The following is a 71,367-nucleotide window of genomic DNA, read 5'->3' as shown; positions in this document are numbered from 1 at the left end:
TATCGATGTCAATCGAGCTAATACAAATTTTAAATTTTATACTATTTTAATTTTTAATTTTATATAATTTATTTAAATAAAAATAATATGAATTGTAAAAAATATGAAAGAATGAAAGTAAAATTTGGGACCTAAACCTGGCATTCCACGTGCAAGTCGCACTGCCCCCAAGCTGCCCTGTGCATGACATGATAATAAATGTTGACAGTAAGCAGTAAATTAATAAATGGACCGACATATATGTTAACTTAACCCCTAAGACTTTCATTTCACACTATCAAACCCTAATTGCTGCATTCTCATTTTTTTTCCTAAAATAGGAAGCTCTCATATAACGCGAGTACAATTTGATTTCACTTTTAAAAAATTTAAAAATTTGATCGAATTTATATTTGATTTTTTCGAATTCGAGATGAGTTGAATTTTAAAATTTATTTTGTTTTGAAAAAGTTTTCAAAGATATATGATTTCAAATTTATGTGTTCCAACATGATTTTAATTTGATATGTTTAATTTTTTTAATTTAACTCAAATAATTTCCCTCGATTCGACTTGACTTGAATTTCATTTTACTCGACTCGATTCGAATAAATTTTTAATCGAGTTAAGATTATAAAATAAGGCTCAATTAACTCAAATTTTTTCATTCAATTCAACTCGATTTGATCAAAAACTCACTCTGAGATTTAATAACCTTTTATATAATATATTAAAAATTATAATATGAATTACGATAAATAAAAAAAATGATATAATAAGCTCTAGTGACGGATCTTGGCGGTTTGGTTTTGAGGGGCTAATAACAACTGAATCCGTAAATTTGTTTACCACTTGCAATTCAATTAATACAAAGTTCTATTGGTTTTAGACCGTGAAATATTGTAAATTCAAAGTTGAAAATTAATTATATATATTTAATTAAGGTAATAAATACATCAATCTCCAATCACAATTTCAACAACTAGTGTTAAAAACTTAGTTTTTGAAGGGGTCGGGTTACTCATCTAGGCTCGAAAGTTTGCCTAAAAAGTGAGAGGGTTCGATCAAAAATATAGACTCGAAAAATATGTTTCGACAAAAAATAAGTTTCACTTTTTAAATGGGTCAGGCCTTGGGTAAGAACTTTTTGGCCCGGGTTCGGCCCGACCCAAATTTGGCTAAAACAATTTTCCATGTTGCTTTTGTTGTTGTTTTGTTGTCATTTTGCTATTATATTGCTACTATTTTGTTGTTATTGTTTGGATACGTATAACTCTTATTTTATTGTTAATTTTACTACTATTTTAGAGTCATTTACTTGCTAAGTTGCAATTATCTTAGTGTTGTTTAAGTATAAAAAAAATTTTAATGTATTTTTAATTTGTTGGAAAGTATTTATTTTAATGTTTTTAGTGTAATTGATGTATTATATTTTTTAAATTTGTTTTATATTAAAAAATAGTATAATTTTTTTAATACGAGTAGGCCGGACTCAAGTTTAGCATTTTTTATCTAACCCGAACTTGGACAAAATTTTAAGCCCATTTTTTAGGTTAGGTCTAGGCCTAGAACAAGAACCTAAATTTTGCATCAGCTCAGCGCATGATCGGATCTATTTGTGACTACCTTCACCAATTATGAACTATCAAGTTTTTCGAATAAAAAAAGAACATTATTATAAAAGCAACGAAGGTAAGAAAAAGTTAAAATATGTCATAAGTTTTTATACTCTTCGTAAATTTAGAATTTAATTTTATACTTTTACTTTTATGAATTTAGCTCCTTTCAAATTTCAAAATTCAAGTTCGATTGTTAACAATGTTAAAATTATTTTATTAAATTTAGATTCATTACAACATCATTTTTATTTACATTACTACCAAGTGAGTATTTAATTTGTTTCAAAATGTCACACCAATATATTTAACCAAAAATTAATGGTGTAAACAACTAGACTTGTATTTTGAAATCTAAAAGTAAAAAGACTAAATTTCTAAAAATAAAGTACAAAGACTAAATTCCAAATTTGTGAAAAGCACAAGGACTTATAACATATTTTAACCAAAACATAACATTGATTGTAGTCTTGCAAATAAATATAATAAGGATAAATATCAAAATTATATATGAATTTTATCCAATTTGTAATTTGATATATGAACATTGATTTGGTATAATTATACACGTGAAACTTGACTTGTGGTTCATATATATACATAAAACTTTGATTTTGATTTAATTGTATACATTTAAAAAATGAATACATACATTTACTTTTATATCGGATTAATATAATTGTTTGTGTTTACAATATATCAACATAAAATGGTGCTAATTTGATAATATTGTTAGTGATTTGTGAATATTTTATCTACCACGAATTACATTATTATTTACATCCTTTTACACATGATTTTAGTTTGTTTGATAGTTAAATCAAAGCATCTTAGTATATATTTATGTTTTCATGCTTGAAGTAGTAATTTATGCTTTTCAATCGCTTTTATTATTCTTTAGATACTTAAATAAAGTTACATGATTTTGTAGAAAAATCGGGAGCTAAAGATGCATATTTGGGTCGAAACTGCTGCCTATGTCACGACACCAAACATTGATGTCGTAGCACCGAAGACAGAAGCAAAAACAAGCCTTGGAATAAAATTGTCTGCTGTGTCGTGACACCAACCTATGTTGCAACACGGCTTCTACGCGGTCCAAAAATCCCTACTCGTGATGGCTACATTTTTTAGGGCAATTAAGGGTATTTTTCCTAGTTGAACTCTAAGTGCTTTAAGGATAGTTTAGGCGCATTAATATTTCGAGTTTAGCCTATATAAAGTTCATTGCAATCAGATTAAACACACAAATTTAAGAAGACTAAAATCATTCTTAGATTTTTATTTCGTTTTTTGTTTTTACTTTGCTTACGTTATATTCTTGTAATTGGAAGATCTTATTCCGAAGTGAGACTTTCGCGAGCGGAGATTATTCTGGAACCACGCTTTCATCAATTAATTCATGAGCATCTCTTCCTTTTATTCTATTCTTTAAATAGTAAACCTAAATCTACTCCTAGGTTAATGTATCAATTTCTCCTATTCCTTGTTTCAACCATGCGAGTTCCTTTAGCCTAAATCCAATTGTTTTATTTGATTAATTATTAATGTAGAGTTTTAAATAATTGGCTAATAATTAACCTAAAAGGCCTCTCAGCCTTCTACTAACCTAATAAGTCGAAAAAAATTACTTATCTTTCGTTGCCACAGTTCAGACCGGGTCAGGGTAAGGTTTTCACAGTAGGCAATACTAATTTTGAGTTCATTCCTACCTTCATGACTTCCTAGGGTTGTCAATCCTAAGGTTTAATCTGCTAAGTGATACTCAATACACTATATGGATTTTGGGTTCATATCTACCTAAATGACTTCCTAAGGTCGTCAATCTTAGGGTTTAATTGCACTCAACCAGATCCAACCAATCCAAATTAGACTCCACCTTTCAATCAATTAATTAGGTTAATACAGTTGAAACATGAGAAATATGTATAAAGCATAAATTGATTCTAATATTTGCACAAACATTCAATTAAAAAATTAACACTACTTATTCGTGCATCAAGTAGATTAATAATTATTTCTGGTAATTGGTTCAATATATAACAATTTTCCCCAAACCGCAAATCTGATACGATCCTCGGAGTACTCTTTGTGCTTTGTTGTACAAAAACTATATTACAATTGACTCGTACACTTGCAGACACTACCTTAATTCTTATCTTTAGTTGCAATATTCTCTCACTTATGATGTTAGTACATCGGAAGACGGTCAATATTAGATCAAATTAAAATTTATTTATAATATTACACGTTAAAGTAAACTTCATGCATGATATATCACTTTAAAAAAAAGTTAATTTTGATTTTTTTAAACTTATAATACATAATAAATTTATTTTGAGGGGTGAACTTAATTTTATTTAATATTTAAATATGTATAAAATATATACTAAATACATGGACCAAAGCCCCTTACACGCTTTACCGAGTTACCGTGCATCCGTCCTTGATAAGCATGACATGATATACATCTATTTTTTTAAAAATAATAATATATTAATAATTTTTATTTTTATTTATATTTACTCAATTAATATAAAATTACAAAACAAGAAATATATATACCCGAAATTTAAATGTAAATATTATTTTCAGATTTATTTTGACTTAAATCACATCTTATTTATAGATTAAAATTTCGGTCTATATCAATTACATTAATTAAAACATTGTGTACTGACTGATACATAAATAATATTAAAATATAAATAATTTAACATTTTACCGTTACAGTAATAAATAACAAAAAATTATATTGAAATATGATGTCTTGGTTGGTACATGATTAATATTAAAAATATATAAATTTTAACAGTTTTACCGTTAGTAAAAGCATTTATCAGAACATTATGCGGATGAATATTTTAAAATCTATAATAATTAATTAAAAAGATGAAAGCACACGAATGCGGAGGTGTACACGCTTGCTTACTTTGCCTTTGAGGCAAACTTCAGTCATCAGTCAAACAAATGGCAACCCCAAAAAGGAAGATCTAAAGCAAAATCTAAAGGAAACTCTTAGGATTGTCCTTTAATTATTGGGAAACCCAAATATATATAATTTAATTTATTAGTTTTAACCTCGTTATTCTCTACTTTTTGTATATTTAATATTTCAAACAATTATTACTTATATAATTATTAAATTATCAATTATCATTTTAGAAATACATATTAGTTGCAGATTCAAAATTAAAAAGTAATGTTATTAAAAGTGATAATTTATTATTCCTATTATAGAAGTACATCCATTAACCCCTTTTTTATTACAAATTTATTACTTTTCCTTAATTTAGTATTTATGGTATTTTATTCTAAGTTGGTACCCATATTTTTATCTCATCAAGGGTTTTGATACTTTTTTTCAGTCCGAGTTTTCATACGGAATAAAAATTCGAATATCAACTTAGGATTAAAAACCATAAATACCAACTAAGAGAAAGTCACAAATTCAAGGGCTAAATGAATATTTAATCCTAATAATAATAATAAAACAATCCCTTTGTTTGAGAATGGATGACAGAGCATTTGGTCCATAAAGGAAGTTACCTTTTAATCCCTAAAGTATTGATATAAAACAATAAGATATACTAGGGTGTTATAGTCTTTCTAGATGTCCAATTAATCTATGTCCTTGAACATTATTATAAATTATATAAACCCCCAAAAATGTCCTCCTTCTTCACCATCAACCAAACTATATTACCAAGAAAAAAAAAAACCAATCTCTCTCCCTCTCTCTCTTTTCGTCTAAATTAAATATATATATTCACAGTGAAATGAAGGAGGAGAGTAACACTAACAGAAGCTTCTGCGGACGACACGTGGGGGATCGGTGTAAGGCATTCGGACGGCGGTGCAGCCGGCTGGTGAAGGAGCAAAGAGCAAAGTTCTACATTCTCCGGCGGTGCGTCACCATGCTTGTTTGCTGGCATGAATGTGGTGACACTTGAAGAAAAGAAAAACCGTAGACAGCTAAAATGTAGAAGTTATATTAGTAGAAAATCCATGTTAATATATATTGTGGAAATTAATACATTTAAGGTTTCTTTCTCTTTCTCTTCCTCTTTAGTTCATTTTTGTTATGAATTTAGGGCAAAAACAGAAAACAAAAAACAAAACATAGTGTAGATCATCAACTGTCAGAAAAATAGTTCCATATAATTTCATGGAATTTTTGTCGGTTTCATTTTTCTTATTTTCTCCTATATATATATATAGAGAGAGAGAGAGAGAGAGATCATTGTTTTAATGAGTTTAGGGCAAAGAAACAGTGTAGACTGCATCAAATGTCAGAAAAATAGATCCATATAATTTCATGAAATCTTTTGTTGGGTTCATTATTTACCAGATTTTTGAATGCTTTACTTATTTCATTTTTCTTTTCCAAATACATTAGCCCTAAGAGAAGGAAAATGTAAATCTGGGTTTTGGTTAATTATTTTATTTGTTTTTTAAGGATTTTTTGTTTATTTATTGAATATAATTATCATCTGTTAGTCCATAAGTGAATGCTTATATCTCTACAGATTTAATTTGTTGGGGAAAAACAAAATTATACCTTTTTTTGGGGGGTTGTTGGATAACAATGGCAAGTTGGCAACTATATATGATTTAACATATTATAATTTTTTTCTGAAAAATAAAATAAAATGATTTCTAATTTGGGCTTCAATTGAATTACTAGTTTGAAACTTTGATGTATGAATTATGTTGCAATTATATTGACTCATAATTATAAAGATTATTAGATGTTTACTGCAGTGAAATTCTATGTAATAAATCTATAAAACTAAATGGTAAATTTGAGACTATAAAATCATAATTTTATGAGTTCAAATTCCAGAAATGATAAAAAAACATCATTAAAATAATAAGTTATTTTGTAAAAATAATATTGAGATTTTGATAATTTCATAATTAAACTGAGACTCGAGTGATTGATGACAGTAATTCAATTAAAGTATCAATAATATAATAGATATATGGTGAAAATTAAGTCAAATTGGACAAAACTCATATATAATTTATATAATATGAGAGTACTTAAAAGTTTTAATTGAATTATGAATAATTTCTTTTAAAAATAATAAATATATTTTATGACTTTTAAATTTGTCAAATATGGATTTAAATTAAAATTTCACCATATTATATATTTAAGTTTTGTCAATATTGGATTTGAAGCTATACTTGCAATTTTGTTGAAAAATGGTTTAATTTGATTAGTGCAAGGGCTTGTTTATCAATTATGGATGTATGAACTAATTTGGGCACCTCTTCTTATTACTCAATATGTTCACTTTTCAAAAAATCTTTAAAATTAGGCAGTATTTACAAAGCCGAAGTCTTTGGATTTTGGTAAATTAAGTTGGATTCTCACCTTGCATAAATTATAAATGAGTGGGTGGGTGTTTGGGATGCCAAAAAAAACTTAATTTTTTTCCTGAAAAATTAAATTTGGAGCAGGATAGATAGGGTGAAATTAAAAAAATAGTTGGATCGAAGATGGGTTTGAGATAAATCCGCTAAATTTTAGGATATTTATAAGAATACTCTATAACATATATACATATAGTAATTTTTTTTCTATCAATAAATGAATATATAAATAAAAAGATAAATATACTTTGCTTCTAAATAAAAAAATAAAATAATTAAATTAAATTTGAGTCAGGTCAAATTAGAGTCAAATTTTTTATTAAATTTCGGGTTTAGATTTAGGGACAGATTATTTTTTATTAAGAGTCAAGTTCGAGGCAGATCGATCAAATTTTAAGTCGGGGTTGGAGCGGATAAAAATCTGGCTCATTCTGTCCCGTCTCGTTGCCATCCCTAGTGGATTCATAATAGATGAACGATTTTCATTTTAATTAAGAAGATTTGGATTTTAAGAAAGCAGAGAAGAAAGAAATAGTTTCAAATTTGGACAAGGATGGTTGTTGGTTATTGATTGAGTTGGCGAACTCGGTAAAACTGAGTAGACTCAAATGGGTGGTAATAAGGCCGACAGCAAGAATCGTTCGAAAGAGCGTGACGTTGAGGCTCCGTTAAATCGTTTTCACCCGCACGTGCAACGACTTTTCACGCTCTCTCTCAAGTCCCTTTGTTCAAACATTCAAAAACATATAACTCATACACTAAGTGGACCCCACGTCTTTAAAACTATAAAATTAAACTTATATCCCCTTAATCTTACCTAATAGTACTAGGGTTTTGACATAATATTCAGATCCGAAACAACCTCTGCCAATCAACACCTAATCATGGGTTGAGTTGGGTCTGAATCGATATAAAATTTTAAATTTTGTTTTGATTCGGTCTGAAATCTTGTTTAAATCTGACTCGAATTAAAAATGTTAAACCTGAGCTTGACTCAACTAGAATGTATTAATTTTTTAAATTTATTTTTTTATATAAAAATAATTTTAAAAAGTATAATATATCAAAAACATTAAAAGCATTAAAATAAAATTTTCTCAATAAATTGAAAATATATTTTAAAAAGTCTTTATACTTCAATAACAATAAGATTGTTGCAACTTAGCAAGTAAATACCTCTAAAACAGTAGCAAAATTAGCAATAAAACAAGAGTTATACAATACCCAAACGATCATAACAAAATAGTAGCAGCATAATAGCGAAATGATAGTAAAACAACAGTAAAATGACAACAAAATAGCAATGAAACAGCTGATTCGGGTTGAGTCAGATCCGAGCCAAAAATCTTATTCGAGACTCGCTCCATTTAAAAAACGGGCATTATTTTTATCCAAACCTATTTTTTGGACTCATATTTTTTTTTTCAAATCCTCCTACTTTTTTAGCGAATCTTTAAACATGACCCGTGATTAAATTTATCTACAATCCTACCATGTGCTATTATATTTATATTTATAAAATCTCAAACAAAATCTTCAACCATTCTCATCATCCTTATTTTTAAGAAAAAATTGTTTAAATAATATTTTCTATATTATTAGACTTTATGTTATGAGTTAAATAATACTAATTCAATCATTTAAAATATCAAAAAAATTAAAACCTAATTTAGTGTACAATGTTATTGCAATTTCTATACAAAGTTTAAAAACTATTTATTTTTATTAAACATTTTAATTAAATTAATAAATGAATTACATTATTCGAGGCATACCAAATTTTGAGTTAAACTTAAAACAACCTCTTCAAATGACACTACCTTAGTGGTGTGTTCTTAGAATAGAGTCTCACCATACCTAAATATTGTCTTAAAACTATTAATGCTATTACTTTCTAAAATATAATATTATGCTTTCCATTTGGGATAAAATTTATCTCTATTAATATTAGATTTAATATTTTATTGAATTTGGTGTCATAAGTCAATCGAATAATCGTTTCAATTAAATAATTATGGAAATATCCTCACTTTACAAAGGAAAACATATCATCTTTCATAAAGTCAGTATATCGATATTGATGATTAATTAACCTTTTAATTACGATGAATCACCGAATTAATTGATCGTTAACTAAATTCAAAAAAAAAATTGAACTTATTTAATAATGAAAAAGAATGTTAAATTAATTCATACCTTCTCATGAATAACACGCAAAAATGTAAAATCAAATCATCAAATTACATGTATATTTTTTGGGTGGGATAATATAGTTTAGCTTGCCATAATTGTTCTCAATTTCCATCACAGCTAAAAAGATGGTGCAATGATACAATTCCCACTTTTGTATGCTTTGTCCCTTATTCTAAGTTCTTTATTTGTGGCCCCCAACTTTAGGGATGAAGCAAATGTGATGACAGATGGTCAAATTTTACGAAATTTCCTTTTCTTTTTAGAAACATTCAAAGACGTGATACCTATCAAATTCATTGGTGAAGATAAGGTTACTATTATGGGGGTAGGTTATTTGTTTTGGACGTGTCTCTCGTATCAAGGTAATGGAAATGAGTTTGAGTATAATTTTACTCGGGTTGGAATTGGTATCCAGGTAATTAAAGTCTTTTCAATAATATCGATTTCAATATCCGGATTTGATCCAAATGATTAAGGAAAAAGTTTACTTCCAATTTCAATTCTTCTAATTATTAGTTATTAGTTTCTAAATTTTTGTCATCTAATCACTTTAATTTTGCATAGATTTTGATCATATATGTTCTTTTTTAAACAATACCTAGAATTATCTATAGCTTCTCCCCAACCTATAAATAGAAGGATATTACGTTTTAACGCACTCAAACTCACTTCCTCCTGCATTGACAACAATATCTATACCAATCGAGCTAATATCTAATCTATAAACAAGTAATATATTTAAAAGAAGTTGAATAATCGGAATGTAAAGCAATTAATATTTAGCACGTTGCCATCCCTAGCTTGTGGTACTATTTTTCTACCCAAAGGAGTTTGGTTAAATTGGATTTTGGCAACCTTTAATATTTGTTCAGAAAACACTATTGTTTCAAGGGACATTGTCTTGACTTTTCTAGTATAATAATTTTTTTAATAAATTAGTTGAGCCAACAAGTGTTAATTATTCTTATTTTTTAATTTTTTCATGTTTAATTTATGTTCGTGATTTATTGCTGTTTTTCCAATAATATCGCTTTAAAGTGTGAATTTACATTTTTCATTAAGAATGTAATATGCCTTACTACTATACTCAACCTTTATTGATATAAAACTTATCCGTAAAATTATTAGATTCTAATCTACTAGAAAATTTAGGAAAAGGACATATAATCCTTATTTTAAAAATAAAACTAACAAAATAGATAAAATATGTGAGAATCTCTTAATTCGTTTATGAAAATTAAAGAATTTCACCATTGATGTGAAAAAATAACTCATATTAATGTTTTGTTTTATAAAGTGAAGAAAATTAAAAGAAAAATATATAATTTTGAATTAACATATATATTTCTCTTATTTTCTCACCTCTCATCGTTCTAATTTAGAAGAATTGAGATAAAAAAATTATAATTTCTCTTATTTTCTTTCCTTTCATTTTTCTTTCCTACCAAGTACATCCTAAATTTTATCCAACAATATAATCCATATAGAGAGATATTTTCCTTGTCCATTGAACTTGAGAGAGGAGTGCTCAAGTCTTCAGTTGACATAAATATTGGATTCAATTCTAGGAAAACCCTTACCCCTACCCCTACCCCTACCCCTACCCCTTATAAAAAAAATTGTCTTCCTTCAGTTGTGGGAATGGATTGCTCTTAAATATCTAAAACCAAAAGCCTACAGTCTTCAAATAGAACTATTGAGTCCATGATTTTCTAGGGTTCATTCCAACTACAGTTTGGGGATTGGGTTTTTGATAAGATTTGGGGTATTATAAAAAGAACATGAACAAAACACTAAAGCAATGAGCCTAAATTGCTTAGAATTTAATTATAATATTGTCAAAGAATGGACCCCAATTATCTTAAAACCTCAGGTGCTAATGTCTCCTAGTAGGTTGATTTGTCCATTCAAGAACTCCAAAAATATATCACCCATACATGTCAAATATGTGGCCTTTGTTTCATAGTTTTTTGAGTTGCTATAATTTAGTGGAACTTTAGTCACAGTCTCTTTAGCTACCATACATATTACATAGCACTTCCTTCATGAACTCCTATCTTTTTCTCCTCACAATTTCTAGCTAGGTTCCACTTGTTATAGCAAGTTAGGGCCCAATGTTATTTTCATTAATGAAAGAGTTAAAAAGAAAAAAAGTCCCATGTGTTAGGATAAAATGAAAAAAAGCCAACATCAGGTGTTTGGATAAAAAAGTATTTAGACAGAACTACCCAATGTTCAAAACTATCATTAGTCCTCCATCCATAAATAAGAGGATAATACGCTCCAGTACACTCAAATTCATATCATCTTATATTGACAAACAATATTCATACCAATCGAGCTAATACTCAATCCATAATTATCCAATAGAATCATATTCTATTAGACTAAAAAGTATGCTTGCTAAACAAAGTGTTTGTTTGATAACTCATATCAACCATTTGCTTGATAAAGAAATTTCAACTAGTGTACTATAACTTATCTTTTAATGCAACATATGTTTAGTCAATGTTAAAGATAAATATGAGTATGATTCTTTGAGTTCACATTGGGTTGATTATTTATTTGTGTTAAATTATGAACTACAAATTTGAATATTAAAATATATTTAAATTCTATTTTTAGTTTCAGAAATTTAGACCCTCCACTTTTGAATTTAAAATTTAGGTCCAATTGTTAACACGAGTAAAATTCTTCTATTAAATTCACCAATGTGATATTTTGAAATTAAAAAATCACTTCTTAATCATGTAATAATAAAATAACATTGAAAATGTTTATATGGATTCTTTTCTTAAAACATTTATTAGAACTCGTCAGATAAAATAATTTTTTGTTGGAATATTGTTCTTTAGAAAAATTGAGGTCCTCATTTTGACTGAAATAGTTAATAATATTAAATATTTAGACTAACTAATAACATTATAAAAGTAAAATGATCAAATTATGTAAAAATAAAGTATATAGATTAAATCCCAAGTTTCAAAGATAGTACAAAGTTGAAACTAAAGTTTCATATATATATATAATCATGTAATATTTTAATCTAAAATTAATGATATAAAATACTTGGACTAATTAATAACATTATAAAATACAGGGCCAAATTACTTTGAATTAAAGTGTAATAATTAAATCTAAAATTTAGGCATAATAGAGGACCAAAATTGAAATTTAATTATTTTTCTAAAACTACAAAATAAGAGGTAAGATCAATGCAAAACTAAAAGAAATAGGAAACCATGTGTCACTCTCTAAGACTTTTAGGTATTGAAATTATATATAACCACATATTATTTTAACAGAAAAGTTAACAATATTAACTATTTGGGTTAATTAATAACATTATAAAAATATACGGACTAATTTATATTAAAAATTAAACCATATTGATAAAAAAATAGAGAGCATAATTTGGGATGCCACGTGTAAATAAAGGAAAAGATCTTCCTTTTATATACAATTTTAAATTATTTTATCTAAGAGTCTGTTTGATAAATTGAAAATTAAGTGTTGAAAAATAAGTATTAGAAAGTTAAATGTTGAATTTAAGTTATAAAATATGTTTGGTATATTACGAGTATATTTAAATTGTTTGATAAAAAACAATATAATCTTAATAGAAATAACATAAAAATAATCGAACTTATTCTCTATTAAGTGATAAGTAGGTCCCTATTTACTTATCTTTTTTTTTTACGTTTTTTGTTAAAAAATTTACCCAATAATTTTCATCGTGAATTATCAAACATCTTTAAAAATAAATAAATTACTGAAAATATTGATTTTCAATTAGATTTTTTTTCAACACTATATCAAACACCACTTAAATTTTACTCAAAGCTACCTAAAATTATGAAACATATTATGTTAAATTAATTTTCAAAATACAAAATTTACAATAATCAAATAATATAATTATATTATATAATTAATTTTATAATATATTTAAATAAATTTTATAATATAAATTCAATAACTTATTTTTTATTTTATGGAGTAACATCTTAAACAACTTCTTAAGATATATATATATATATATATATATATATATAACTACAATAAATTCCACTTATATATCTTGATTTGTATAGCGTGGTAATTACAACTTTTGTTAGATATGTATATTGAAAATAGAATATTAATTGGTGTTTTGATTTGGACTATGGGAATTTCATTCATGGGATGATGTTGGATGAAACTTTAATTTATCTTCACCGACTTTTGCTTAAAAAGAATACCAACAATCAAATTCAAGGCAATTATGACGATGAGATCTGCCTCTCTAACTCAACATAATGAAAGGGATGAGAACCATATCTTCATCAACAGCAAACCATCAATGCTACTTCATGCTTCTGTTTTTCCTTTGATTTAACATCCAAAAAAACACACTTGACCAAACTGGTTTTGGCATTTTTTTATTTTCTTTTTAAGACCCCAACATCCTCACATTAATGCTCAATCTTCTTCATATATCTATATATTTTTAATCACAAAAAATAATTATTATAGCTTCTAATCACATCTGATTTTTTTTTTTACATGATATCTAAATTTACCCAAAACCCTCCCCAACCCGTAAATTATGCCGTCGATTCAATTAATTTTTCATAAATAATTAATATTTAAATAGATTGATCAATATAAATTTAATTCACCTAATTGGTCTACTTAATATCGATTGTCAAACTTAGAAATGTTAAGTCAGTTTACTTTCTTTTACTAATGATTTTTCCTAAATATTTTAGGTTGAATTTATCTGTTCGTATTCAAATTAGGTTATATGTTTTAAATAGATTTTCAAAAATAAAAAAAATATTGAAACAGTTAATTTAATAATTAATAATGAACCAGCTTAACTATTTTAATCAAAGTCTAATCTGAATTAGCTAAAACAATCTATTTAATTGAAATCAATAAAACTGAAAAATCCATTCGCCTAATTAAATAGCATGAGGCACGTCCTTTTTGTAGTAAAAGCCTTTGTAGCCTTAGGAATTTGGACCTACCATGTTAATACAACCATTCCTTTCTTATATATATTAAAATAGTCAATGGGTCGAATCGGACCAAGTAAAAGAGTTAGATCTGTTTTAAGACTCAGGTTGACCTAAAAAATAGACTTAAAATTTTGCCCAAACTTGATCTGACCTAACTCACATTAATTTTTTTATATAAAATTAAATTTAAAAAATATAATACATCAAATATACTTAAAAATTAAAAAATGTTTCTCAATAAATGGAAAAAATTTAAAAAAATTATACTTAAATAACTCTAAGAGAAGTGCAACTTAGCAAGCAAATACCTCTAAAATAATAACAAAATTAATAATAAAACAAGAGTTGTACAATATTCAAACAATAACAACAAAATAGTAGAAGTATAATAGCAAAATGATAGCAAAACAATGGCATTAACAATAAAAAAACAACAACAATTTTTTTCAAATTCGGGCCATTTATTTTTAAATCTATATTTCGAACTTATATTTTTGCTCAAACTCTCTTACTTTTCGAGCAAGCCTTCAAGCTGGGCCACAAGTCTAATATATATAAAATAATAAAAATTTAGATTAAAAGTGTTCATAAATCATATTAGATCGGATTAAAGATAAATTTCATAAATATTATAAATTTGAGTCGAAATCCAGCCCAATCTAACCCTCTCAAATAACTCATCTTACTATTAAAAATAATAAAAAGTATTTGTATTTAAATTTAATTATAAAAATGTATTAGATAATTTTTTTTCATATTTTATATTATTTTTAAGCAATAAAATGAGTTTTTGAAGTTAAAAATTTAAACCCAAACAGGCCAGACCTCTCGGCCCATAAATATATGTTCGATTCAAAAGCTGAAAGCATTTTTTTTCTTGATGTGTTGAATCATAATTTTAAGCCTAAACTATATAAATAGTCATTTAATTGTACTCATATTTCTGTTTTAGTTATTTAATTTTAAAATTTTTATTTTAGATACTAACGTTTAAATTTGTTTTGTTTTAATCATCCGTCGTTAAATTGGTAATGAAAAGTATTTTTCTAACTGGTATAATAACACATTCAGTCCTCAATACTTATTTATTTTTATCAATTTTATCATAATTTTAAATCATTCAATAATTTAACCATTCACATTTCTAAATTCTATCAATTTTATCCTCAAACTTCCTAATCAAAGCTTTCTAACTTTTAAAATAGAGGCATTCCACATCTAGTAATTGTTTTATTTATGGTTGAAATTATTCAACTCGATACATAACCCTTTTAGTTTAGATTTTTAAGAAATTGATGTTAAAAATTAACTAAACACCATTGAAAATAATAGAAAATACAAATTTAAAAACTATATAATATATAATAAAAATAGATAAATAATTTAATATTTGTAAAAATAAGTTTTCACTCGACTAGCATAATGTTAGTTTTAATTAATCTAGTAAATGATTTGACACTGGATTGGATTATTAGTGATGTGTATTTTTATTGTAGATTTAAAATTAAAATAAATAGAACACATAATAATCTCTTACAGATTATAAAATTAAAAATTATTATCAATGTAACAAAAGGAAATTCAATTAATTCTTTCACTTTTTTTCTTATGAAAATTAAATGTTCATAATGTTTTTCTTATATAATTGTTGATTGAACAGTTGAATTTTTCAAAGCCATATTTTTAACTCTGGATTTAATTTTCAAATTCAATGAACAACTTCGAGGACTATTTCTATGTACCTTGAAGGAAATATTATACAATTAAAATCGAATAAATTTAAAATGTTTTTTAATGAGTATGTGACTAAATTTCAAATTTTAACACCATCATTTGACCATGGATATTTGAACATCATATTGATTCTAACATTTATCTTTACTAAATTAAAAGGTTTCAGTGAGTTGGTATTACAAGTCAACGGTACAATAACTCAATTGAGAAATGATTAACAAATATTTTTATTCAAAAATAATAAAATTATTATGGTAGTATTTTGAATTTTTATAAAATATATATAAAAAAAATTAAACCCAAAATAAATCTAGGAACTTGAATTTCTAGCTCAGTCTCCTTTTTTTTCATTTCTTTTTCATTTTGCCTTTTTAAAATGCACACTTTGATTGGACTATAGTGTATTAACTAATTTTCTTAAATATAAATGTTTTTTTGAACCTGAAGTGATGGCTTGATGGTTAAGGGTCTTCACTACCCTAAGTATGGCTTGGGTTCAAGTCGCACTAGTCGCGTTTGTTGTTTAGCCTTTACCCTGTTATTGTAATTCACCAAAAAAATTTATAAATGTCTTTTTAAAATACTATAAATTTTATTATATGCGTATCGTTTAGAGCACATATTTAATATATAAACAATGTGGGTGAAATAATGTGTACTAATTTTAAAATGTATATAAACATCAAAACAAAATTATGGCTGAAGTAGTAAAGAGAATATTTTATTAGTTTTATTAGTTCAAATCTCATCTTTTACAATTTTTATTAGTTTTTAATTGTGATTGGTAGCAATTAAATTCTCGATTAGTCTTGCACTATTTTAAAGTTGCAGATTTAGTCCATATTCTTTAATTGGATCATTTTAATTTTATACTTTTCAAATTTTGAAATTTAAATCTTAATGCAAATGATAGCCGTTAAATCCATTAACTAGCTTTTTGTGAGTAGCATGTGTAAATAATAAACCACGTTGCATTACAATTATTGATTGGTTAAGGCTAACAATTTTAAAATTCAAAAATCACAAAGACTAAAATGACCAAGTTAAAATATAAGGACTAAATCTACAGCTTAGACATAGTATAATGACTAATAACATAAATAAAAAGAACTGAAGTTCTAATACACCTATGCAAGAGAAAAGAAAAGGATAAAGAAACATTAGTCCTAAGCTTGACAACTTTTCCCACCTAATTCTTGAATTTTTTCTTGTCCACATTAGCCTTGAACTTGGCAGCTTTCTCAATTTGGTCTCTGAACTTGAATTTCATTAAAATCTAATAATATGGCACTCTAAGATTATGCCTTGTCATCATTTTTTTAAAAATATTTTTTTTTTATTTTTTTGATTTTATATAAAAAATTTAAATATTGAAGTGATAACATGACACAACTTTAGAGTGACAAACATTAACATAATCCAAGTCCATGGACTAAATTAAGGAAAATTACCAAAATTTGGGACTAATATAGAACAAAAATGAAGTTCAAGGACCAAGTTAAAATTACTAAATTCAAAGACCATCCCAAAAGAAAATAACTCAATTTTTGTATTATGTTTTAATGATGGTTTTGTTTTGTGTGGTCTATTATGTTGGTCATGAAATCCATTTTAGTTTTACACTTTTTTTCCCCAAGAAATGATGAAATGATGCGGTAGAAATTAACATTTTCAAATGGGTAAATTATACTACAAGTCATCTAATTATGCTTAAGTTTCTTTTTGGTCATCTAACTATAAAATATTACAATTCCGTCACTTGTTAACTTTGTGACAGAAAAATGATATGATAGTTCTATAGTTGGCATAACAAATTTGATCATTATTTTAAAAATAACCTCCAACATTTACAAATTATCTCAATTTGATCCAAACTTTAAAAATTATAAAAAAATTATAATATAACTTTCATTAATATAAAGGCATAATTGTAAAAAAAATACTCTCAACATTTATGGGTTTTTGTGTTTGAGCTCTTAACCTTATTTTTTTTTTGGGGATTGACACCCTCAACATTATGATTTTTTTCAAAAATCATCCTAATTTTAATGGTAAACGTGAGTTGACCGTCAATTAAACTGTAGGTCAATGTAGTAGCCTATGTGGCGTGCCACATTAGCACGAGGTCAAGGATGACATCATCTATAAAAACAAAATTGTTTAACAAAATTATTTTTTTTTCATTTTCTTTCCATCTTTTTTGTTCTTCTCCTCTTTCTCTCTTCCCCTCTATCTGTTGTTGTCATTGTGTCCAACCATCGATTGATCAAATTTTCACATCAGCCTATTTATTATAGTGTTTGAGAGAGAAAAATCAAAGCCATAGATTTCTAATCCTTTTTTCCTTATCTTTTTTCTGCTAGATCTAGCAATATCTAAGTCGATTTTCTTTTATTTTCATTTTGGGTTCTCTTGAGAAGGCAAAACAGTAGAAATGAGGCTTTGTTGAGTGTTGCTTTCTCTTTGTTGGAGGTTCCAATTACATTTTGGAAGAGCTAAGGGGGCTGATTAGTGGATTTATGTCGACTGAGTTTGACTTGGCATTAGTATTTCCATGGATTGGACCATAGAAGAGCAAGCTATACTCGAAAATGTGTTACAACAATGAGGTCCTCTTTTTACTTTTTCTTTATTTTTTTGGTTGCATAGAATTTTGGGTGTTTGATGAAATTGTCTTTTGTAAATAGACATAATTGTTGAAAATATCAGACATTTACGCCACAATGATTTTCAAGTACGGCGACGAAGAAGATGTAGATGACTCCTTGCTCCCTTCTCTCTTCAAACGTCTTCCTAAAGATTTCGTCGGTGGCCCTACAGACTTTGACAACGATGATGATGCCAGAGATTTTGGGACCGTGATCGTGAAATTTTATTGCGGACATAATGTTCACGATCAATTGTCGTATTTGTTTAAGCCTTTAGCTACAGCTGTGGCGAGCCCAATGAGGGCTAGGAGAGATAGATTGGACGTTGATGATGATGGTGATGAGGAGGATGGAGATGGAGAAGGTTTTGGGACGTTTGTGGTGAGATCGACGGTGAAGAGTGAGAGGGAAGGGAACGATGGTGGGGGTTGAGACGGTGAGGAGTGAGAGGGAAGGTGGCGGTGGTGGGGGTTGAGATGAGTGGAGAGGGCTTTTTGAAGTTGGAGATGGGCAGACTGCGAGAGGAGGGGGAAAGAAATGAGAGAAGGGGTAGGCATCTTTGAAATTGGTCAAGCATCTTTGACACGTCATCTACTTGTGATTGACTGATGGGGTCAACTCATGTTTTCCGTTAAAATTGGGCTAGTTTCCGAAAAAATCGTAACGTTAAGAATGTCAACAAAAAAAAGTTAAGGACTAAAACTCAAAAACCCACAAGCGTTGAGGATATATTTTACAATTCTGCCTAATATAAAGAAGTTTCTCTCTCTTGAGAGTGGATCATTAATTCATCCTGGTTTCTCTCCGTTTCTTTTAATATTATTTTAAGGTTTATTCTTTAATTATAAGGGTTTCTTGGCTTATTTTTCTTAATGCCACTTACTTCTACTTTGCTTGATAATAAAGGTTTACTTCTTGCTGCATATCGTCGATCGCTTCTCTAGTAAGTGTTAAGCTTTAGTTCTCTTGCTTCCGTTTTCCAAGATTTATTCTCTCTGGGTTTGATTTAGTGGACCGTTTGTTGGAAGATTGCTTGAGGTTTGAGTTTATTAGTTTCTTGCGTCCTTTCTCTGGCTTATATCATTTCTTCATTTTTTTGCTTGTGTTTTTAGGGGTTAGGCTTCTGTTTAATCATTCTGCAATGGATTGTTTGGTTTAATCTATGTGCCTTCTCATCTCCTTTTTCACTCTTTGCCTCCTCTTCCCTTTATTTTAGCTTTGGTTAGGTTTAGTTGTATTAGACATATGTTTAGTTTTTTGTAATTTAATTTAAATTTTGGGTTTTATTTATTTATTTTTTTGCATATTGTGGATTTGATGGTTTAGAAAAAAAATCCACGTACCAAAGTTTTATTGTCAACTAAAGGTGTTAATACCAATGTACCATAATAAAAACACATATTGATAGTTTAGATATTATATTATAGGTATCACATTGTACATTTTATGAAAGTACAAGTACCATAATAAACTACATATTAATAGCTTAGGTATCACATTAGCCCTTTTTGAAAGTACAAATACCAAATTTGACATTATATACCTTTTCAATTAAAGAGAAGAAAAGTGGTTAAATTTTACTATTAGTCCATGTACTTTAATTTGATAAATTTTAGTCATTGTACTTTTTCAAATTTTGAAATTTTAGTACTAACCCAAAATAGTATCATTTAAATTCGCTTGATTAAATTCAATTCTTGGTTATGTACTATGCATGCAATTGTAGATTTGATCCATATTCTTCAATTGACTCATTCTAAGTCTCGATACTTTTTGAATTTTGAAATTTCAGTCTTAACACAAATGACAATCGTTAATCCATTAATTGGATTAATGAGTAAAATGCGAAATAACAAGATAACATAGAATTATAGATATGATAAAATGTTTAGTACATCGGATTTTAGAAATAACAAAACTTAACTTAGTTAATAGTGAGGATTAAAATTTTAAACTTTGAAAAGTACAGGAATTAAAAATGACCAATTAAAATATAGGGATTAAATCCACAAATTTTACAAAGTATAGGGACACAAGCAGATTTAACCAATGAAAAAATCCGTAAGTTCTAATTTGCTTTTTCAATTATGTGGACATTGAATTTCGCCACGTGGAAATTATGGGGAAATTAATCATATCTACGTGTATTAGCCAACTGAGATTAAAATAATAGCTAAATGAGAAAATTTTTTATATAAATAATATTTGAAAGATTTACTATTATAAAAATTCGAAATAACGTATACTCACAAATAGAGTTGCCCATGGTTGGTTTGGGTCAGGTTCAGACCGAGTTTGAGTGTGATATTAATATATTTTATATTTATCTAAATCTAGCCCAACTTGAAATAAAGATTTAAAAGTTTGTCCAGACTTACTCATTTTTATAAAAGATTAATCCAAGCCTATTTTAGATCCATGCATATTATATTTTAAATATTTTTTAAAATATTTATATTATATTATTATAATATTAATATTAATATTAATATTAATATTAATATTTTTATTTTTAATTTTTATTTATTGAAAATTTTATATAGTCATCTTAATATTATTTGAATGTTTACATTAGAGTAATATTATATATTTAGTATAGGTTTATTTTTTTAATGTATTATAAATTATATAATATATAAAAATAACATAATATAAAGTATTATAAACTTAAAAACGGGTCGGGTCGGACTTGGGCCTTCAATGTTTAAGCCTGAGTCCAACCCATATTTTAAACAAACCTTTCTTTTTACCTATGCTCATTTTTTGAATCTCATATTTTTGCTCAAACCCTCCCAAATTTCAAGTGGGCCTTCGAGACTGGACGAGTAGCCCATGAACAAGTCTACCCACAAATTAAGATAAAAGACCCATACATCACAATTACGCATGATAAAACACAAATAAAAATATTCAAATACTCAATATCTTTCATAACAACATCTAATAGCTTTCAAAATACAATTCAACAAGTCAAAAGAAAAAAAAAAGAAAAATTACATCTAAACATGATTATAATTTAAAAAGACTCAAATTAAAAAAAATAATCAACTTTTTTTAATTTGAAATCATTCTCATTTAGGAGTACGTCAGTTAGAACATAGTTACGTGTGACTTTTCCTCTTACATAAAAGTAGGCGAATATTGATAGAGTATTAACTAGATTAGCATAGATATTATTGCCAATTCAAGAGAATGTGGGTTCGAGTATGCTGAAATATATTATCCTCTTATTTATGAGTTGAGGAGGTCCTACCCGATATAATCTAAAAATGTGCAATCAATTATCAACAAATGCTGGATGTAATACTAATAAACATTGCACTTTTAAACTTAAAAGAGAATACATATTCAAATTTTAAAGATAATATTATTTTTTAATATTAATCATGAATTCCAAATATAAATAAAAAAATCCGAAAAAATAAAAAAAATGTAATCAATTTACCGATAAAAATGCAAAATGAAACGAAAAAAAAGAAAGTTTCCGAGGAAATGAAAATTGGAGGACGTAATTGATGATTTTAATTTTGTAGGTAATAAATTGACCCAACGTTGTATATTATAAAGCTAAATCAATATTTGACCCCAAAGCTAAAGCCTAAAAGGAGTACGGTGAGTGCAAATCCTACCAGCCTGCCATTAACGCCTTTTAGCAATTAGGAATTGCCCATTGCCCATTGCCCATTGCCCATTGCCCATTTCTGCACTAAAATCAATCAAAAAAAAAAAGAATCAAAATTCAAAACCTTGTTCTTTTATCCACTGCTTTAAAGCTCTAAATCAAATTATTACGTAGGAACTTATAGCAAGTTATCCTTCTTCATGGGTTGCTCTTCTTCTCTCCCAGGTAAAATCCCTACCCAATTACCTTGATTTTCTTTTCGATTCTTTTTTTCTTTTTGGGTTTTTTTTTTTTTTAGTTTTTAGGATTTTTCTTATTCATCTGCAAATAGGATTGGTTGATCTTTGTAGTTAGGTTGATTTCTTTGGTTTTGAGCTGAAAACGTTGTTGAATTTGATTTGGGAATTTTGGGTTTGGTAGTTGGTGATTTAATTGGGTCTTTTGTTGTTTGCTTTGGGTGTTGCTGAATTGCTTGGAATTTGATTACCCTTTTATGAGTAGTTGTTCAAATTTTGGTTCTTTTTGTTTTTGGTCGGTTCTTTTATTGGTTGTAGATCGGAGTTCCGGGCGGTCCACTGGACTTAACAACGCGGACAATCCTGAAGGTCCCGATGCCAAAAATCTACGCGTAAAGGTAAATATTTCTTTTAGGTCCATGCCTGTTGTTGAGTATTCGAACATTGAGCAGTGAAGTGTTTGATATTTTCCAATTTCTTACTATTATAAGTACAATCAATGAAAAATGCGCCTCAGCCGAAAGGGTCCGAGGTATTTTTGCCGCATGGTGCTGAGGTGCAGCACCTTGACGACCCTGGTAATTTGTTTAGCATGTTTGGTGACTTCTATTTAGCCTTTGATCTTGAAAATATTATGTAAAAGATTGACTGTATTACCTAGTTGCAAATGCTGAAAACTAACTTTGATAATTCTGTAATTTTTAACAAAGTATCTCTTTAGTATACTGTGACTACTAATTACTATGACCATGATCTCCTTCAATTACATTCTAATTATGCAACTAACTTTTGATGTCTTTTTGCTGCACACAGCTGGTCTTGTTAGGTGATTCTGGAGTTGGAAAAAGTTGTATTGTTCTTCGCTTTGTTCGTGGCCAGTTTGACCCTACATCTAAGGTAAGGAGTTTTCTCTTAAGCCATCAACTTATAATATTGTCTTCTGGCTTTCTTTTTTAGCTTCATTTTCTCCAACCATATTCTAACGGATTGGTGTTAGCATATTATCTCTGAGGATGAAAAAGTTATATTCTGATGAGATTTCTTTTATTTGTCAATCTTTTAAAATTTCAGGTAACTGTAGGAGCTTCATTCTTGTCACAGACAATAGCTTTGCAAGATTCAACTACTGTTAAGTTTGAAATATGGGACACTGCTGGGCAAGAGAGGTATGATTCTTGAATACCATGTCGATTTTCATGTTCATTCATCAATTTCTTACCAAAAGTACATTATATTATGATCCTCTGACCTCATCTATTTTTCACCATAATTGAGATTATAATTTAGTTTATTTTGTGCATTTTATTTTTCTATAATCACTCCTTTGTCAGGAAAGAGTTAATTATTTACTTTGTTTCTCTCAGGTATGCTGCATTGGCACCTCTATACTACAGAGGAGCTGGAGTTGCAGTTATTGTGTATGATATAACTAGTCCAGAGTCCTTCACCAAAGCACAATATTGGGTTAAGGTAGTTTCTGAGCTTGCAATTGTGATTTTTCTTTTTCTTTTCTGGATTACTATGCTTTCTTCATTTTAGAATGCGAAAATTTTCAAACAACACTTTTCAAAATAACAGTATAGCCTAGTGGTTGCATGTTGCGTCACAATGAGCTTTTACATGGTTTTGGATAGGGGTGAGCATTCGATCGAATCGAATCGAAAATTTTCGAGTTAATCGAGTTTTCGAATATCATTTTATCATCCTAACTTTATTTGAAGTTTTCTCGAATCGAGTCGAGTGAGATGGAATTCGAATCGAATCGAATCGAATATATTTGTTCGAGTTAAATTTTAAAAAATAATTTTGGGTCCTTGTAACCATTGTCACCCATCGTAATAAAATTTGTCCACCTTAATCAAATTTTTATTAACTTTCATCACTTCATAATTTATTTATTAATTTTTATATATTGGTTAGCTTCTTTGCTTGCTTAGTTGTTTCAATTATCTTGATTCTTATCACTATGTATTTTAGAATTAAAATATATTAAATGTAAAATATGATTTTTAATAAAAGTTATTTTAAAAATAAAATGTGAAATTGATACCAATATAAAATTTTAACACGAATATCTTATGGCATAATTAATAATTCAATTTTAATATAAATATTCAATATGACTAAACAATTCAATAATATAAATAGTATAAAATGTGAAATTTAATTTAATAATATAAATAGTAGATATAAATAAAATTATTACTATTTATGTTTAGTGATTTTTTTGGATAATTTTGATTTTTTATTTGAGAGTAAAGGGTGAGAAGTAAAAGTTTTGGAGAAAAATAAAAAGTTTTGGGGAATAAAAGTTTGAGGGAAAGTAAATAGGGGAGTAAAATTTTGGAGGGAAAATATTAAAAAAAAAAATTGGAGGGGGGAGGGTTTGGGATAGATGGGAGGTGGGATGGAAAGGGAATAAAAGTTTTAGGGGAAAAGTGGGAGGAAGTAAAAATTTTGGGAGAAAATAAAAGATTTTGAGGGTTTTTTGGAGTAAAATTTTGAGAAAAAATAAATGGGAGAGTAAAATTTTGGTGGGAAATGGATTTTGGGTAGATTAGGGGGTTGGGAGGGGAGGGGAGTCAAAGTTTTGGGGGGAAAGTGGGAATGAGTAAAAGTTTTGAGGGAAAAGTAAAAAGGTTTGGGAGTTTGGGGTAAAAATGTAAAATATTATAGTTTGATATTCGAATTATTCGAATTATTCGAGTTATTCGAATTCGAAAACTCAACTCGATTCGAACTCGAAATTCGAAAAAAAAATTCGAGTTGATTCGAATAACTCGAATAACTCGATTCGTTTAACTCGAAATTCGAATTTTTTTTCGATTTTTTCGAGTCGAATCGAGTTTTGCTCACCCCTAGTTTTGGAGCAGTATTCTTGGTGTGATAACATATTGCATGGAAGGTCTAAGTTTGAGTTCTGAAGGGCTCTAGAAAAGCATTTGGAGAAACTATCTGAATATTATTATTGTCTCGGTGTGACATTCTTTAATATTTACTTATGTATGTGTGGTATTTAATAGTGCAAACTGCTAAAATTCCAGATTTTTGCTCCTCTTGCCCTCATTTTAAAGTCATTTCTTGTTTTTCGAAATTTTGGTTTTCTTCCTTGTATTTCTTTGCAAAGGCTTAAACTATTAGTCCCAGTAAGATGGTGTTGTAGTTCAGGTTTGATTTTTTTTCCTATCATGTATGCCAAAAGGAACTTAATTCTTTTTTATTATTAAATTTCCTATAGTTTGGCCAAAGAAGAGTTTCCTAAAGGTCTTTTGTCTTGTTTTTTTTCTCCTGAAGTACTGTCCATGGTATAGACCGATTTTTCTTTTATAAAGAAAATACTGTACATTTCAAATGATGTAATATTGTCGTCCCAAAATCATGTTTTCAATTATGCCATTGGAGTGAAAATTTAGATCTCTCACGTGCAATGCTGAGAACAATGCATCTGCTCAAGATTGTAACGCAACTGTCTAATCGGGTTATCTAACTACCTGCTACTCCTCTTTGAGAGTTTGAACATTGATTCGGTTTCTGAATGAGTCTAACCCAAATTATCTAGTCAGTGCAGATTAGTTTATTTTGTTTTGGCTCATTGGACCTGTTCCACATTGCATTGTGTTATTGATACAGCTTTAGGATTCTCCCTTTTTATGAATTTTCCTTTTATACTAGTGATAATGAACTTTTCTCTAAGTTCACTGGCAAGTGTTGCTTTACAATGGATTTTCCATAGCCATCTTTGTTTTCTAATGAAGACCCATCAATGTCTTCATCCCCTCGCCTCACTGTTCCCGCCCTTCTCCCTTTTCGTTTCTTTCCGAAAGCCTTAAAGTTGTTAAAACTATTATATGATTTAAAATTCTGCTTGTTCTAGAATTCGAAAGGTAACATACTATTAGCAAAACTCTTGTCACTTCTTGTCAAAGCTTGAAACTTTTTATGCCCTAAAGTTGCCAAAATTAATGTTTTCTATCATCTGGCAGGAGCTACAAAAGCATGGGAGCCCAGGTATAGTGATGGCCTTGGTTGGTAATAAAGCCGACCTTCAGGAAAAGCGCGAAGTACCAGTCCAAGTTAGTTCCAAATTTAAATGAACGGAAATACCTTTATGCATATTGAATTATTCAATTAATGTTATCTTCTAACTTGTGTTGTTTTATTCTTGAAGGATGGCATTGACTATGCAGAGAAGAATGGGATGTTCTTTATTGAGACATCTGCCAAGACTGCGGACAATATAAATCAGTTGTTTGAGGTATTTCTTCGATAAATCCAAAAGTGCAATAGTAGTTGACTAATAATTATTGATACTGTTTAAACACTTTGCATAGAAAGATCTCATCCTGTGACTATTGATAAGGTCAAGATTTTATGAGAATTACTAAAGGATAGCAACTTAAGTATAGTCAAATATGCCATCTCCTGGAAGATTCTAGTCTATGTCAATATAACTTGTAGGTTTGCCGGTAGTTATTAAGCACCATTGTTCTTTCACATTTAGAGTAAATGTTGAAAGTATCAAAATATTCTGCAAAGTCCAAGATCAGTTCTTAAGCTTAAGCTTTAAAATGATATAGCTCAAACTTGTCAGCAGCATTCTAATATGGATACTTATCTGGTATACTGGCATCGGAGTTTAAGAACTCTACAAGCAGGAGTTTCTTTTGATGTGCAGGGAAACTTACAGATCCTTGTCCTTACTAATTTGTTTGTTGTTATTGATAACCTCTGTTCATGTCATGGATGGCTTTAGCAAATCAAGGCACTGGTTTCTTGTCATCTAAATGCATTGTCAACCCTACTTAAGAGTTGTTTTCGCTTGTGTCGTTGTCCGGATCTTCAATTTTGTTTTCTGGAAATACCTGTGTCCAACATATATTCAAATGTGGGTATAGAAAAATTTAACATGCAATGCATGCCTGTGTCAAACACCTGGGTCTGAATAACATTTGAGGTTTCTCTGAATTGGGTTTGAAAGGTTTATTTGTTATCTACATGGCAGGAAATTGCCAAGCGGCTGCCACGTCCATCACCTTCATGATCAGAGGATGGTGATACCGAATCAACTACTAGGTATTTTTAATGTTATGCAGTTGGGATTTCAAGTTTGTGAATATCGTATTAGTACGTAACTGTGAATGTGACTGTTCTAAGCTTTCTTAGTCTGTGATGCAATTCTGAATATGATTTTAAAACATTCAGTTGTGAGTTGTCATTATCATCACTTAAATCTGCCCACACTTGAATGATTGGTTGTAACTGTGAAAGATTATACTTGAAAAGTATGCCATGTTTCACTACCATTTATGTATTCATATGGTATTCATGTTAAATTAAAGCCAAGATGGTACATTGAACGTACGGGTATCAAATTGGTTTCTCAATTCAGTGCTTTGAACGAAAGTGCTAGTGCTTTTTTGGTATTAATTTTGGCCAAGGAAGTCGTAAGCATGAAATAATGGGATAGTTTCGTTGGTTTAATAAATGTTTAAATGATATTTTATAAGATGAACTGTCTTTTATGTGCTTCTAGTAAAGTTGTTTTCTTGAACAACTGGAAGTAGGTTCATAAATATAAATTTTAGAATAATTGAAAGTAAAATAAAAAGAATTCACAGATGATGGTAGGATTCTCTCTCTGTCTTTTTAAATATGATGGAAGAAATAATAATCTTAAGTCTCTATATATCATTTTTGAAGAAATAATCTTAAATATTATAGTAAAGGGCTTTTACCACCTCCTTTTTTCCTGGCAAAGTACAACAAGAAGTCGGCTAGTGGGAAAGGGCTTTTATCTTTTCTTTCAAGCAAAGAAAACCTTTTTTTTCCCAAAGAAATATGTATTTATATTATTAGTCTTGAATTTTTTTAAAAAATATAGGAATATATGGATAAAACTGTTCAATAAAACCCCTGAATTATAATATTGAAATTAGTAAAATAAAACATGGGCAAAAATAATCTCAATATCTAATTCTTTTTAGCAAAATAAAACCTAGTTCAATAAGGATTAAATAGGGCAAAATCCTTAAAAAAAGGGTTATATTATACAAACTCCCTTCTCTTCAGAAACAGTGTACTGTCTACTTTTTAAGCTTTTTCTTAAGCTATCCAAAAAGAGGAAAAAAGAACAACCATGTTGTCGTCCAAGAATTCTGCATTGGAGAGCAAAGACAATGAAATCTTTGAGGTCGAAGAATCCATTGCCATTCAATCTGAGCTCATCAAAACCATGGCGACCATGGTGAACAGCAAGGCCTACGTTAACGAACGTAATCAAATGGTGCCAGAAGCACGTTGATTATCACGTTGAACACCACCACTGCAACAATAACGATGACAATGATGAGGGACCGGAATTCGTTGATGTCGATACGGATGGTCTTAAAGAGATTGTAACGTAGGGATGCTGGAAACAAGCCAATTATCACGTCGAGCAAAACAACAAAATTGTTGATGAAGAACTAAGCGATTGGGAATCAAAATTCTTTGAGGTTGATATGGATGATCTTCACGAGCTTTTCATGGCAGCCAATTACCTGGAAATTGAAAGCTTGTTGAATGGAGTGGCGAAACGAGTTGCGGACATTATCAAAGCTTGCATGAATGTTGAGGTAATTCGTCAGACTTTTGGAATTAACAACGATTTTGCTGCTCAACAAGAAGAGGAAATTCGTAAGCTTAATTCTTGGAACCATATTTGACTTGTTTTTATCAGCTTTTGTTTTAAGAATTATATTAATTAATCAATATTATGATTTTGGTGTTTTAGGTTTGTTTAGAAAAAATAATTAATGGAACTTTTTTTATGTGTTTTGATGCTATGAAACTCTTTAATTTATGATCTATAATTAATTTCGTTCGTTGAGTGTTTTTGTTGTGTATTTTCTTAGTGGGAAAAATCGGATATTTATATGATATGATTACTGTTCATGGAATTGACATTTTAGGTAGGCTCCGTGCATATCGACACGTATGCTACCCTAAACTTAACACATGTTCGTTGGTCCATGTGCCCACTGGTTCATTAGTTTGGCTTCGCACCCTGTGCTCCCGAACACCCAGGGACATGCGAACTAGACTCGTGAGGTTCCCGCGAACCTTTTAATGTCTCCACCCGGTGAAGTCTAAACTCAGGTCGCAGGTCGGTAGCACGGCTTATATTCGGGTTTCGGGTTGGCAATCGGATATATCATAACAAATTTAAAACTAAATTAAGGTCATTTTTATTTTGCTTTCTTTTTCCAACAAATAATAAAATAATGGCGTGAGAGAAGATTGATGCCATCTTTGAAATTTTCTAATCCTTCGTTTGGTGTTTCTTTTTCTCCAAACTTTGATAATTTGGTTTCTATTTTTCTTCTTCCACCAACTCTCCCTCTTTTAAATTATAAATACAGATAGATACGTAGACAATTGACGTATAATTTACACATGATTTACAAAAGATGAGAGTCAAAGTTGAGACCTCAAAATCTCATATTTTTCTATATATTGACTAATACATAAAATTTCGGTTGATACAAGCAAAACAAATCGAAAAATATTATTATCAGTAAAACAAGTCGATATTTGAATCAAAATAAAACTTATATTTTGTGATTCTAGTTTATGACTAGACCAAAGCATATAGATAATATGATCAGTATTGAAACATTATTGACTATATCACTTCCAAACCTTTTAATCGCACGAGATTTAACTTGTCAAAATAATTTCTTTAAATATAGATGAGCATCAAAAAGAAGCTCAAATTAGTTACCAATGGTGATGTCAGAACCATATCAAAATAAAAAATTGGTGGGTTGATTGGTTGAAATTGACTATAAATTAAATCATTGTGATAAGAAGAGAACAGAGACCAAAAACACCGGTTTATAATTTTTTATATTTTTATATTATTATTTAATTATAGTTGAACCAACAGAACTCATCCAATTGAATTGAAAATTAATATTTTGACCATTTTGATCATCGATTTGGCTTTTACAATATTAATTAACAACATTGCTATGGTTAGACTCTAGTAATACCACAAGAATCCGTCCACTTCAAAGTGGCAACAATCATTGTTTTTATAATTAGCTCGGTGATCGGATCGATCAGACTATTAATTTTAGATGTAATTATATAATCCGATTTAATTATATAAATTATTAAAAATATTTTGAAATAATAATTTAATCTATTCACAAAACAACCAATTCAATCTCATTCTCCTAATTAATATACTCACCGATTTCCGAACAAGTTCCAACTACCTCGACAAAAAATACAGCAAATTTCTTTAATAGCAAGCAATTCAGCAAAAACCGAGGCAGTGAAATCGACAAACTTAGGCTTCCTTTGGATGCAACTGGTTCTCAGTGCGTTGATTTTTTTAGGCTAAAAAAAATTGCAACTGAAATGTTAGTAAACGCAAGGCTGTTTGGAAAGCATTCTTCAATACGTTGAAAATGCATTTCACCTCACCGGAGGTTTAATTCCAGACTGGAGCTTAGAACAACTTGGAACCATTTAGGTCCCTAAAGGTACCCCCCCAATGCCCGTAGGATTATGGCTGCTTCGGACAGCTCCGTCAACATGGAGGCAGACACCATCTCCCTCAATTAGAATAGCAAACATGCACCTACTCCAAGGCTCAAGGATCAAATTGTAATAAAGTTGTTTATTGCTTAGTGATCATTTTGTAATTTTTTGTAGTTTTGTATTTAAAATGTAAACTTACTAATTGTTTAGTGATGTCAGGTGTAATTTGCCCTTAAAATTTTAAAGTAATGTAAGTAGTTTCTAAAAGCTCAACTTCTACTATGAGCCCCTGCACTTTGTATAAATTGTGAATTTAATATTTGTACTTTAATTTAATTAATTTAGTATTTTATTTTTTAAATTTTGTGATCTTAATCGTGGCCAAATGGTAACAACTAAATTTATTTGGTTAAATTATGTTATTAACTCTATATTATGTGCAAAATTATAGATTTAGTTCATGTTCAACAATTGAATCATTTTAATGGTTATATATTTTTTAATTTCAAAAGTTTAATCTTAATGCAAACGATAACCGTTAAAATTTATTAACTGATTTTTTGTGTGAGTAATATATAAAGATAACAAATTGACATAGCCGATGATATGTTTAACAGATTAAAATTTAAAAACAACAGAATTTACTTTAATAAATTTAATAATTATAATTTAATTAAGACTAAAATTTTTAAAATTTAAAAATACAGAAATTAGGTGAATAAAATAAAAAGCTGTTAACGGTCCAGGTGAAAGGATTAGTGAGGGGCCCAAACTAATTTACCTTTTTATGTGATTTCTGTCGAACGAATCAAATCAACATACATCTTATTTGCCGCCCACGTTACGGCATCTGATTGGTCTGTGTTTCCATGTCAGCATGACGCAGAAAATCTATGTTTCTCTGCCACGCGGCCGAATTTCACGCGTCGTTGACAAATCACTGTGGTTTGGTGGCTTCACGCGGCTGGCTAGCTGGTGGAATGATGACGTGGCGGCTAAAGGATAAGAATTAATAATATTTGTGGTAATTAATTAAAGGATAATTATTTTATTATACAACCTATATACTAATCCAAAATAAAATAAAACGTAGTTGAATATAAAATTAGTGGTTAATTAGTTTCATCTATGTATTTATAAATAATATAAATAAAAAATTAGAAAATGATATATTTAAGAAAAATAATAAGGCAAGAGAAATATAATAAAAATAATATGTTAAATTGAATTATTGTAAGAAATATATTTTAAATTAATAAAAAGTTTTACAAATTAAATTTATTTTAAAAATAAAATGACGGTATTATATATTAATTAAAATTTAAGGTTTAATAGTTATATTAATATTATAAAAAAATGAGGTATCAAATTATGAGTTTTTTCATAATCATACAATGCCACATAAGATTATTTTACTCCTATATCTTACTTTCATATTAACATATCTCATATATATATATATATATATATATATATATATATATATATATATATATATATATAAAATTATTATAAAATAATTAATTAATTAGTCTCTTGCTGATTTAGTCTTAACTCGATTGGCAACAACATTATTATTAGTGTAGGAGGACGTAGGTTCGAGTGCATTGAAGTGTATTATTCTCCTATTTAAAGGTTGAAGGGAGACTATGAGTAGTTTTAGACATTGTATCAATAACAACTTATAATAAAATTAATGTTAAAAAATCACGTGTGATCAAGAAATAATCTTGGAACTTTTTTTAAAATCCCACGATGGCATAATGCTTTAAAAATATATATAGAATTCTATATGTTGGAATTGTGTTTATATATTTTTATATGTAAAATCTTATTTAACCTAATGTATAGATCCTTATAAAGGTTGATATGTTGATGATTTCATATTATATAAATCATTCATATTTCCATCACATTGTTTGTGTTTTTCTTGTGTGAATGTTTATTTTAATTTATTTGATTGTATATTTAAGAAACTTCTTACATTTTACAACTTTAAATTTATATTACTTACATGTTATAAAATTAAACAACATTCAAATAAGGTAAATTGACTGTATTCATAATTCCACAAATTTCTCACTTATTGTGACGAGTGATACTTTAATTTATTGACGAGTGAAATACTTAAAAGATTCCATAATTTATTATAATATATATTAAATGAGTGAGCACATCCTAATCTTTTTAGGCACACCTCAAGAAGAGGTAAATATATAGTTTATTGTAAAAAAATATTGATATTTTTCCAAGTCACATAGGAATAAATGTGTATACCTCTCCAATAAATGAGTAAACACATCCTAGCCTTTTCAGGTACACTCCAATGAGAGGTAAAATATATATTTTATTGTAAAAAATATTGATATTTTTTTGGGTCATGAAAGAATAAATATCATGTTGTATATACCTCGTCGGTAGATGAGTGAGCACATCCTAGCCATTTCAGGCACACTACGATGAAAAGTAATATATATATATTTTATTGTAAAAAAATATTATTATTTTTCAATTCGCGTAAGAATAAATGTCATGCCATGTGTACCTTGCCGATAAATGAGCGAACACATTCTAGCCTCTCAAGCACACTCCAACAAAAGCTTATAGACTTTTCAAGACTCAAAATTGCCTTTTCAGGCTTGGCAATGCCTTTCAGGCTCGCTAAGTTCAATAGCAGAAAAGTTGCTAGCCTTTTAAGACACTTAGCTACATTTTACAAAGTTTTAAAGTAGACACCTCGACACGAAATTGCTCGCTAAGTTTAATAAAAGAATCACTTCTAACCTCATAAGACACTTAGCTAAATTTTATAAAGTTATAAAGCAAACACCCTAAAAGGAAATTGCTCACTAAGTTTCATAGAATGATTGCTTCTAGCCTCTTAAAGCACTTGGCTAAATTTGACAAAGTTATAAAACATACACCGCCCAAGCTTTTATCTCAAATAAATGTCACTTTATAACTTTTCCTCGACTAAGGGGCAATTGTTATACGTATAAAACATTATTAAGTCTTATCAAGAGGCATACAAGTCAGATCCCCTATAACCCTATGATAGTTTAAATGTATTAAACTAACATGACCAAAGCCTATGGATAAATAGAGGACAAGGAAACAGCAGGAGGGTTTCTCCCCTCGAGCTTCTTTTATTCTCCATCTTTCTCCATAGCTCTTCGTAAGAAAGCCCACTTCTTACATTATCCACCACAAGAACAATATTGGCTCTCCGTCCCGTCCTAATATTGGATAATTAATTAGAAGCTTAAGGGTTAAGAATAGTTTAGAAAATGTATTTAAAACATCATAGCATTAAACCAAATGAAATATTTTTGTTGGATAATTATTTGATATATAGATGGTGAATTTTTTTTTATTTTATAAGTGAGGTTAAGAAATTATCATGTGTCACTAATAGATGTTTAAATACATAAATTGACCAATCAGCCTATATCTATGTTTGATTCTTTTAACCCAATTTGTTTTTAAAGAAGAAACTTTTACAGTACAAATATAATTTAAGTACTGAATACAACATAATTTCAAGTACAAATACATATTCAAGTATCTACATTTCTTATATATATTATACCATTTTAAATTATTACATTCCTCCATTCGAATAAACTTGTCATATGTTTACTTTTTATGGTTAAATTTTTAAAATTCATTCTCGATGTGATAAAAAATTATCGGTGAAATAGTGTTTAAATATGTATTTTAGATTCTACAAGTAGGATCAAATGATTGACAAGTATTATATAAAAGTATAATAAAATATTTTAAAAAATAGATGTTAATTTTTCAAAGCTACTTATAGAATAATAAAAAATACACTAGTAGCGTATCAAATATTCACCCATTTATAAAATGGAATTAATTAAATATTTAAAATAATTAAAATTTTAACTTTAATAATTCAATTATCACGTTTAAATTGAGAGATAAAAGAAGTTTTTTAAAATATTCAACTAATTCTTAGAATCTCAAATTTAAATTGAAATAAGAAAAAAGGAAGAAGCAATTAGACATGTGATTTTTAAGTTTAAAATGGAGAGAAAGAAGTCTATTTCTAACTCTAGCCAACATGGAACTTTGACTTGATATGTAGCCGCTGGAAGCCGAGGCTTTTATCATTAAATCTCGACCGTCGGCTGACACGGTAGCCGACAACTTATTTGTAGTTGTAAAGAAATGGCAAAGGGCCTAAGCCAACTCATTATTATTCGGACAAATTATTATTTCATACATTAACGGTTGAAACTTTTACATATAATTTTTATTTTTATTTTTATTTTTTAAGTTAAATTTAATCTTTAACTTTTTTCAAAAGTCGTGTTTACTATCAACCTTTTAAAAATAGTTGAATTGTTATTTTTTTAATGAACATATTGACATAATATCATGCATGACAATCCATGAAATTTGTATGAACTTTTTATTTTATTTATTTTATTTTGATTTTTATAAACTTTAAATTATTTGTTAACATGTCATACAAGACAAATAACGACATATCAATATGAAATACACGTAAACTTCCATGCAGATTGTCACACCAACATCGTTAAAAATAATGTTTTAGTAAGCATTTTAATTGAAAAGATTTAACTCTTTTTATAAAAAAAGTTAAATTGACAAAAAAATCAATGTTGAAGGCGGGTAAATCTCAAAATTATACATGAACTTTGATTTAATGTGTAATTGTATACATGAATTTTAATTTAATATAATTATACACGTGAAACTCTAGTTGTGGTTCAATTATATACTCGAAACTTTAATTTTGATTTAATTATGCACATTTAAAGAAATAAATACATCAATTTATTTTTATATTGGATAAATATAATTATTTATGTATGTAATATATAAATATAAAATGATGTTATATCAATAGTTGTGTTAATAATTTACAAAATTAGACCAAATCAAAATTTTATGTATAAAATTATACAAAACCAAGTTCATGTATACAATTACGTATTAAAACATAGTTCATGTACAATTTTAAAATTTATCCTAATTTTAAAAAATAAATAAAACTTGTGACAAAATTTTCTCCGTTAATGAATCAAATAATTATCCTTTATTTATATACTTAAATTTCATATATCAAAAGCTTAAAATATTTAAATAAAAAAACTTGTATCTATTTATAAGTTAGAAGTTATTGAAAATGTCAATTTATAATCAAAGATATTTTAATTGAATTATTATAATAAATATTTTCGTCTTCCATTTTAGAATATTGATTATATTAAAACAATAATTTCTTGTTGAGTGAGTTTTGACGTAAAATGCTTTTGACTTAGTTGATTTGACGCTGACATTAATCTAATTAAAATACAAATTTTAGAATAAAATAATTAATTAGCATGATTATTAAATATATTTTTCCTAAAGACCTTTTCCATTTTATCTATAATTAATCCCCACTTTCGTCGCGTAGACATTGTTGTTAATATAAATAGATATAAATTTGATTCGGTTGAAATGTATTATTATTTTTATTTATAGGTTGAAAATGATTATCAATAATTAAAAAATTTAATAATTTAATTTGCATTTATTTTTTCTTCCAAAAACAATAATTATGATTTTGTAAAATGGTCTCATCTTGTTAACCTTTCTTAACTACTCAAGAAAAATTAAAGAGTTAGACCAAGTATATAAATATTTAATTATTCTCATTCTCAATTAATTGAAACCAATCCTTGTCACAATTACATATATATTTGGTCAATTGTCACAATTATATTTAAAAAAGAAAAAAGAATAACATTCTTTAATTTCCCCCTCATTATTAAACCTCTCTCAAAATTTCCCTTTTTCTTTGTTCTAACAAGAACCAGCTTCAATTTCCCAGCTTCCATGGCTTCCCTTTCTTGAATCCCAAAATTACCCATCTCATTTAACTGAATTCCTTATTCTTGGTACCTTTTATTTTCCCCAAAAGATCAAAACTTTCCCTTTAATTTGGGAATTCTTTGAAAAAAAAAAGAAAGAAATATTGCTGTGTTTGAATGATCATGGGACTCACAGGTGATTCGAAGGGCCAATTGCTGAGTCAACTAGCTGAGTTGGTGAAGGAGATATCTGGTTTACCAGAGTGTAGAAACTCGTGTAAAAAAATGCATGGGACTTTGGTTCGTAGAATCAAGTTGTTGAGCCCTTTGTTTGAAGAATTGAGAGACGGAAATGAGGAGTCGATGGTGAAAATTGAAGAGATTAAAGGGTTTGAGCTACTGAAATCTGCTTTGGATTCTACTAAAAAGCTTCTTCAATCGATTAATGAAGGAAGCAAGTTGTATCAGGTAATTTTTTTTTAATTTCCTTTTTCGTTGTTAATTCTCTGTCTGGTTGTTGGAAAAAAGTAAATGGAAAAAAGGGGAAAACTTTCGGTCTGTTTTTGGTGCCATGTGATGTTGGTTGAAGAGAAAAAAAAAGTCAGAACTTTTTGTTTGGTTGCTCAGAAAATTTAGTGTTAGGTGGAAAAAAAAGAAAGAGCTGATATTCTGAATCATGTAAAATTGATTGTGTTGGGAATTCATGTTATTGCTATTATTTCTAAGAAATTTGGAGGAGCAAGAAAAATCTCTTATCAATTATCATATCTAATGGAAGATTAAAACTTATCACACACACATATATATATATATATATATATATATATATTTCTAGGAACTAAAATGAGTTCTTCCAATCACCCAATTAAGAGATCAATTACAAAATATAATTCTATCATCATAAAGTTATATTGGAAATCTTACAGCATAATTGTTAATCTTCTATATTGATGTTTCCTTCAAAATGAGAAAGTTAGAACCATCTTATCATTGATTTCCTGCATTTTCTTTCATTTTCTTTTTAATTTAATAAGGTCTGTAGATTGGATATTATAATTCCCTGGGTTATATTATGTGATAAAAAATGTTATACACAATGAGATTTCTTCAAAGCTTGTGTTTTCGGCATTGGTGTTTGGTGTAGGTTCTATCAATGAATCTGAGTGTACGAGTTTTGGCCTTTCGAGTGTTTAGTTTCTGATGAACTTTATCAGTTCCGGAAACTTATTTTTGAGGTTATCAATGGAAGTGTCAAATCTGTTTACCTTGGAGCTGAATAAAATGAAACCGGTCCTCGTTTTCATTCTTTTCAGCACCTATTTAGTCTATATGTAAACTTGTAAAGGGCCCCGAGTTTTACAGTGCCATATGCTCATCTTTTTTCTTCAAGATCTGTAGAAATAAGCTTGACCTTTTTGGCTCTTTCAAACGATCATTTTTGCTGCTAACTATCCTCGTTATATTTCGCAAATACCTTTATGTTCATGTAGTAATTATTCATTAAGTTGAGTTCTGCATTACTTTTCGCAGGCCCTGCAAAAGGATCAGGTAGCGTATAAGTTCCAGCAAATGACGGAAACCATTGAAGCAGCTTTGAGCGAAATCCCTTATGATAAACTTGATATATCGGAAGAAGTCCGGGAACAGGTACTTTTCTGCAAAAAAACTTACTAGAACTGGTACTATTTCTTTTGTTTGAATTGTTCCCAAATGATTGGTGGCTTGAATGACTCGTTCTTGGTATTCGTCTCATTGAACTTTTGCATACAAAGAGAGGGGAAAGACTTGGCAAATGCATATAATAGATTGATAATATGGGACTTTGATAACTTGTCTGACCTGTTCTCTTTCTTATCAGATTGAACTTGTTCATGCACAATTCAGAAGAGCAAAAGGAAGACCGGAGTCACCAGATTTACAACTAGAACATGATTTATCGATAGTGCAGAAAGAAAAAGATCCCGACCCTGCAATTCTCAAAAGGCTTTCAGATAAGTTGCAGCTAAGGACAATCAATGATCTAACGAAAGAGTCGGTTGCTCTCCACGAACTGGTTATTACAAGTGGTGAAGATACAGGAGAGCGCATTGAGGAGATAGCATCACTGCTCAAGAAGCTTAAAGATTTTGTCCTGACTGAAAATCCTGAAGCTGACACCTCTGAGGGCGAAAAGGGCTTGATGAAACACAGGTCACCTGTTATCCCAGATGATTTCCGGTGTCCAATATCTCTTGAGTTGATGAAAGACCCTGTAATTGTCTCCACTGGACAGGTTAATTGACAAAATGCACCCATAACTTCTTTTTCTTTTTTATGATTAAACAATAAACACTCAGATATTCTAATCTTGTTGGTTCGATATTCTGAAGTATTTTGCTTTCTTTTACAGACATATGAAAGATCCTGTATTCAGAAATGGTTGGATGCTGGGCACAAGACGTGTCCGAAAACACAGCAGACACTATTGCACACTGCCCTTACGCCAAACTACGTCCTAAAAAGTCTCATAGCTTTGTGGTGCGAGAGCAATGGTGTTGAGCTGCCTAAGAAACAAGGGACTTGTAGAAGCAGAAAAGCCGGTAGCAGTGCCTCGGATTGTGATCGTACTGCTATCATCGCTTTATTGGAAAAACTGGCAAATGGAAATTCAGAACAACAAAGAGCAGCTGCTGGTGAACTCCGGTTATTGGCAAAAAGAAATGCGGATAATAGGGTTTGTATTGCTGAGGCAGGAGCCATACCACTTCTTGTCGAGTTATTGTCTTGCACAGATCCTCGAACCCAGGAGCATGCTGTGACTGCTCTTCTCAACCTTTCCATTAATGACAGTAACAAGGGAACCATCGTTAACGCAGGAGCTATACCCGATATAGTTGATGTGTTGAAAAATGGCAGCATGGAAGCTAGAGAAAATGCTGCCGCTACCCTTTTCAGCTTATCCGTTATAGATGAGAACAAGGTAGCGATAGGTGCTGCCGGGGCTATTCCTGCCCTTATAAAGCTGCTTTGTGAAGGGTCTCCAAGAGGAAAGAAAGATGCCGCTACTGCCATTTTCAATCTTTCAATCTACCAAGGAAACAAGGCAAGGGCTGTTAGGGCTGGTATTGTGCCGCCATTGATGAGACTGTTGAAGGATGCTGGAGGTGGGATGGTGGATGAAGCATTGGCAATTCTTGCCATTCTTGCAAGCCATCACGAAGGGAGGGCGGCAATCGGTCAGGCTGACCCAATTCCTGTTTTACTAGAAGTCATACGGACTGGTTCTCCACGTAACCGGGAGAATGCCGCCGCCGTACTCTGGTCACTTTGCACCAGTAACTTAGAACAATTAAAAATAGCCAAGGATTTCGGTGCAGAGGAGGCATTAAAGGACCTGTCTGAAACTGGCACCGACAGAGCAAAAAGAAAAGCTGGAAGTATCTTGGAACTCCTCCAACAACTTGAAGTGAAGGAAGACGCGGTTTCTTTAAGTTCTTTATGAGATTCATGCTAATATAATTCGGTGTTTCAAACAGGTCGTGCATGATTGATATACGAGGGGTTTATATAACCAGACATCAGGATGTTCGAAAAGGGCAGTGAACGTCGACTCTCATATTTCTCGATCAGCCTTGGCATTGGGAGGACTTGCAGGGAATCACCATGTTCAAACAAAGGGGTATATTAAAATATATGAAGCTTGATAAAGTTTAGAGGTTTTCATGTTGTAAACTCGCATTAGCATGAGGTACAAGGTTATCCACTATTATGTTTCTCTTTTTTGGTAAAATAATGATTTGTTCTGAGAGATGCAGATATTTACTTGGAATCTTTGAATTGCTTGAGATGCAATTTAGCAAAATATTTATGCTCACAGCCCCATTTTTTCTGATATTTTTATTCATTTTTTTGAAAATACAGAATAAAATTCGACTTCTAACAAGTCTAACCTAAATTTCCATGGAAAAATATAAATAAAGTCGAAAGACCAAGAAGGGCTAATGTAACCACACAAATCATTGTGGAAATGAACAATTGTGAAGAGTGGAGACCAACCATTGGAACTGTTGCAAAAGAAATAATAGTCAATAAATTCATGCATTGACTGGTGGAGGAAATTGAAATTTTGTTTACAATCTTTCCCAAGTCTTCAAAATTTTAATCCCTAAAGTTTGGAGTATGACTTTTGATTTCACAATATTTATCACACAATTTTTGGACTTTGATCTCCAGGTTAATTAACTCCAATCTTTCAACAAAATTAAAAAAAAAAAAATTATCTCTTTTCTCTACCACCAACCTATCATATTCAACACAGATAGAAAAAATTTACAAAATACCAAAACTAATTTATAAATTAAATCATGGCTCAATACCTATAAGCGATTTTAAGCATTTAATTTATTCAATTGTCGACTAAAAGCTCAAGTCAAGACCCGACAATCTTATTAACAAAGATTTTGAACAACCAAACTTATAAGATGAACAAACTAGTCACTAAGCTGATCGAGTAATCTAAGACACCAATATGACTACATGAACAATCAATAATCATCGCATACTGAACAATATTTGAGCAGTCCAAATGTTAAGTATAGTCATCCCAATTATCTACACATTATGTCTATATTCTTAAAGCCACTTACTCTTCTTATCTCGGCTTTATCTTTTGACGATGATGATAGGAGCGAGTCGAAAACACAAACTTTCGACTTCCAAAGAAATCTAGTCTCATAGTCCAGCTAACTTCCATATAGATGTGGTAATGGTCGGGTCGGATCCAACCAAAATCTTAGGCCCGTTTATTAGGCTTGAACTTAGTCCAAAAATTGGGTCTAAAATTTTACTCAAGTCCGACCTAGATAAAAATGTTAAAATCTAGACTTGGTCCAATCAAGCCTACTATATTAATTTTTTATATATTTTTTAAAAAATATAATATAAAAATACTAAAAATTAAAATAAATGTTTCCCAACAAATGAAAAATAAATTAAAAATATGTATATTTAAATAACACTAAGACAATGTAGCTCAATAAACAAATGCCTCTAAAATAGTAACAAAATTAACAATAAAACAAGAGTTATACAGCATCCAAAAAAATAAAAACAAAATAGTAATAAAATAATAGCAAAATAGTGAAAAAATGAAAAGAGAACAACAACAAAACAGTAAAAAAGAAAAAAGAAAATAACAACAAAAAACAAATTTTTTTTACAAAATCAAGCCGAGCTCGAACCAAAAAAATTTACTTGACGCCCAACCCATTTTCTAAACGGATGTTATTTTTTTATTTTTTTACCGAAGCCCCATTTTTCAGCCTGTTTGCTCTAACTCTTTACTCCCCTTTATCGGCCTCCAAATGAAGAGCTAACTTTGTATCAACATTGTCTCTCAAAACTTCATCAAATGGAGTCAACTCATTTAACATTTGGAGCTGCCTCTCAAGATCCTTTCTAGGCATGGATCTTTCATGTTTAACTTGTGAAAACCACTTATCCAACCCCTTCTCAACCTTACAAAGGCTGCGTTCTTCATTGCTTAACAGACGGACTTTTCCTTGAAAAAGTGATTTTCTTTGAAAAGCAATGAAGAACGACCTTCGTTTCGAAGCAAATTCTCAGAAGCTGAGAAGTGCTTTTGGGCAGACGGAGAAGTGAAAATTTTTAGCTTTTCAGCCAAGAAGTGCTTTTGGCTGGTTCATTTACTTTTTTAGCCACAAACGAACGCCCTTATCTCTGCTCTCTGCTGCTTCTTTGCCCTCATCTCTGCCTTCTGCTGATTCTTTGTTCTGCCCTTTGCTGGTTCTGCCCTCTACCGGTGAGTTTATTTTTTTCTTCTCTTCTTCTCTTCTTCTGTATATTTTTGTTTGTCTGGGATTGATTTTCAATTTCCCTACCCTCTGCCCTTTGCTGGTTCTTTGGTTCTCAATTTCCTTACCTTTTTTACTTCGATTTTCTACGATTTCTCCTCATTTTTTTAAAAATTTTATGCTGAAATTTAGTTTCCATTTTGCGGTGTTATTAATGGGTTTTGATCCATTAGAATGTTTGGGTTTTCATTTCTTTGAAATTTAGTAGTAAACTATGGGATAAAAGAGCTTCATTTTCTTAGCTACCAAATAGAGGAGTAATGCTTTTAAGCTGTTTGAATTAATGCCACAAAGAAAAAAAAAAGAATTTTTATATTGGTTTTGTTTATGGTTGCAGTTTCACCAGTACCAGGTTGTTGGGAAGGCTCTTCCAACGGAGAACGATGAGCACCCTAAGATTTACAGGATGAAGCTCTGGGCCATCAATGAGGTTCGGGCCAAATCCAAGTTCTGGTTAGTGATTATTTTCATTTCTATCTGTGAATCTTTTTTTTTTGGGGGGGGGGGGTTAATTTAATCGCCATTTTATTGAAGTTGTTGATTTGAGTGTTTGTTCTTGAATATTCATCAGGTACTTCTTGAGAAAGCTGAAGAAGGTTAAGAAGAGCAATGGGCAAGTCCTTGCCATCAATGAGGTAAAAATGCTTAGTGATATCCATTTGATGATTCTCTATTTATGAAGTAATTTGATGCTTAAGAAACATCGTTTTCATTATATGCTTGAATTTCTTGTTAGAGTCCTAGGGTCTTTTTTAGTATCGGAATCTATGTTGCATCATTTATAGTTTATCTGTTGAATTTAGATGGGGATTTTATGTTTTTATGCTATTGTCTTTAACTTTGCTCTGTTTTAGTAGTGTTTGAAACTATGTTGTGCGACTCACCAGCTTTTAGTTTATGTCTGTGCAATTTAGATGCGTAATTCATGTTTTATAGGCTATTTTCTTTAAATTTGCCCTGTGATAAGTTGAGAAATTTGATATGAAAAAAACATCTAATCTTAAGGCTTTCATGCCGGTTGTGTTTAACTAGAATTTATGATCATCTTGAATATAAAATTTTGTTATGTTATGATGATAGTATAAAATGCTTAAATAGTATAAAATGCTGTTGTGGAGATTGTGAAAGAACATTACTTGGTATGTAGGCAATGCTGTTCAATTTGTTGTCAGCTTACTGCAATTGTCTCATAAATTCTGAACTCTTTTAATGTTTTATTAGGTTATTGCAATTCCTGAGTATAACCATGCCATAGGGTATGCCTATCAATAGCAGATTACAATACACAGAAGCTTCCCAGAAACAATTTGTGAATGGGCAGAGGTGAGGTTGATTTTAGTGACCAATCCTTTTTGCTTATTTTTCGCTTATTTGTATATGTAAATTGGCTGCAGTAATCTTTACAACGTTGTAATTGGTGTTTGGAGTTAATATCCTCCATTGTTTAATTGCTTCAATAGCAGCTCCATTTTTGTCTTATGGATAAGGTGTCATTTTCATTTTGTTTGGTTTCTTTTCAAGTCCTGTAGTGTTCTTGAATGCTTGTTGTGGATGTGTTACTAATGCCTATCAAGCTTAAATGCACTCGAAATGATTGATGCAGGGTTATTGCAACTGTTATGGCTCTTCCAAGTCCTGAAATGTTAGGAAGGTTGCTTTTGCTCCTTAATTCGATTGGTGAGGTCACTGAGACATCCAGTTTAAAACGGGCCAAAAAGAAGTCTAGTTGTAATGTGGGATCATTGGTTGTGAAAAATTAGTGTTTGATCTTTTAGAACTTTGTTTTTCCCTTTTTTGTGCTTGTTTGATTCAAATACATCTATTGAATACTTGTGCTAAATGCTCCATAGGTTACTGAAATAATGCCCCTTGAGTTGAGATTGAAATTTGGAATTGGTTTCTGTGGACGGGTTCATATAACAGAGGTGAAATATAAGTTTCAGTATTATTGTTACTACTTATTTATGTAATAACCTTTAATGCATGTTTATATAAAAGGCATGTTTAATTTTAAATTGTCTCATTGGCAGGTAAATGACAATAATGTTCTTGAAAAGCCGTTTGGGAACTTCAAAGTTGGGCAGACAATCACTGCAAGGATTGTCGGAAAGCCTAATCAGAAGGGACTGAAATTTGTTCAACATCTGAGTGGACTGAAATTTGCTCTTCTGATTCTCTTGTACTTTTTTACATCATGGTATGTACTAGTTTTATTACGATAGGTCTCATTCTGTTTAAAGATTTTAGCTGAACCTTTAAATGAAATGCAATACACGCTAAACTGTTCAATTGAAACTATGTTTGCTTTTATAATTCTAAGTATTTTGTTTTATATTCTCAAACATTCAATCTAAGTGGTGATGAAATAGTTAGTTCGATCCATTGTTAATTGAACTATAATTAACTAAACCGTTAGTTGAATTGAGCTTTTTTCTGTTAAAATAATTAACCGAATCGAACCAACTTTAATTAATTTTGTCGGCTTTCTATTGAATTGTTGTTTATATAACTTTTTTTTTCTTTTGGTCCAAAGTTCATACCATTTTGAAACAATTATTGGCAAACATTACACTAAAATAGTAGTGTGCATTAAATCGAACAAAATATGACAAACAATGTGCATTGTCATATATTAGAACAAAAACATTATAACATTACAATACAATGACAGTTGGAACGAAATTGATAGGTGTTTAATTAATTAAAATATAATATAATTTTATAATAATACAATCGTGTCAATATCTAATTACAAATATTTAATTTTTATATTTAAATATTTAAATATAGTTTATATATTCTAATTAAATTTTATAAATAATTAATATTAATTACTTAGAAATATTTAAAATTAATATTATATATTAAAATATTAACAATAAGTTATAATAAATTATTTTTTTATATTTTTGCTAAAATATAATAATATTAACTAATTTGAACATTATTTAAATACATATTTGTTACTTTATAATCTCATGTCTAAAATGGACATTTTATTCTTCAAAAGCACTTTTTGACAGCAATGCCAAACACTTAAATTTCTCAAAATCACTTCTCAAAAGCACTTCTCAAAATCACTTCTGAAAAGCACTTCTCAAAAGCACTTCTCAAAAGCAATGAAGAACTGGCCTAAAGTCTCGTAGGAATAGTGCCCGAACTAGTTTACCTCTGTTCCACAAGTATCCTCCAAAAATCAAGTCGCCTCAAAGCGAAAGTGATGCATTTTAGTGCTTAGATAATTGGGCAAAAAAATAATAGAAGAAATTAATATTTATCCTCTAAAAGCAATGCCTTATAATACTTTATATTATGTTATTTTTATATATTATGTAATTATAACACTTTAAAAAAATTTATACTAAATAAATAATACTATTTTAATATAAATATTAAAATAATGTTAAGATGATTATATAAAAAATTCAATAAATAAAAAATATATAAAATAATTAAATATTAAATTCAAAATAATATGGATTAGTTTTTTTTACAAATATGAATGAACTTAGACAAAATTTTAGACTCATATTTTAAGTCGGACTTAAACAAATATAAATTATATTAATATTATATTTAGACCCAACTCAATTTGATCCATGAATACCTCTACATACATTGTCCCTCAAACCTAGCTTACTATCGGAAAGAATTCAACAATATTTATTTATATTGATTTTTAAAAAGTATTTACCATGGGAATTTAGAGGTCTATTAGTATTATTATTTTTATTAATGGTGTATATTAGTATTTCGTTTTAATTATAATTTAATTTATTTTAGATATTATAATTAATTTTAAATTGTTATTATTTATTATATATTATTTTTAAATATATATATACATTTTAATTTTATAATTTTCAAACGTACTCACTGACTCACATATAATAAAATTTTTAGTAAGAATTAGGTGACACAAGGAAAAGAAATTACATAAATCAACATATTTCACATAAAATATTTTAAATTTATCTACTTATCCATTTTAAGGTTTATTTTAAATAGTTGCTTAAGTTACTTAATTAAAAATTTTTTGAAAATTATTAAAAGCCATAAATATGTTATGCCTAGTTAAATATTGTATAAAAAATATTAAATTACCAAAACTTATTTAAGTAATTTAATTTTCAAAATTTAAATAAAAGAAAAATATCCAAAACGTAAAAAGAAAATCCACAGTGAACTTAGCCAGTAGGCAGCAGGAGCCAAGGTAAGCCAAGCAAGTAAAAATGGCGGCACTGTCATCCCTCCACCACATCTCAACCACCCTATCCCTCCTCGGCCTTGCCAAGCCGTCCCTTTTGGCCCCTCCTTTCCGCCGCCCTTTCCGCGGCCTCCCTCCAATCACCTCCTCTTCTTTAGAATTCAACATCACATTTGCCCCTCCAAGCCCCAAGCCTAAACCCCCACCCAACCTCAAATCCGACGGCGTTCTCGACTCCGACTCCCCTCAAAATGGCCAGTTTTTCATCCCATGGATCGTCCGCGGCGAGGACGGTAACCTCAAGCTCCAAGCTCACCCCCCTGATCATTTCATGAAAGCCCTTGCTGAAGCTAAAACACAAAAGCCCAAAAAGAAGGTCGACAAGGCGGCGAAGAAGAAAAAGGAGATTTCAGCCGTGGGAAATGCCGGTATCGAGCCGCCGGCGCCGCCTCCCAAGCTTTCCAAGGCAGCTAGAAGATTTTATAATGAACATTTTAGAGAACCTCCTCAAAGGTTAAGTAAAGTCCTTGCTGCTGCTGGAGGTAAATTCCCTTTGATTTTTACTTTTAATTTCATTTGCAATATTGGGTATTCATTGAATATTGAAAATTGAAAATAAATTTGCTTGTTTCAATTACTTAAGAGCTGATATTCTTTAACATACTGGGTATTTTATGTAGCAACCAAACTTACTATTGCTTGCAATACTGGTATTCTAAACAGCGGGTGGAGTTCTAAAACTTGAAAAAAAAAAAGTGATTTTGTAATTTGAATGGTTTTCACTTGCCTGTTTAATTAAATGTGTTAATTTAGTATTACTTTTCTACTATAATATTGAATATTTTTGTGTAATAGGTACTAAATTTATCACTTGTTGAATTCATATTCTACACATTAATGGTAGAGTCTTAATATTTTTATTTTTAATTGATTTTTAGTTTCCGACTCCACTATCAGTGAATATGTATATAGTTCTATGTAGATGTGCATTGTGTGTTGACATATATCTATGTTGGTTTTTAATGGTTGTGTTACTAGTGGCATCAAGGCGTGGAAGTGAAGAGCTTATTTTTAATGGCAAGGTGACTGTTAATGGCACGGTGTGCAATGCTCCTCAGGTAAGTTTATTGTTCATATGACTCTCAATCAATTTGTTGATAAAGTTGATTGCTTTTGACAAAATGCTTTTCTTTCTCACCACTTCTTTACCATCTATGTGAACCTGTTGAGCATTCGAGTTATATACTGTTTTTATGTGATAATTTGCAGACTCGAGTTGATCCTGGAAAGGATATTATTTATGTCAATGGAAACCGCCTTCCTAAAAAACTGCCACCAAAGGTGTATCTTGCCCTAAACAAGCCTAAAGGGTTCGTCTCCTTTACTGAACCACAATCTGCTTTTAGTGGCTTTTCAGATTATGTGCTTCAATTGAATCTCTATCTAATGCAATCGTGTTATTGCAGGTATATTTGCTCATCTGGGGAAAAAGAGTTCAGATCTGTCCTGGATCTGTTTGAGGATTATTTAAAGGCATGGGTACGTAGACATTGCAAGTTTAAAAGCATGGTTTCTGCTGGTCAATTTTATTTAGAGCTTCAATTCTGAATGCTTAGAAGATTCACTCTTGTCGATTTCATGTGCTTTAAATAAATTCATATCGTATGTTTTATTTATTCGTTTAGTCTACAAACTTATAAAGAAGTTTACTTTTCCAGGACAAAATAAATCCAGGATCTCCCAAGCCACGATTATTCACTGTTGGCCGACTTGATGTTGCTACCACTGGCTTAATTATTGTGACCAATGATGGTAAGCATTTTGCAGCATATATTGCCACCCTTAAGCTTGATTACTGAATCTTACCTACCATAAAATTTTAAGCAAACATCTGAAGCCATTTCACCTTTTCAATTTGTTGTCTGTTTTAGGAGATTTTGCTCAAAAGCTTTCGCATCCTTCATCAAACTTAACTAAAGAGTAAGGTTCTCCATAATTTATTCTCTTTTTGTGATGGGGATTATGATCATAACTGTCGTGAAAGAGTGGTTCCTCTAGTTTGAAGTTTGATATTATTGTCAGGATTAGTTACATTGGATACTATGTCTCTAAAGATGGTTGTGTCTAAAATTGAACAGCAGTGGCTTGATATTTTAAATGCCTTCTGCTTTTGGTATTGTCATTCTCACACACATGCATGCATATATATATATATTGACTTATGCTCTATTCCTTGCCACAATGTAAGAACAGATACATTGCAACAATTGATGGTGAAGTAAGGAAGCGGCACTTAATTGCCATCAGCGAAGGGACAGAAATTGAAGGTGTTCTTTGTGTCCCTGATTCTGTGGAATTACTCCCAACGCAGCCAGATTTGTCTAGACCTCGCATTCGTATTGTGGTACTGATTTTCTCAACATGCGGTTTTGAAAATGCCAGTATTTGATGAATTTAAATTAGTTTGTAACTTTAGATAATTTAAATGATTTTGATCTTGGATTCTATGTAGTAAAATGTCTAGTATTCAAAGAAGCATTGATTGGTGGACTTATTTTGCTAATTTTCCCCCTTGTGCTGAAACTGGATTTGCAGGTTCATGAAGGAAGGAATCATGAAGTCCGTGAACTTGTGAAAAATGCTGGGCTTGAGGTCAGTTTCTCTTACAAGACATTCACTCATGTAATAAAAATTGGCCTACTTTTTGTGCTGGCCATAACAAGAACGTAAAATCGTTTCACGAGAATGTAGTTCGTATTATGAAATTAATGATGCTTTGGCATGATATTTTTAACAAATTATATTTGATATATTTCATTCAAGTTTCTCTGGCTACTTCATTTGTTTCTTCAATTCTGTCTTTAACTTAATTACTTATTAAAATGGTTTCTAAAGCTATTGATGCTTTTTCCAGATTCATTCATTGAAGCGTGTTCGCATAGGTGGTTTCAGACTTCCAGCAGATCTCGGGTACTATTTCTGATAATTCCACTTTCGTGCATCAATTTTTTAGGGTTCCTTTTTATTTTCCTCTCTTCCCTTTGTTCTTCCTTTACGTAATCAACTCTGTGAAGAGTTAGCTTGACCACATGGATACAATTTTATAGTAACAAAGCAAGCTAAGTATCGAACTGATAACCATTGATTATACAAAGGCAAAGCTTAGCTCAGTTAGTTCCGATAGCCATCCTTAGGAGATGGTATTTAGAAGTTTTAAAGTTCTAATCTTAGCATTTGGAACTCCTTCCTCTAAGCTTATACGGATACCTTTTTTGCACCAAAAACAACCATCGCAGTGCTCTAACCTTGAGCTGATTTTCCTTCTGTTTATTCAACCATCTTAGACTACTACTTGCAACTATAAGGGATTTCATTAGAGCTCCATGGTTTCCCCTTGTTTTGTGAGGGTTTCCTTTCATAATCTTTAGCTGCTATTCATATGGGGAAGTATAGTATTAATATACTAAAAAGCAACTGTTTTCCTTTAGTCTGTCTCATAGTGTAATGTAAACCATGTTCTCTTTTTGAAGTTTAATATACTAATGTTTAATGTGACAATTTGTTCTTCTTCCCAATTGGTCGCCTTTGATGTACCATGTATTTAGTAAGATTTTATCAGGTTTTGCCTGCTAAAGCCTGTTGCAGTTTGCATATGGATTATCGTGTAAATTAAATTCTAGCTTAGTTACAAATACTCATAATAGATTAAGGTGAATGTGTTAATTACGTGCAGGATAGGGAAGCATATCGAGCTAAAACAGAGCGACCTTCGCACAATGGGTTGGAAGAGTTAAAGAAGTCGCTGCTTCATCGGGAGACTGTTCGAAGAGTCATAGAAGTCACTGCATCATTGGAAGCATCTGCATTTTGCTTGGGTCTCCCATGTTGGGAGAGGCTTCAATCAGATATTACACATCCCTCGTGTCGTGGATTTGTCTAGAGCATCGGAAATGATCCCTTAATGGCAACAGTACAAGGGACTTCATGTCATTTCTCATCGAAATGGATCAATGTTGCCAGAAAATCCCCGCCCCCATAATTCTCGAATTACAATTGTGTGAAAATCACTTATTCATAGATGGAAGCTCCCACTAGATTCTTTTCCATCCGCTCCAGTATTTCTTTTTATCTTCCATGTCCAAGTTACTCTTTTTTAGGAGCAACTATTTTTCAATAACGAAAGATAACCTTTTCAACTCGAGATAATAAATGCCAAAAATTAAAGCCCATCCAGTAATGAGTTACTGTTCCTCTTTCCCACAAATGAATCAACGGCACCAAAATAGCAGCAAGAAACAGTAGTGTGTTTTTTAGGTCGGGTCAAAAAAAGTTGACAAAAGGTTTTACCCGTTTAGAAAATGGGTCTCATTTTTTATCCAAGTTTATTTTCTGAATTATATTTTTGTCCGAACTTTTTTAGGGCAGGTTTTCGAGCCGAGCTGGATGTCTAGAATTATGATTAGGTCTAATTAATATGATTTTAATCAATAATATTAACGAACTTTATAAATAATTAGATAAAACTACGTGAACAAATGAAATCATTTTTAGTTGCAAGTCTGGTGATGGTACAGCCAAAGTAAAACATAAACAATGATTTGGTCACATTAAAAAGAAAGAAAGAAAGATTCTGAGATTTCATATTATATTCCTATAGGATGATGTGGTGGAGGTGGATTTTGTCTTGCACTAACACAACAAAAAGTTCATAGGGACACTGGATTAAATTATGAAATCAGAATAGGACAAAATATTATATGCTTTCATTAAAACATGGGCACTTTTATCTAAATAATATAATACAGTATTAGTTTCCAGAATGATATGAATTGAAATTTTTATTGAAATAATAGGGTTTTTTACAATAAAATGGACGAGAAAAATAATTAAAAACATATTAAATATTTGTATTTACTTATGGGTATGGAAAAATTACTTTTTAATAGTGTTATAAGAAATTAATAATAATCATGAATTGTGATGTGGTGATTGGTTATTTCATTTTAAATTTTTTTTTTTTTGGTTTTTGCATGCCTATATTGGTAGCGTTTAAAATTGTTTTATGAAATAAATACTGAAGTGTGGAATAGAAATGGAAAGAGAACAAAGAGAGTTTTCTATTGGTGTAGGCAATACAAACAAGGAAAATAATATAGCATCGATTTTAAAAGTCAGTGAGTTAAATGAATGCTTTTAAATAGTTTAGTGATCAAATGGTAATATCTTTTCAGTTAACTGACCAAACCGAAAATTTATTCATAATTTAGTTACTAATGATGTAATTTACCCAATTTTGAACTAACATACAATCTTTCATTTTCTCCTCTTATGATTTCACTTTGGAAAGACAGAAGTTTATGTATTAGGATGAATAAAGATTATCTATTTTGTTATCACTTTTCATTTTTTCCTCTCTAGTTTTTTACTTTTCCACCCAAATAAACACAGGTGAAGTTGGTAGGACTGAAAATTTTAAATTGAAATAATAGAAGGATTTAGTTTTTTTTTGATAAAACAACTAAAATTTAAACATAATTCAAGCTCAATTTCAAATTGGATTATCAGTGTATATATATATATATATATAATATATATTTACAAACATGATCTTACTGAAATGATACACTGTGGAACAGCTAATTCGAGTTCAAATGTGGTGGAGTTGAGATTCTACGCTACTGTTGAAGTCAGTTTTGGGGAAGATGATATGAAGTAAGTCTTGAAATGTGCTGAATCCATTTTACTCGCTGGGAAAGCTTTTTCTTGCACTTTGTTGAAGAAGTGCTATTGAAGAAGTACTGTAATAGGGTATTAAAAAAAAGTAAATCTTTCAAGTTGATTGAGTTTTAAATGTAGGAAGACGTGAGCTCGAGTGCATTGAAATGTATTTTCATCATTCGAAAAGCTTATTCTTGGACTTCATTGAAGAAAAGCAATTCCTAGAGAAAGAATAGAAACAAGCAAAAGACTTTTCATCCTTTTTTTCATTATACCTAACCTAATTGCTAGGAAGAATTTGTTCCTTTTTACAAATTTGATGTTGATAAATCCACAGATCTAGAAATTCATTTTGGACACTTGAACCTTCTCAAACTGTTTCTTTTTAAGAACCAAAAAGATTTGTGCAAAAACAATAGATGCCAAGAAGAACAAAAGACCTTAGACGCGTAGTGGGTCTTGAAGTACTATTTCTGCATTCCCCTGACCAAATCCACCCACATTAGGATTAATTGTTAATGGTTGATCAAGTTTGATAGATTCACCCTTTGAAACAAGAAGTTCTGGTCCTGGGGAGATAATATCAACCACTTGATGTCCATCCAAGTCATCTGTTATGGTTATTTTGTACCTCCCTTTTTCTTTTCGTATGATTTTGCTTACTATACATGTTGCCGTAGAATTATAAACAGTATTGTTACTTTTGTTCCAGTTGGGATAAATCTGGCCCTTTCCCCTGTTTCCGCCTACGTATATGGGATATTTTAAGAAATGACCATCCTTATTACTAGTAGGGTCTTGGGAAAGAATAGGAAAGATGATTTCACTATATTTTTTACCAGGAACATGACCTATCACAAGAATATTTTTCTTAGTGGGGTGGTAGTTCTGAAAAGACAGATTGCCTATCTTTTCTTTCATCTCGGGCGAAATACAACCAGGCAGGGCTAACTCAAACCCCTCTGGTAAAATAAGAACAACACCCACATTCAAAGTCTATACATGCCAGATCATGAATTAGTAACTGCATCCAATCTCCAAAAAAAAAATCCCAATGGTCTCGAACTTTCTAGTTTTGGAATGAGAATATTTACGGAATCCCCATAAATAGGATCAAACCATATTCCATGGTATTTACATGAGATTCCTCTTTCTTATTCTTAAGCAAGTCCCCGTTGATTAATGATTTATGTTTCAGCTTTCGTTTCCTTTTCGTTTGTTTCGAGAAATATATTGATCAATTCCGATTCTTTTTTTTCTTCTATTGATTCATTTCTGATCGAGATGTATGGATCCATGTACTATAATAGGGTATTAAAAAGTAAATTATTCAAGTTGATTGAGTCTAACTTGATTAGTATGAGTATTGTTGTCAATATAAGATGACGTGAGTTTGAGTTTAATATCGTGTTAAAAATATCGATATGATCAAAACTCTCAAATTGAGAGGGTTCAGTATAAGATTTTTAATTTTATTAGGATTATTTTAGATTGAAGATATTTGTATTTTTATTTATATTATTTTTATTAAGTTTTAATAAAGTTGGAATTTTCAATTTCAAAATAAAATTAAATCAAAGTTGGAATAAATTATTTAATCAATTTAAATTTATTATAGAATTAATGATTATTAGAAATAATTTTTAAAATGAAATAGAATAAATTACTAATTAACTAATAACATAACAAAGCATTTTGAACTTAAGTTTATTTTTATTGTTAATACTTTTTCAAAATCAGAAACGTAATAAAAAAAACCCCTAAACTAATCAAAAGCAGATGTCAACTCTTTTCTTCCCATTGTTAAAACTCAAAGCACGGAGGTAGCGGCGGCAAGGGTGGAAACTCAAAGCAACTCTGGGGCTTCCCCATTGGCGATCTATTACTAATGAATTTAATAACCAAAGAACAAATTGTAGAAGAAAGAAATATTTTTTTCCTCCATATTATTTAAAATATCACCAACATCATGATTACAATCCAATGACCCATATTTTGTACTTCAAGGCTAAGCAAATCTAATGGCCATAATTCATCCATATATCCAATGGTGTTTTGGTAATTTTCTTTAAATTATTTATTTTTCTAAATGATCATTTTGCCCTAGTCAAATTTTATATTTCTATTGATGTCCTTTCTACTTTTGGTTATTTGTACTTTTAGTCTTTTAACTTTTAAATTTATACTTTAACCCTCAATTTTTGAATATTTACACTTTGACCCATCACTTTTTACTTTTTCACAATTTAGTCAATACCTCAAATTTATCTCACAATATAATAATATATGTTTTATTTTTTTATAATCTATTTATTTTTGGACCTTCTCCATTATCCAATACCTTCCTCTACTAACATTGATGTACTTTATTTCATTACTCGATAATCCAATTATACACTTGACTTAATTCGCATCACACCACTAACGTATAATTTACTACACCACTCCATGACCTCCAATTCCAAGTATAGGATATTCTAACTTACTAATTTCTATTTGAAGTTAAATAGTCTCTCTAGTCATTAATGTAAACTTTTAGTTGTATTATTAAACTAATACATCATCATATTTTTTTCATTCATTCATTATTTCTAATAATATGATTTCAAATTATAATTTATTTAATTGAATTTCTTATTTCATTTTTCTCTAACATCCTTTATCCTTTATCATTTATTTTTTTATTTCTTATTTAACTAAGAATCTATCTCATATTATTTTCTACCAAGGGGGTTTTGAGGATGTTATAGTTGTCAATATAGGAGGACGTGAGTTCGAGTGTGTTGAAACGCATTATCCTCCTATTTATGGGTTGGGAGGGGTTATGAGTAGTTCTAAGTATTGTCTCAAAAAGAGCAGCAGATATTATCAGAACTTGTAATGAGATTATTTAAAAACAATAGTATGCTTTCACTAAAACAATGGCACTTTTATCTAAATTAATTTTCAAAAAATTATTTATTGAAATAATATGTTTTTTACAATAAAAATGGCAATGAAAATAAAAATATTGTTATAAATAAAGAGAGATAGAAAGGCTAAAGAACAAAGAAAATATGGGAAGCAATAGAGAATGTATTTTATTGATGAATGGGATGATTACAAGGCTTCATTAGAACCTCTATTTATAGGCATAAGAAGTATAAAAGAAGTAGAAATCTAATTCTAATAGCTATTAGGATTTAAAGTATATCAAAACTTTATCTTGATCATGATGGACATCCACTTAATAAGATATTCCTAACACTTCCCCTTGGATATCCATTGGTAGATAATGTGACTAGTTAAAATCTTATTGGGAAAAACCCTGTGGGATAAAAACTTAATGAAAAAAAAAAGAGTACACAATATTCTATTACAAGCTGCCTCATTAAGATTCTTTACCAGGAAAATCCAATGGGATAAAACATTTGTTACAGGAAAAGAGTACAACTTGTTTTAGACTCCCCTAATGGCAACATTACATTACATATTTGAGTTTACATATTCCAATCTTGTGTAGTAGTATTTCAAATGTTGAAGTTGGCAATGCCTTAGTAAAAAGATATGCTAAATTATCACTAGAACGAATTGTTGAACATTTATATCACTTTTTTTTTCAAGATCATGGGTGAAGAATAATTTTGATAAAATATGTTTCGTTCTATCACCTTTGATGTAACCACCCTTCAATTGAGCTATGCATGTTGCATTATCTCCATCTAAGATAGTTGACATATTTTCCTGTAAAGGCAAATTACATATCTTTTGGATATGTTGGGTCAATAATCTTAGCCAAAATACACTCTCGACTTGCCTCATGCATTGTAATTATTTTTGCATAATTTGAAGAAACGGCAGGTAATGTTTGCTTTGTCGAACGCCATGACATGACAGTATCACATGTAAATAAATATCTTGTTTGAGATCGACCTTTATGTGAATCTGATAAGCATCCAATATCAGTATAACCAACTAATAGGGATTTTGAATCATTTGAATAAAATAATCCCATATCAAGGGTCCCTCTGAGATATTTAAATACATGCTTAATTTCATTCCAATGTCTACATGTTGGAGAAGAACTAAATCTTGCTAACAAGTTTACAACAAAAGTTATATCAGGTATTGTATTGTTTGCAAGATACATCAATACCCCTGTGACACTTAGATATGGTACTTCAGGACCAAGAAATTCTTCATCATTCTCGTAATGACGAAATTGATATTTATTCACATCTAATGATAGTACAACCATCAAAGTACTTAATGGGTGTGCTTTTTCCATGTAAAATTTCTTTAATATCTTTTTCATATAAGTTGATTGATGAACATGAATTCCATCTTTTAAATATTTGATTTGTAAGCCAAGACAAAACTTTGTTTTCCCAAGATCTTTCATCTTAAATTCTTTCTTTAAACAATTTATTGTATTTTGAAGCTCTTCAAGAGTTCCAATAATATTTAGATCATCAACATAAAAAACTATCACAAAATCTTATCTAAACCTTTTTATAAAGACGCATAGACAAATTGGATTGTTTTTGTAACCTTCTTTTAACAAGTATTCACTAAGACGATTGTACCACATACGTCCAGATTGTTTTAATCCATATAAATTTTTCTTTAAATTGATTGAGTAATTTTCCTGAGAAACTCTATATCCTTTTGGGATTCTAAATCCTTCAGGGATTTTCATACAAATTTCACTATCAAGTGTACCATATAAATAGGTTGTAACAACATCTATTAGATACATGTCAAGTTTTTCACGTATTGCTAGACTAATAAGAAATCTAAATGTGATTGCATACACTAGAGGATAATATATCTCTTCACAATCAATGTCGGGCTTTTGCGAAAATCCTTGTGCTACAAGTTGTGCTTTATATCTTATGACTTCATTTTTTTTTCACTTCACTTTTGCACAAATACTCATTTATATTCTATCGGCTTTACACCTTTAGGTGTTTGGACTACAGGTCAAAAAACTTCACGTTTAGAAAGTGAATTTAATTCTACTTGAATTGTATCTTTCCATTTTTGTTAATCTTTTCTATTTTTACATTCCTCAATAGATTTAGACTCAGGATCCTCATTTTCTCTTATTATTTCAATAGCAATATTATAAGCAAAATTGTTGTCGACAACTAAATTTTTTTATTCCATCTTTTTCTTGTATTGACATAATTTATCGAGATCTCTTTATTTTTATCATTTTCACTTCCACTTTCACTTTTTGGTACCTGAATCTTTTCTTGAGTTTTATAATTAGTTATGTCATGAGTCTCTTCAGGTTCCTCCGCCTCCACTATATGACTACCTTGAATGTTTTCTTCTTTTCTTTTACGAGGATTTTTATCTTTGGAACCAACCGGTCTTCCACGCTTCAAACATGGATTACTTTCTTTTACACTAACAATTTGTCCTATTAGGACATCAATTCGTATTGAAGCATGTTCAGTTGGTATGTCAGATTTAATGAATCTGGCAGTTGATTTGTAAAATGAATTATTTGTTGAACTTTTGGTTCACATTACTTTGTACGAGGATCTTAAATATTGATAATTCATTTCAAGTACTTTATTAATCCAACTTTTTATTCTCTCCCCCTAATGTTTGGAAAACTAACAACTCATGTCATAACTAAATCTCAAATTAATAACTCAAAAATATTTTAAGGAGACTCATATAAATATACCTTCTCAATCTCTTATGATGACCCATCTTTGTGTCTTTTGGTGGAGCAGTTAAAACATGTACCGCACAACCAAAAATTGTAATATGAGAAATATTTGACTCTTGACCAAAAATATATTTTAATGGGGAGTATTTATAATTTATTGGCTTGATACGTACATGTAAATCAATACAATCTCATTTTGAAATATGCAGTATTGTTCTCATAAGTAATGGTTTAGTTATTAGTTGGAGGCATTTGATAAATGATGTAGCTATATCATTTTATGTGTGAATATGAGCTATAAGATGTTCAATTTTTATCCCGATTGACATACAATAATTATTAAAAGCTTGGGGCATAAACTCACCAACATAAGCCAGATGAGTTGTTTTAATTGCATAAACTGAAATTAATCATTTAAATAAGCAATCTCGCAAGCAATAAGTTGCGAGTTGATAACGCATGTGATTATTTTGTAGATGCATCTACCAAGATCATATAATATTAAAATCATCCACGTGGTGGATGAATGGACCCATATTTATTTCAAAAATGTAAAATATTAAATCTCAACTTTAATCGGTGAGTTTGTAATAATCAATTTTCATTAAGAACAAACAATACATGAGAATTATTTAAATTAAAAAATCTTATGGTTCTTTAATAAATGTCTATATTAATTTTAATTAATTTTAGCATAATATATAATTCAAGATGCTCTAACCGGTCACGCCAAAGTGTAATTGTATTTGTATCAATAAATTTCTTATTTACTTAATCATGTTTTCAATTATACTAATAATGTAAATATAAAATTTGACAATTAATAACTTTATCGTCATTCTTTTTATTTTATATTCACATATAAGCAATATTGTGACACTTACTTCGAAAATGTCTACATCAATATGAAGTCCATAATATTATTAACTCAATAAAAGAAATATAATTTGCAAATAATTATTTGCCATATTCAGTTCAAAGGATATGCCAAAATCTTCAAATATTTTGACCACAATTTTCTTATTTTTCATTATTATTCTTTTCTAGTGGTTAGAAATACCACTATTATAATCACATTGATAATCATTATTAGTACGTCTCCAACCACATCCTCAATTACAATAACAATCATGATATTTATATTTTCATTTTCATAATTGTTATGTATTGCTACATTCACTTCAGGAATAAAGCAAAACTAATGGCAAGAATTCCATAGTTTTTCATTAATAATTTATTATTTTGCTTAGCCACTAGAAGATATGAGATCGTTCAAAATACTTTTAAAGTCATTTTCACAATATTGCTACTGTAAGGAGCACATTAGATATTTCAATCATATAGTATAATGTATTCCTTTTGGGGAATATATATAATACAAATACATGAGTATCTCATGTAATTTCTATAAATGATTTAATGTAAAACACATGAAGGTCTTATTCAACATATATCTTCTTGATTTGAAAATAATATTATATTTTACAAAATTTGTATCACAAGGAAGTAAAATATTAGCTCTTAAAAACTTTTTTTTTTTTTACAATTTGATGCAATATTAAGTCTTCAGAGCATATAATCATTTTATTATATAACCTTAATGAATGCTTAATTTATTTTAAATAATATGCGTTTTGCAATTCTTTTTACCATGAAATTAAAATAACTTTACAACTATAAAAGTTTAAACATAAACATTTTCTAACCTCCACCTCTTATGACATAATTTCATTTCAAATTTTACAATAATATGAAATTATTACAAACAGGATGAGTGTCCCAAAGTTCATGACAAATATTTTTACTCGTATTCCATAATAATCATATATCTTAATCAAAATCAAAATTAAACCAATCAATTCTATTAAAAAATATTTATCTCCACATAAAAATCTCAATAACTAAATGCATGCGTGAAGGGTTTTATAAATTCATAGAGATACGGATAGTGAATTACTTAAATTGAATCTTTTAATAGAGATCAAATCAACTTTCAAAAGAACTTGATTAAATTGATTTACATTACCATGAATGAGAAGTAGTGATTATAAATATCATTTGTAATGAAGAAAAGAGACCATCCTTAAGCAATTGAGAATGGATCTTATTTCTCGATTTCATATAGATAACGATATCAAATCTTTCACCATACTTAAGAACAAAAAGTAAAATAAGTTAATCAAAACAATGATAATATATAATGAAAGAAGAATGAAAATAATAATTAGATATGAAACATTAAATAAAAGAAATTCTGTTAAAACTTTACATTTTGTTGTTAAAAATATTAGAAATCATGGAGGATAAATTTTATCGTCGATAAAAGGAACCATCACTTTGAGCAATATCATGTTGATAACGTGTTATAAAATAAAGAGAGATGGAGAGACTAAATAACAAAGAAAATATGAGAAGCAATAAATAATGTATTTTATTGATCAATGGAATGATTATAATACTCAATCGAGTCTCTATTTATAGGTATAAAAAGTATAAAAGAAGTAGATATCTAATTCTAATAGCTATTAAAATTTAAAATACATCAAAACTTTATCTTGATCATGTTGGACATTCACTTAATAAGATATTCATAACAAATATATATTTAACATTAAGTAAGAAATAAAAAATTTTAATCAACAAAATCATAAAATAAAATACTTTTATAAATGGAAAAAGTTGCTTTAGTATAAAATTTCAACAGTAATTATGAGGGGTGACGTTGTGATTATCCATTTTATTTCTTAATCATAAGGTCAAACGTTGAATACGAGGGATTAAATTCTAATTTTGATAAAAATAATCATATTTATTAAGTTACCTTTTTGCTTCCACATTATATCGATATTGAAAAAAAAAAAAAAGGCCAAAGCATAAATGAAGAATAAAATCCACAGTGTGGAGGTGAAGTTAGAAAATTTGTTAGGGATAAAAATTAAATTATAATTTGTACGATAATAAAAATATACTTTTTATAATTTTCCACAGTGCCGATGCCGTACCGCCTAGATTCTCTCCTGCACGGTGTAAGCCTAAAATAAAGTTCTAGAGAAACTCAAAATATTCAACGAATGACGTTCAAACCTCTAACTAGTCGGGTCCAGAACTTGCGTACAGGCTATAAGTAGGAGGCTTTTCCAAATATGACATAAACCCTAATTTCTTCCATCTCCCATTCTCGCTTTTATCTCTTCTTTACGAGAATCTGCGACATTATATTTCAAAGGCAACATGGCAGCCAGGGCTAATCGTCATGGAGTTCAGGTAATCTTTTTTTCTTTCCTTTTTAGAATTGCTGCTTTGAAAGTTTCATAGTAGCATTTTTTTTTTGTCAAAGGCAAAGCTGCCTCTGCCTTGCCCTGTTTGTTGCTTCTGCTTTTCTCTCTACTGAAATGCAGATATGAAATGGAAAACTGAGAATGAAGGGAAGGGAGGAGGGGGAGGGAAATGGGTTGTTTCTGCTTTTCTCTCAACTAAAACTTATTCGCCTTGGCCCTGTTTAGTACCGCCACCGTGTAAAGCAGCACCTCTAGTCCGAGCCTATCCTTTAGAACTACCTTTAAATGTTAATACCCCAAACTCAATAAATTAAATGGGTTTTACTGTTTAAGTTGGATCAAGGTAATTGGTCTTAGAAAGCCCAAAGCTTATAAAATAATATAAATCTGGTTTTCTGGGTTTTCTCGTCTTTTTCGGTTTCCAGTCGAGTTTTCTTTCCTTTTAATTGAAGATTGGAGTGCCAAGGGTTAAGGAAATCAAAGTTGTATTATTTTGTTCAGATAATTTTTAGGTTTTTATTTTTCTAAAAAATCTTCTGAAAAAGAAAAAGATTTGTTGAGAGGAGCCTGGCTGGCTTGAACAAGTCTCAATTCAATTTCTTCATAAATTTCGCTTTATGATCTCTTTCTACTTTGATTTTAACTTGCTTGGTTTTCAATTCTCCATCACTTGTTGCAGTTTCAATTTAGTTTTCTGCTGACATGGATCCTAGCAGTACAAGGAGCTAGCCAGACCCAGAGCCAGACCCCAAAATTACAGTACGGGTCAATCGTGACGGGCAATGGGAAAGATCATCCGTCCGTGTCTTCACACCCTTCACCTGCGAACGGCCTCGGACGGAGCTGCAACATTGTTGACCTATGTAGGCAAATAATTCTGAGCCTGACTGACACCAGGTGGGTACAATGAAAACCCAGGTTTATTTTTCATTGGTTTTTCGTTTCAATATTATTCCCTGATGTTAGAGAATGTCGATCCAGCGGGACTCGAGTTGAGACTGTTGTTAATGTTACGATGGGCAAAGGAGCTTTGAACGGCAGCGTGGCGGGCTTGGAGGCATTGGCTGCCGGGGCTACTCATTGGTTTTATAACAAAACCCACTCCACCGGTCAATTAAACTTCACAATGGACCCAATTTCCGATGCCGCAAATGCATCGACAATGCTAGACTTAGAGGTAAATCTCCCTCTCCCTCAAGCATGAGATTTACATTTCAATACTATGATTTTAGCATTATTGCCCATTTGAATCCTCTCGATATTCAATTTTCGTTCAATAAATTTGTGAACAACTCATAAAGGTTAGGGAGTCCTTGAAATTGTTACTGCTTACATCTGTTAACAAACTCTGTTTGAAGGCAAGCAATTCACTAAAGCAACTCTTTTTTTTTTTTCATCTAAGCATCTGTTTCTCAATGATTTTGAAATTTTAAGAGTCTTGAGCTTTGTTGCAGGCTGTTTCTCGAGGCATTTTTCGTGCAAAACCGGACATGTGAGGATTTTAATTTAATCTCAAGTTCTTTTAAATAAATTTTGTATACAACTATTAGGATATGAAGTTTTTAATTTCCCTTATTTATAGGTATGCACCAACCTCTACTAATGACTCAAACATAGCTCCTCGGGTCGTCGGTTATTTTGTGACGAAAGGTATTTTCGAGTCACTTTGTTTCGGTCAAATTTGAGATTTAATATTTATGCTTAAATGTTTTGTTTGATAGAGTCGAAAGAAAGAAAATGTGGAATGATAGAAAGGTAAAAGAAATATTTCTCCTTTCCGTTCCTGCTTAGTTGAGATGGTTCGACGCTTAGAAAGGTAAAAATTGTTAGAATTTTGGTTCGTAGATTCGTAACGTTTAAAATTTGTTTTATGAAATAAAACTTGGAAGTGTAGAACAGAAATGGAAATAGAGCTTTATTGGTGTAGACAATACAAACAAAGAAAGTCATTTAGCATAGTAGGTTAAATGAAAACTTTTAAATAGTTCGGTGATCGAAGCAAAAGTTTATTCATAATTTAGTTACTAATGGTGTAATTTATCCAATTTTGAACTAACATACAATCTCTAGTTTTCTCCCCTCTTATGATTTCACTTTGGAGAGATTGAATTTTATCTATTAGGATGAAAAATGATTTTCTCTTATCACTTTTTCATTTTCTCCTATTATCTTTTTACTTTTCACCCAAGCAAACACCCTGGATTCGGTGAAGTTGGTATGATTGCATTATTGTATCGATGATGATTAGACTGAATTTTAAATTGAAATAATAGAAGGGTCTAGTTTTTATTTTTAAATAAAATAACTAAAATTTAAACATAATTCAAGCTAAATTTCGAATTGGATTATCAATATATTTTGATTTTGTTTTTCATTTTACAAACATGATCTTACTGAAATGATACACTGTGGAACAGCTAATTCGACTTCAAATGTGGTGGAGTTGACATTCTACGCTATTGATGAAGTCAGTGTTGAGGAAGATGATATGAAACTCGTCTTGAAATGTGCTGAATCTATTTTACTCGCTGGGAAAGCTTATTCTTGCACTTCGTTGAAGAAGTGCTGTTGAAGAAGTTTTTTAATAGGGTATTAAAAAGTAAAATTTTTAAGCTGATTGAGCCTTAACTAGCTTGATTGGAATGATATTGTTGCTAATGCGGGAAGACGTGGATTTGAGTACGTTGAAATGTATTATTTTGTTTGGGAAGTTAATTCGAAGTGTTGTAATAGGGTATTAAAAAGTAAATCATTCAAGTTAATTTAATTTTAACTTGATTGGTATGGACGTTCTTACTAATATAGGAGGGCTCATTTGAGTATGTTGAAGTGTTATCTTTGTTCGGAAAATTTATTCTTGCACTTCACTGAAGTTGATTGTTGTAATAGGATATTAGAAAGTAAATCATTTAAGTTGATTAAGTCTTAACTTAATTGACATGAATATTCTTACTAATGTAGGAGGAGATGAATTTGATGTGTTGAAGTGTATTATTCTTGTTCGGAATGTTTATTCGTGCACTTTGTTGAAGTTGAAGAAGTGCTTTTGAAGTATTGTAACAAGGTATTAAAAAAGTAAACCGTTCAAATTGATTGAGTTTTAACTTGATTGGCATGGATTTCTTATTAATGTAAGATGATATGATTTCAAGAATTTTGAAGTGCATTATCCTCGTTTGGAAAGCTTATTTTTGCATTTCATTGAAGTTGAAGAAGTGTTTGAAGTATTGTAACGGGGTATTAAAAATAAATCATTTAAGTTCTTAGTTTGATTGCCTATCTATCCAAAAGGATGTGTTCAAGTGTGTTGTTTTTATAGATTGAGGAAGAGTTATGAGTAAATTTAAGTATTATGTTAAAAAGATCAAATATGATTAGAATTTTTAAATTGAGAATAAATATAAGATTTTTTTAAATTTTATTAAGATATTTCTATCTTTTATTTATGTTATTTTTTGTTAATTTTAATGAAGTTGGATTTCAAAATAAAATTAAATCAAAGTTCAGTTTACTATCCAAATTATTTAATCAGAAATAAATTTTAAAATGAAATAGAATAAATTACTATAAATTTTAATTAATTAACTAATAACACAACAAAGCATTTTGAACTCTAATAGAAACTTCTTCAAAATCAGATTAAACGAAATGTAAAAGACCCAAACTACTCAAAAGCAGATACTTTCAAATTCCAATTGTTAAAACTCAAAGCAAGGCCTCCTCTCCTTTTCTCTCTTTAAAAGACTATTAATTAATTTTTATATTTTTAATTGTTAGTTCAATCGAATTTTTTAAAGATTAACTGAATTGAAATATTTCGATTAATTAAATTAATCGAAATTTATATACTTTTATTTTTGATTAAAATAAATATAAAATATAAAAATATATATTAATAATATTAATTTGACTGAGTTAATCAAAATATTAACAATTTATTAATTGATTTATGATCAAGTTAAATCGATCAATCAATTAATTGAATTAAATTGATTCGGTCTATTAATTTAATTTTAATCGAAATTTGAACCACCCCTCGGTTCTTCTCTGTTTTTGTATTTGGCAGTATGGATAAATTAACTTTTAATGGTAGTTAATTAACCTAAGTTAAATCGGTTGGATTAGATCGAGTATATGTGAACTAAAGATAATTATCATCATTATTTTAAGCAGTAATTTATCCATTTCAAATGTCTTCAAAAGTTTGAGCTCATACTTTCCCAAAGACGGCTCTTTTGTTAATAGAAAGTTTAACCACAGAAGTAGGTAGTAGGGAGGATGTTTTCAAAGTATGTCGACTTACTAAGTTTTTACTACATAGTCTTCATTGTGGTTTGGAATAGGCATGTGGTTTCATTTTCAGACATCAGGTCCCTTCCTGGATTTTCTGCTTCACTTCCCTTCAAGCTTGAAACTGGGTGAGTTTCTCATTCATCCACTTATGCTTATGCTTTCCTTCTGTGATTTTTAATAGTACTGGTTTCAGAATCATGTTACCTACGGTTAATAATTGTGTTTCAGGTACATAGGGGTGGGAGATGTGGAATTTTTCTATTATTTTATTCAATCAGAACGTGACCCTTCAAAAGATCCTCTCATCCTATGGCTCACTGGAGGTCCTGGTTGCTCTGCTCTCTCTGGCCTTTTTTTCGAAATAGGTAAAGTCTCTGATTATTTTTGGTGTTTAGTATCACCAACAGGAGATTCCATAGTCACGTGTAATGATGTTAATTTAGGGCCCTTGCAATTTAACATGGTGGAGTATAATGGCAGCTTACCAACTTTTGTTCTCAACCCTTACTCATGGACAAAGGTGAAATCATTCATCCACTCATGATTCTTGTTTTGGGATAATCAGCTCTTTCCGAGAGAAGTCTTCGAGAGAGTCCCTAAACAATTCTATACTATAATAATAGCTCATGCTTAGCAACTTCTACTTACTCATCCATCATAACTATTCAGGTTGCAAATATAATCTTCCTAGACGCACCTGTTGGCACTGGATTTTCTTATTCAACGACATTGCAAGGTTTTGAGACAGGGGATAAAAGATTTGCTAATGATGGGTATAATTTTCTGAGGAAGGTGGAGGCAACTGATACTTGTGAATAGTCTTAACTTAAAAACGAAATGTTTTCAACGATTACTTCTTGTCTGTTCAGTGGTTGCAAAGTCATCTCAAGTTCATCACAAACTCACTCTATATTACCGGTGATTCATACGCTGGGAAAATTGTTCCCATCATTGTTCATGCAATATCAGATGGTAAGAGTGTGTTACCCCGCTTTAAACTTAATGTTTTATCTTGTTGTTTCTAATGGGACCAATGTCACGGTTTTAGGTATCGAAGATGAGAGCGTTCCAGCCTTCAATCTCAAAGTAATGCTCTAATATCAATTTCTTGATGACTTTTGCACTTTATGTCATCCTATGAAGAGTCTTTGATTTTAGCACTTGTTGCAGGGGTATTTGGTCGGTAATCCTTCAACGGGTTCGAAATATGAAGACAACTCAAAAATCCCATTTTATAATCGTATGGCACTTATCTCTGATGAACTTTATGAGGTCAATGGACTAAACCCTTAATTGCAAGTGATTTGTTAATAAAACTGTATGTTTATATGTTCATTGAGCACTTCTCTTTGCAGTCAGCCAAAAGGAATTGTAAAGAAGAATACGTAGAAGTGGAGATGAGTAATGTAAAATGTGCAAAAGATCTTCAAGCTATCTCGGAGGTAATCAAGCAAATGAACTTTTATTTTTCCATTAGGGTAAACTACATCATTAGTCACTAAACTATGTATGAGTATAGTAAGTTTTTGTTTTTGTTACTTAATTAAAAAAAGTTAAAATTTGATCACTAAGCTATTGAAAAGTTTTCATTGGAGTCATTGAGCTATTAAAATCAGTTATATGATTTTCTTTGTTCGTACTATCTGCACTAATTGAAAGCTTTCTTTTTTTTTTTCTACAATTTAATTTTTTGTCATGAAACAACTTTGGATGTCACGATTTACAAATTTCCAAATCAAAATTCAAACAGTTTTTTTTTTCTATCTTCTATATTGACTGTTAGATCAACTTGGATCTAATATATGTTTTCCTATTCGTCTATGGGTACTAATCCACCATAACAGTTGTCAAATTGTCACTTGGAACTCCTTAGCTAAATATAAAAAAAACTTAACAACTCAGTGATTTTATGAAAATTTTTTAATAGTTTAGTGATCAAATTGTAACTTTTTTAGTTAAATGACAAAGGAGTGATGATGTAGTTTACCCTTTTCAGTATAACATCTCATTGGAATAGTAAAGAACAAAGTTTCACTATTTTCATAGTGCATTGCCTACATAAACAAGCCACATATCCTGGAGCCTCACTGCCCTTCTGAGTTTAATACACCGAATAGTTTGGTCAATGAAAGGAAATACTTCCTAGAAACACGTGAAGAAGACTACCTGCAGGCGCCTGCCGAGTACCCTAAATTCGGATGTCGAGTAAATGTCTTTGTCACTTGCTAGTTAATCTGTCTTACCATAAATATATGTTAATACTTTATATTTGATTAAAACCGTGATACAGAACTACAATACTTACCTTTGCAAGATTTGGGCATCTGATGATGGTGTCCAGCAAGCACTTGGTATCAGAAAGGTAAACTATATTAGTACTCTTTCTCATGCCCCTTTTACTGACACTAAGTTAGATTAACTCAGTCTGGACATTGATTTACCAGGGAACAATCAGAGAATGGATAAGATGTAATGAAAACTTACTTTATGATAAAGATGTTGGGAGTGTTGTAGACTATCATTTATCTCTCAATACAGAGGGTTACAGGGCTCTAATATACAGGTCGCATACCTAGAACCGTTGGTTAAAGCTCTCTTTTTATGGGTGATTGCTGATTGTAGATTTCTTTACAGTGGTGATCATGACACAGTTGTTCCCTACGTTGGAACCGAATCATGGGTTAAGTCCTTGAATTTGTCCATTGTTGATGATTGGAGGCCATGGTTTGTTGATGATCAAGTTGCAGGGTGAGGCTATGACTATATATACAGATTTTGTTTCCCATATGTGTAAGAGCTTAAATTTCGCTTGCTTTTTGCAGATACTCGAGAGAATATGGAAATAACTTCACATTTGCAACTGTAAAGGCAAGAATAGTGCAAATAGAGTTATGACTTTTTTTTTTTCTGAAGAAAATGATTTGTAATGGAGTGTGGCGTGTTGCAGGGAGGAGGTCACACGGCTCCAGAGTTCAAACCGAAGGAATGTTTTGCAATGTTCAGTCGATGGATTTCCAAACAAGCTTTATGATAAATTGCTCCATCTTAATTCCCCGGGATCTGTCTCAGCACTTTTGGGTTTTCTTATGCCATTTCAAATCTGTAAACAACGGAGGTTTCATGCTACAAATTCATAATAAACGAAGCTGATATATTAGACCAAATTATATATGGCAAATATAATCAAAGGTCTTTATATAAACATTCATTCCACTTTGTATAATTCAATTACTTCAAGGCATACAAGAATAGCACATAGCTAAACTCAATTTTAACTTTGGTTTAATGTTTAAATCTTGGCTCTTAAATTTTTACAAAAAGTTAAATTTGGCCGTTAATCTCTCAACCTTTTGGAGTTAGCTAGCTCATCCTCACGGGATTACGACGTTTTGTTACGTCCATTGTAGCACGTGTGTCACTCAGGGCATAAGGGGCATGATGATTTGATGTCATCCACACCTTCTTTCGGCTTATCATCGACAGTCTATTTAGGGTTTTGAATTCAACAGGGGCAATTATATACGAGGTTGCACTCGTTCCGTGACTTAACCCAACAACTTACAGCATGAGCTGGAGACCATCATGCATCACCTATGTCTGCGTTCCCAAGGGAGCACCCCTCTCTTTCAAGAGGATTCGCGGCATGTCAAGCTCTAGTAAGGTTCTTTGCTTTGTATTGAATTAAACCACATGCTCCAACGCTTGTGTGGGTCCCTGTCAATTATTGAATTGTTGTTTATTTTATAGAAATATTGATTAAATTGTATAAATTTTAAACATGATATCTTGCATGACAATTGATGAGTATTTGATATTATTTTTAAAATTTTAGAATTTTTAAATTTTGAATTATTTTATTAATTTTTTGAATATTTTATATTATTTTTAACATAATATACAAAATAAATAGTATTATGTCAACATAAAATACATATAAGCTATCATGCAAGTTCTCAAATATATAAACCTTAAAAGCTATTTTTTAATTATGCTATAAAAATAGAAAATTTTAAGTATAATTTAACGGTTGGGTAATATTTATTCAAGCATAAGGTTAAAAGAGGAGAAAGTAATAAATCATTGTTTCGAAATCCGAATTATAAATCCATTATCTGCTGCAAATCCAATTAAAATTGGAATAGTTTTACCAATATATCAACTAAAAAAAGCTAATTTACTAATAAAAGCTTTTTTTTTTATAAATTTACCGAAATGGGCCCGGAATTTTATTATTTACCGGAATGGGCCATTTTTTAGAAAATCGCGCCCACATCAGCGCGATGTCAGGGGACGTGCCAGAAAATCGGGGCCACGTCGGTAGCGCTTTCTCGACGTGGCAACAAATCGCGTCCACGAGTGGGCGATTTGTTGCCACGTCGACAAAGTCTTGACGCCACGATTTCCTTTCCTTACTATGCGTTACGGGGACGCGATTTGCCCGTTTTTGCCACGTTAAGTTTTTAGATTTTAGGGTTTAGGGTTTTGTAGAAAAAAGTAAACAAATAAGTCGCGCCCACGTTTATGCGCTTTTGCTACAGTAGGTCCTGAAAAAATAATTTCGAGTTGACATTTCTGAGCAAATAGTATAAAATCGCTTCTAGCAGGATGCTGTTTGATAAGAATTTGTGAAATCGCGGCCTCGTGGACACGCTTTTGCTACAGTAGGTCCTAGAAGAAATAATTCCGAGTTGACGTTTCTAAGCAAATAGTATAAAATCGCTTCTAGCAGGATGCTATTTGAGAAGAACTTGTGAAATCGCGCCCTCGTGGACGCGCTTTTGCTACAGTAGGTCCTGGAAATTGAGAGGAAATTTGAGAGAGGATTAGTTTGTGAAAAAAAAGGGGTGGGGGTATTTATAGTTTTTTTTTACCGTGGGGGGGGCAACGATGGGGGGCAACGGTAAAAAATTGACCGTTGGCAAGTCGCGGTGATTTGTTGCCATGTCAGCAAAGCGCGCTAACGTGGCCGCGATTTCCTGACACGTCCCCTGACATCGTGCTGAGGTGGACGCGATTTGCCGAAAAAGGCCCATTCCGGTAAATAATAAAATACCGGGCCCATTTTGGTAATTTTAAAAAAAAAAATCTTTTTTTGGTAAATTGCCCACAAAAAAAACCCTAGTGATGACAATTTCAACATGAATTGATTGCGAATAATTATTGCATGAATAATGACAATTTCAACGCTAATAATTATAAGAAATTAAATAGCTTTTTTTTATAAAAATGATCCAAAATTTTTTATTATTTACATAAATGATCTACTTTAAAATTTATGTACATAAATAATTTATTTTGAACTGTAAACGCCAGTGATGCTATTGTCATTGGCATCATCACAGGTCACTTGCACCCAATCATTAGTTGTAGGCAATAGAAATTTATTTTTTAAGGTCACGCCAATCAATGGAATGACGTCACCGACATTTACTGTTCAAAATAGGTCATTTGCGTACATGATTTTTAAAGTAGGTCATTTTGTAAATAATCAAAAGTTTTAGATTATTTTTATAAAAAAAAAAAACCTCTCACCGTTGGCCTAATCAGGTATGGAGTTGGGTCAAGT

General features: G+C 30.1%; 6 protein-coding genes, 1 long non-coding RNA gene and 1 pseudogene across 9 annotated transcripts; 7 read left to right on the top strand and 1 right to left on the bottom strand.

Moving 5' to 3' along the window:
- Positions 1-22,149: 22,149 nt before the first annotated feature.
- Positions 22,150-27,716, top strand: LOC105776465 (ras-related protein RABF1). Its single transcript, XM_012599123.2, has 8 exons — positions 22,150-22,402; positions 22,732-22,811; positions 23,227-23,310; positions 23,485-23,579; positions 23,778-23,883; positions 26,397-26,486; positions 26,582-26,668; positions 27,416-27,716. The coding sequence occupies exons 1-8, from the start codon at positions 22,378-22,380 to the stop codon at positions 27,452-27,454; spliced, it is 606 nt and encodes a 201-aa protein (XP_012454577.1). The 5' UTR covers positions 22,150-22,377; the 3' UTR covers positions 27,455-27,716.
- Positions 27,717-28,549: 833 nt separating this feature from the next.
- On the top strand, positions 28,550-29,117 carry LOC105775619 (SKP1-like protein 11). The gene is made up of 2 exons (XM_012598119.1): positions 28,550-28,696; positions 28,818-29,117. The coding sequence occupies exons 1-2, from the start codon at positions 28,550-28,552 to the stop codon at positions 29,115-29,117; spliced, it is 447 nt and encodes a 148-aa protein (XP_012453573.1).
- A 7,605-nt stretch (positions 29,118-36,722) lies between these two features.
- Positions 36,723-40,641, top strand: LOC105776463 (U-box domain-containing protein 14). Its single transcript, XM_012599122.2, has 4 exons — positions 36,723-37,256; positions 38,319-38,435; positions 38,647-39,060; positions 39,178-40,641. Exons 1-4 carry the CDS (start codon positions 36,966-36,968, stop codon positions 40,267-40,269), a joined length of 1,914 nt encoding a protein of 637 aa, XP_012454576.1. The 5' UTR covers positions 36,723-36,965; the 3' UTR covers positions 40,270-40,641.
- Positions 40,642-42,126: 1,485 nt separating this feature from the next.
- On the top strand, positions 42,127-44,935 carry LOC105778271 (uncharacterized). Of its 2 annotated transcripts, none has more exons than XR_008189682.1 (6): positions 42,127-42,588; positions 42,978-43,093; positions 43,212-43,275; positions 43,862-43,968; positions 44,244-44,565; positions 44,671-44,935. It is a non-coding gene; the product is annotated as an uncharacterized LOC105778271 (long non-coding RNA). The 2 variants fall into 2 exon arrangements; XR_008189681.1 differs by having other exon boundaries at positions 42,128-42,588; positions 43,862-43,963.
- A 1,868-nt stretch (positions 44,936-46,803) lies between these two features.
- Positions 46,804-50,953, top strand: LOC105777853 (putative ribosomal large subunit pseudouridine synthase SVR1, chloroplastic). The gene is made up of 10 exons (XM_012601348.2): positions 46,804-47,389; positions 47,886-47,965; positions 48,117-48,217; positions 48,314-48,386; positions 48,566-48,659; positions 48,779-48,827; positions 49,101-49,251; positions 49,443-49,499; positions 49,762-49,817; positions 50,581-50,953. The coding sequence occupies exons 1-10, from the start codon at positions 46,873-46,875 to the stop codon at positions 50,639-50,641; spliced, it is 1,239 nt and encodes a 412-aa protein (XP_012456802.1). The 5' UTR covers positions 46,804-46,872; the 3' UTR covers positions 50,642-50,953.
- Positions 50,954-52,904: 1,951 nt separating this feature from the next.
- On the bottom strand, positions 52,905-58,271 carry LOC128034008 (cytochrome f-like; annotated as a pseudogene).
- A 3,017-nt stretch (positions 58,272-61,288) lies between these two features.
- Positions 61,289-64,539, top strand: LOC105777082 (uncharacterized). Of its 2 annotated transcripts, XR_008190236.1 has the most exons (7): positions 61,289-61,494; positions 62,188-62,405; positions 62,490-62,685; positions 62,963-63,000; positions 63,091-63,158; positions 63,230-63,324; positions 63,926-64,065. XR_008190236.1 is itself a non-coding variant. In XM_012600142.2 (6 exons), the coding sequence occupies exons 1-6, from the start codon at positions 61,462-61,464 to the stop codon at positions 64,078-64,080; spliced, it is 708 nt and encodes a 235-aa protein (XP_012455596.1). In that variant the 5' UTR covers positions 61,292-61,461; the 3' UTR covers positions 64,081-64,539. The 2 variants fall into 2 exon arrangements, 1 of the variants encoding a protein (XP_012455596.1); XM_012600142.2 differs by lacking the exon at positions 63,230-63,324 and having other exon boundaries at positions 61,292-61,494; positions 63,926-64,539.
- A 1,169-nt stretch (positions 64,540-65,708) lies between these two features.
- LOC105777081 (serine carboxypeptidase-like 18) lies at positions 65,709-69,009 on the top strand. The gene is made up of 14 exons (XM_012600139.2): positions 65,709-65,926; positions 66,030-66,166; positions 66,245-66,321; positions 66,471-66,593; positions 66,671-66,773; positions 66,850-66,887; positions 66,972-67,073; positions 67,157-67,243; positions 67,848-68,006; positions 68,092-68,163; positions 68,246-68,364; positions 68,436-68,549; positions 68,624-68,669; positions 68,749-69,009. Exons 1-14 carry the CDS (start codon positions 65,787-65,789, stop codon positions 68,830-68,832), a joined length of 1,401 nt encoding a protein of 466 aa, XP_012455593.1. The 5' UTR covers positions 65,709-65,786; the 3' UTR covers positions 68,833-69,009.
- The last annotated feature ends 2,358 nt before the right edge of the window (positions 69,010-71,367 follow it).

This window comes from Gossypium raimondii, chromosome 10 (genome assembly GCF_025698545.1).
Source record: "Gossypium raimondii isolate GPD5lz chromosome 10, ASM2569854v1, whole genome shotgun sequence".
NCBI classification, from domain to species: domain Eukaryota; kingdom Viridiplantae; phylum Streptophyta; class Magnoliopsida; order Malvales; family Malvaceae; genus Gossypium; species Gossypium raimondii.
Note: the sequence above shows the minus strand (reverse complement) of the source record. Positions and strands in the feature narration are given on the sequence as shown.

What these genes read in the sequence shown, in the direction of transcription:
- LOC105777081 (XM_012600139.2), top strand. Translation starts at nt 65,787, where the DNA reads ATGTTTTCAAAGTATGTCGACTTACTAAGTTTTTACTACATAGTCTTC. An exon ending in ACCCTAAATTCGGATGTCGA is followed by an intron (nt 68,007 to 68,091) that starts GTAAATGTCTTT and finishes ACCGTGATACAG; the next exon opens with AACTACAATACTTACCTTTG. An exon ending in TACAGGGCTCTAATATACAG is followed by an intron (nt 68,365 to 68,435) that starts GTCGCATACCTA and finishes ATTTCTTTACAG; the next exon opens with TGGTGATCATGACACAGTTG.
- LOC105777082 (XM_012600142.2), top strand. Translation starts at nt 61,462, where the DNA reads ATGGCAGCCAGGGCTAATCGTCATGGAGTTCAG. An exon ending in CTAATCGTCATGGAGTTCAG is followed by an intron (nt 61,495 to 62,187) that starts GTAATCTTTTTT and finishes CACTTGTTGCAG; the next exon opens with TTTCAATTTAGTTTTCTGCT. An exon ending in CTGAGCCTGACTGACACCAG is followed by an intron (nt 62,406 to 62,489) that starts GTGGGTACAATG and finishes ATGTCGATCCAG; the next exon opens with CGGGACTCGAGTTGAGACTG.
- LOC105777853 (XM_012601348.2), top strand. Translation starts at nt 46,873, where the DNA reads ATGGCGGCACTGTCATCCCTCCACCACATCTCAACCACCCTATCCCTC. An exon ending in AATTATTGTGACCAATGATG is followed by an intron (nt 48,660 to 48,778) that starts GTAAGCATTTTG and finishes TGTCTGTTTTAG; the next exon opens with GAGATTTTGCTCAAAAGCTT. An exon ending in TCATCAAACTTAACTAAAGA is followed by an intron (nt 48,828 to 49,100) that starts GTAAGGTTCTCC and finishes ATGTAAGAACAG; the next exon opens with ATACATTGCAACAATTGATG.
- LOC105776463 (XM_012599122.2), top strand. Translation starts at nt 36,966, where the DNA reads ATGATCATGGGACTCACAGGTGATTCGAAGGGCCAATTGCTGAGTCAA. An exon ending in AAGGAAGCAAGTTGTATCAG is followed by an intron (nt 37,257 to 38,318) that starts GTAATTTTTTTT and finishes TACTTTTCGCAG; the next exon opens with GCCCTGCAAAAGGATCAGGT. An exon ending in TAATTGTCTCCACTGGACAG is followed by an intron (nt 39,061 to 39,177) that starts GTTAATTGACAA and finishes TTTCTTTTACAG; the next exon opens with ACATATGAAAGATCCTGTAT.
- LOC105776465 (XM_012599123.2), top strand. Translation starts at nt 22,378, where the DNA reads ATGGGTTGCTCTTCTTCTCTCCCAG. An exon ending in AGTTTGACCCTACATCTAAG is followed by an intron (nt 23,311 to 23,484) that starts GTAAGGAGTTTT and finishes TTAAAATTTCAG; the next exon opens with GTAACTGTAGGAGCTTCATT. An exon ending in ATATAAATCAGTTGTTTGAG is followed by an intron (nt 26,669 to 27,415) that starts GTATTTCTTCGA and finishes TCTACATGGCAG; the next exon opens with GAAATTGCCAAGCGGCTGCC.
- LOC105775619 (XM_012598119.1), top strand. Translation starts at nt 28,550, where the DNA reads ATGTTGTCGTCCAAGAATTCTGCATTGGAGAGCAAAGACAATGAAATC. An exon ending in TTAACGAACGTAATCAAATG is followed by an intron (nt 28,697 to 28,817) that starts GTGCCAGAAGCA and finishes ATTGTAACGTAG; the next exon opens with GGATGCTGGAAACAAGCCAA.